General features: G+C 34.3%; 4 protein-coding genes, 1 long non-coding RNA gene and 1 pseudogene across 8 annotated transcripts in view; 3 read left to right on the top strand and 3 right to left on the bottom strand.

The window, feature by feature from the left end:
- The window catches only part of LOC130985205 (dammarenediol II synthase-like), a 6,132-nt gene extending 2,335 nt beyond the window's left edge, over window positions 1–3,797 (top strand). The window contains exons 4-11 of one of the 2 annotated variants that reach the window (XM_057908035.1): window positions 1,313–1,391; window positions 1,466–1,827; window positions 1,915–2,477; window positions 2,560–2,703; window positions 2,796–2,973; window positions 3,321–3,401; window positions 3,491–3,574; window positions 3,678–3,797. In XM_057908035.1, coding sequence (XP_057764018.1) covers window positions 1,313–1,391; window positions 1,466–1,827; window positions 1,915–2,477; window positions 2,560–2,703; window positions 2,796–2,973; window positions 3,321–3,401; window positions 3,491–3,574; window positions 3,678–3,797 — 1,611 coding nt within the window. Of the gene's footprint in view, window positions 1–1,278; window positions 1,398–1,465; window positions 1,828–1,914; window positions 2,478–2,559; window positions 2,704–2,795; window positions 2,974–3,320; window positions 3,402–3,490; window positions 3,575–3,677 lie in introns of those variants that run through there. The other variant, XM_057908034.1, reaches the window with a different exon arrangement.
- Window positions 3,798–6,166: 2,369 nt separating this feature from the next.
- On the top strand, window positions 6,167–12,085 carry LOC130985204 (dammarenediol II synthase-like). Its single transcript, XM_057908033.1, has 11 exons — window positions 6,167–6,656; window positions 6,836–6,925; window positions 7,080–7,274; window positions 7,432–7,516; window positions 7,583–7,938; window positions 8,300–8,862; window positions 8,939–9,082; window positions 9,681–9,858; window positions 9,940–10,020; window positions 11,624–11,707; window positions 11,795–12,085. The coding sequence occupies exons 1-11, from the start codon at window positions 6,255–6,257 to the stop codon at window positions 11,924–11,926; spliced, it is 2,310 nt and encodes a 769-aa protein (XP_057764016.1). The 5' UTR covers window positions 6,167–6,254; the 3' UTR covers window positions 11,927–12,085.
- An 11,473-nt stretch (window positions 12,086–23,558) lies between these two features.
- LOC130985202 (glucan endo-1,3-beta-glucosidase 14-like) lies at window positions 23,559–26,003 on the bottom strand. The gene is made up of 3 exons (XM_057908032.1): window positions 25,702–26,003; window positions 24,543–25,615; window positions 23,559–24,172 (listed from the first exon to the last, which is right to left on the bottom strand). Exons 1-3 carry the CDS (start codon window positions 25,757–25,759, stop codon window positions 24,083–24,085), a joined length of 1,221 nt encoding a protein of 406 aa, XP_057764015.1. The 5' UTR covers window positions 25,760–26,003; the 3' UTR covers window positions 23,559–24,082.
- Window positions 26,004–48,033: 22,030 nt separating this feature from the next.
- On the bottom strand, window positions 48,034–50,320 carry LOC130985199 (protein HEADING DATE 3A-like). Of its 3 annotated transcripts, none has more exons than XM_057908030.1 (5): window positions 50,080–50,320; window positions 49,940–50,001; window positions 48,768–48,808; window positions 48,421–48,684; window positions 48,034–48,123 (listed from the first exon to the last, which is right to left on the bottom strand). In XM_057908030.1, the coding sequence occupies exons 1-4, from the start codon at window positions 50,281–50,283 to the stop codon at window positions 48,458–48,460; spliced, it is 534 nt and encodes a 177-aa protein (XP_057764013.1). In that variant the 5' UTR covers window positions 50,284–50,320; the 3' UTR covers window positions 48,034–48,123; window positions 48,421–48,457. The 3 variants fall into 3 exon arrangements, with proteins under 3 accessions (XP_057764013.1, XP_057764014.1, XP_057764012.1); XM_057908031.1 differs by having other exon boundaries at window positions 48,034–48,109; XM_057908029.1 differs by having other exon boundaries at window positions 48,034–48,684.
- Window positions 50,321–57,720: 7,400 nt separating this feature from the next.
- LOC130985201 (uncharacterized) lies at window positions 57,721–59,470 on the top strand. Its single transcript, XR_009088917.1, has 2 exons — window positions 57,721–57,805; window positions 59,307–59,470. It is a non-coding gene; the product is annotated as an uncharacterized LOC130985201 (long non-coding RNA).
- A 7,471-nt stretch (window positions 59,471–66,941) lies between these two features.
- LOC130985200 (protein HEADING DATE 3A-like) lies at window positions 66,942–68,525 on the bottom strand (annotated as a pseudogene).
- Between the last annotated feature and the right edge of the window lie 3,564 nt (window positions 68,526–72,089).

Raw genomic sequence — 72,089 nt, 5'->3', positions numbered from 1 at the left:
AAGATAAAATTATCACTTCAAAAAACTATCAACAATAATTACTTGCCAACTACCATCGACTTATGCAGTTTATATATATAGTTATCTTCTAATAATACTCCCTCCGTCCGTCAAGATTATGTAAAATTGTTTGGGCACAAGATTTAATAAAATTGGTGATGATTTTGATGTAGTGCAGAAAGGGTCCCACCACTTTATGAGATGTATGGTTGAGATTGAATTTGGGGTGGGTTTTTTGTAAATAAAGAGTGTTAGTAATAATAAAATATTAAAGAGAATGGTGGGACCATTGCCTTAAAAGGAAAGTGACATAATCTTGGCGGACGCCCGATATAGTAATTTTTACATAATCTTGGCGGACGGAGGGAGTACTATATTTGATTGATTTGTAATATATATCTTTTACTTTTATAAATAAAACAAACAAATAATTATCTGAAATCACTACATGTAGAAACACATATGTATTCTGACAACAGACAGAGTAAATAGGTAAGATGATATTGAAACACATAATGTAACAAAAATTGTAACGAACAGAATACCAAGTATGGTAACCTAGTTCGGTGATAGAACACCTAACTTATGTTTGGGGGCTTGCCCATGAAAATATTCCACTATCAAAAGTTAAATTACAGAAGGACTTACAATAAGACTCGATCTTTGCATCTATAGTTAACTTCTCAAAATCCCATCAATGATGAAATATTGAAAGCTAGACAACATGTAACTTCCTAGGCTTGAACACCGACGAACGCCACTTAATCCCTTACAACAAAATTCTCCAATTGCATGAAAAGAAAAACACAAAACACAATCACTACTGCTCAAGAACACAAAAGAGCAATAACATCATATCACACATGGAATGCAAGTATGATCTAAAATATATATAGCTTACAAAAATATTCTAGGACTTAAAGGAATAATGAATGGGCAATTGAATCTCGTTCTTCTCTTCGTTTTATATAGATATAGCATGTAGAAATCCTAGCTTGATAAAAACTGGATCATGATAACTTTGACAAAATAATTTGATAATCGCATTCTTAAACAAATTCGTGAACTATCAGAATGATTAGAAGTATATTAATTCAAACAGTAATTATACTTCAAGTAGGAGTCTTGTAAGTAACTCCACATGTACCATACATCTCTGCTACAGTCTACAAAATAACAACAGAATATAGAGCACTCTTACTCTACCATTATCTATTTTGTGCCGCGATGATTTTCTTAGTCTACCCAAAGTATCATCCATTAAAAACTTTTAACCATGAAATATAAATTTTGATGATGAAAATGCTTTCAGGTTCTTGGAGTGTACGAATGGGACGGTTGCAACCCTCTTCCCCCGGAGTTCTGGCTCTTCCCTTCCGTTTTCCCTTACCATCCAGGTACGGGGAGCTCCGTTTTTGTTTTTGTTTTTTGTTTTTGATTCGATACTAAACAAACATCGGAATACATACATCAAAGATGTGGTGTTACTGCCGCACAACCTACATGCCAATGTCGTACCTATACGCGAAACAGTTCCACGGGCCCTTGACCGACGTCGTTTTGGCCCTCCGCAACGAAATCCATTTGAAGCCCTACGACGAGATCGACTGGAACAAGGCGCGACACCACTGTTGCAAGGAGGATCTTTACTACCCTCACTCGAAGATCCAAGATCTTCTGTGGGACACCCTCAACTACTGTAGCGAGCCGCTGATGCGGCGCTGGCCGTTGAACAAGATCCGGCAGAAGGCCATGGACAAGGCCATCAAGTACATGCGCTACGGCGCTGAGGAGAGCCGATACATCACCATCGGATGCGTCGAAAAGGTATTACATTAATTCATTAGTAAATCAATTGCTTGCTCTTGCTCCATCGATCATTCATTAACGCTACTGTTTTATCGATTGATGCAGAGTCTGCAGATGATGTGCTGGTTCGCACACGACCCCAACTGCGACGAATTCAAGTACCACTTAGCTAGGGTTCCCGACTACCTATGGCTGGCGGAAGACGGCATGAAGATGCAGAGCTTCGGGAGCCAGATGTGGGATAGCGCGTTCGCGACGCAAGCTATTATCGCGAGCGGCATGGTTGAGGAGTACGGCGACTGCCTCAAGAAGGCGCATTTCTTCATAAAGGAGTCGCAGGTGAAGGAGAATCCCAAGGGGGATTTCACGGCCATGTATCGTCACTTCACTAAAGGCTCCTGGACTTTCTCTGATCAAGATCATGGTTGGGTTCTCTCCGACGGCACGGCCGAAGCGCTCAAGTGTCTGCTTATGCTATCGCAAATGCCGACGGAAATCGCCGGAGAGAAGGCCGATGTTGAGCGCTTGTACGACGCTGTGAATGTGCTCCTATATTTGCAGAGCCCTCACAGCGGCGGATTTGGGATCTGGGAGCCTCCGGTTCCGCAGCCGTATCTGCAGGCTTTGAACCCTTCCGAGTTCTTTGCAGACATCGTGGTCGAGTTCGAGTAAGATTTTTTCATTAGTTAAATTGTAGTTTCATAGCATTTTCATGGATGACTCTCTAAAACTGTGTGTGTTCTTTCTCAGGCACGTGGAGGTCACTGGTTCTATAATCCAAGCACTCGTCTCCTTCAAGCGTCTGTATCCAGGCCATCGCGCCAAAGAAATCGAAGGCTCTGTTGAACATGCAATTAAATTCCTCGAAGGAAAGCAATGGCCTGATGGTTCATGGTGAGCTGATTTAATTTAATTAGTGCTTTCACTTTTCCAAAAAAAAAAAAAAAAAAAGAGAGAGTAGATTTGAATGAGGAATGGTGTTGCAGGTATGGATACTGGGGAATTTGCTTCTTGTATGGGACGTGCTTCGTATTGAGAGGACTAGATGCAGCGGGGAAGACGTATGAGAACAGTGAATCAGTGAGAAAAGCTGTGAATTTCTACTTGACAACACAGAACGAAGAAGGTGGATGGGGAGAAAGCCTCGAGTCCTGCCCAAGCATGGTATTGAATCGATAGATAAATACTCCCTCCGTCCACGAAAGAACTTCCTATCTTTCCTTTTTGGGACGTCCACAAAAGAACTTCCTACCTATTTTTGGACTATACCCCACCACTTATAATCCTCTTACTTTTTACTTTTCACAACTCCCAATATTAATTGTAACACCTTTTCACCACTCCCAATACACTCAATTATTTTTTATCCACTCTCAATACACTCAACAATATTTTTTCTTAAAACTCGTGTCACTCTCTCCTAGGAAATTCTTTCATGGACGGAGGAAGTATATAAAATCACATGTAAGAATGAAACTAAACTCTTAACTACGATGGTGATGCTGTTACAGAAATACATTCCATTGGAAGGAAACCGCACGAATTTGGTTCAGACATCATGGGCCATGCTCGGTCTTATGCATGCTGGACAGGTTAGTCCTAGCTAGTTCCATTTGCAATATAGTATTCCATATCTAATTAATTGTTTAATGTGTAACTTAAATGATTTTGGATTGAGCAGGCGGAGAGGGATCCGAATCCTCTACATAGAGCAGCAAAGTTGTTGATTAATGCACAAATGGATGATGGAGATTTCCCTCAAGAGGTAACAAAAACACACACACACACACCTCTATATATTTTAATTTGGACTTAAAACTAAAAATATCTTGTGTTGCTGAGAAAAGAAAGAAATTGAAAAATGACAGGATATAACTGGAGTGTTCATGAGGAACTGCATGCTGCATTACCCGCAGTATAGGAATATATTCCCGTTGTGGGCGCTGGGAGAGTATCGCAAACGAGTCTGGTCGTCGCAATGCATGTGAACATATATATATATATATAGGGGCGCGCTCCAGTGAGACCCTCTATTTTTCGTGTAACATGAGTACAATAAATAAGACATATAATACTAATGAACAAAACGCATATCTAATGAACAAAATGTATATACTGATGAAAAATAAAATTTAAAAAATTCGTAATGAATAAGACATATATACTGATGAACATGGCCGTATATACTGATGAACAATGCAGTATATACTGATGAATAACAAAATTTAAAATATTCTTCTCCCTTCAGGATTCGAACCCTGCGAAAAAAAATCACCCTCCAGGATTCGAACCCTGCGAAAAAAAATCACCCTCCAGATACAATATCAGCCATATGATTGATAAAATAAACGCACTAGATCGTGCCCTAGATCTCATTAAAATTAGGGAGTCTCATTGGAGCGGCCCCCTATATATATATATAGAGAGAGAGAGAACCATTTTAAACCATTCGATCATCAAGATCTACGGTGGATGCATCATCTTGGTGGATGAATGCAGATCCTGGGTTCGAATCCTGAAGGGAGCAAAAAATTTATTATTTTCGGATGCATTAAATTTAATAGCGAATGCATTAATTTATATAGTAGATGCATTGATTTTAATGGTTCTTATGTTCTCACGATAAGTGTGGTTCTCACTATAACCGCACCCTATATATATATATATATATATATATATATATATATATATATATAGGGGCGCGCTCCAGTGAGACCCCCTATTTTTCGTGTAACATGAGTACAATGAATAAGACATATAATACTAATGAACAAAACACAGTATATACTGATGAACAACACAGTATATACTGATGAATAACAAAATTTAAAATATTCTGCTCCCTCCAGGATTCGAACCCTGCGAAAAAAAATCACTCTCCAGATACAATATCAGCCATAGGATTGACAAAATAAACGCATCAGATCGTGCCCTAGATCTCACTAAAATTAGGGGGTCTCATTGGAGCGGCCCCCTATATAGGGAAGGGCTAAAATAAGAGCATTTCTTAAGATATAAAATAAGAATCATTTTCAGCCCTTAGATCATCAAGATCTACGGTTGATTCGTAATTCTGTTGGATGGATTTATAGTCCTGAGTTCGAATCCCAAAGGTAACAAAAATTTATGTTTCACAATTCATATCTTTATACAGCAAATTCATACGTGCTGTACATAAAATTCATACATTAAAAATTGCTCTTATTTCTTATTTTATGTGTTCTCACGATAACCCACTCATATATATATATATATATATATATATATATATATAACAAAAAAATTAAAAAATTATGGGAGCATGTGCCCCCATGGTGGGGATGCGTTCATCTCTGTACACATCATAAGGTGTCAACTTTGTCTCTTCCGATAAAAAAAATAAACAATATATAATGTTATTTGGACAAAATATATCCGAGCAAAATATGGTTAAATAATTGAAAAAATAAATTTATTTATAAGTTTTGGTTCAAAATAAAAAAGAATTTAGTGTTTTATTATTTTTCCATATTATAGTTTTTTTTTGTAATTTTTTAATAATCTTTTTAATTTTTATTATTTTAAAAGCATAAAAACTACCCAAAATTTTTTTAAAAAAAATTGCTAAAAAAACCTAGAATATGGAGAAAACAAAAGAATTGGCAAAAAGCGACAAAAAGACCATTTGTTTTGTTTTTTTCAAGGAACTAAAGAAAAGAAAAAGGAACAAAATAATAAAGAATTGGCAAAAGCGACAAAAAGAACATTTGTTTTGTTTTTTCAAGGAACTAAAAAAATTCAAGCACGCCAATATTCCCGACTGAACTCCCCAGTCCCAACTATATTCGGTATATTAATCATCAAGTCAGCTGGCACTTGTGCAATTTTTAATTGAGTCTATAATTGAGAAAATTGAATTTGGAGATCGAATCTTTATTTGATACTCCCTCCGTCCACGAATTAAAACCCCGTTTGAGGGTGGGCACGGAGACTAAGAAAGCAGAAAAAGGTGTTGTGGATGAAATATAAGGGTAGTTGACTAAAGTGATAAAGTAGTTGACTAAATGGTTAAAGGTGTTGTGTGGTGGGTCCACTAGTGATAAAGTGTAATAAATATAGAATATAAAAATGATAAAGTTGTTGTAAGGTGGGTCCATTAGTGGCAAAGAGTAGTAAATATAGGAAAAGAAGAAGAGTAAAAAGGTATATAAAGCACAATAGGGCTTTAATTGGTGGACAAAAATTTAAGTGCAAGTAGGGCTTTAATTCGTGGACGGAGGGAGTAATTTATAAGCATTATGAATAAAATAAACAAGCACTGAAGCACATACGTTGGATTATTGAATATATATCCAACCAAGTTTTACTTTAACTGCAGAAAAAGTGTGAGCTCTAAACTGAGCTAGCTTCATCATTCGTGCATCTTATAAAACCTAGTATTTCTCGAAGCTCAACTGTAAAGAAAAATGTGGCGGCTGAAGATCGCAGAGGGCCACGGCCCGTATCTGTACAGCACGAACAACTTCGTCGGCCGGCAAATATGGGAGTACGACGAGAACGCCGGCACGCCGGAGGACCGAGAAGCGCAGCTCCTCGATTTCCAGAAGGCTCGCGACGACTGGAGCGAGAACAGGAAGAAGGGATTCCATTCATGCGCCGATTTGTTCATGAGACTGCAGCTCAAAAGGGAAAGCGGAATCGATCTGCTCGGAATCCCGCCGGCGAGAATCGGAGAGGATGAAGAGATCAGCTACGAAGCCGCCACGACCGCCGTCAAGAAGGCGCTGCGGGTGAACCGGGCGGTCCAAGCTAGCGACGGCCACTGGCCGGCCGAGAACGCCGGCCCGCTCTTCTTCACTCCCCCTCTGGTAAGCTTATACTCCCTCTGTCCACAAAAAATATGCCACATCCATTTACTTCACTCACGTTTTATTAAAACCCGTGCCGAAAGTAAAGTGACGTATCTTTGGTGGAGGGAGTAATTGTTTTTACTATTTTAATTTCTTACGGTAACTAATTCTTGGTAACGTTTTGTTTTGTTTGACAGCTGATATCTCTGTACATAAGCGGAATGGTGAACAAGGTGCTGACACCTGCGCACATTAAGGAGCTCATCCGCTTCATCTACAACCACCAGGTGATTTTAGCAGTCATGCCAAATGTATTTAAGTAATTATTTAAAAAAATGTGGTGGAGATCAACGGCGGAGTTAGGAACTTGTATGAAGGTGTTGAGCAGTTTATTTCTTTTTGTTACTTAAGAAATAGGCATAACAGTGTTGCACGGTGCAGAATGAGGATGGGGGATGGGGATTTTACATAGAAGGGCACAGCACGATGATTGGATCGGCGCTAAGCTACGTGGCGCTAAGGATACTGGGGCAGGGACCAGACGACGGCGACGGCGCCATGGGCAGAGGAAGGCAATGGATTCTTCATCACGAAGGCGCTACCGGGATACCCTCCTGGGGAAAGACGTATCTTTCGGTAATTTACTATTGTCATAGATATATCAAAGTTTTTGATATATACATGTTTACATATTTTAATTTTAAATATTATTGTTCTAATAATTGAAAGAAACTAATGAATTATACTTAATATTCATGTATGTATTTAAATTGTGATCATGAAAATGCTTCAGGTTCTTGGAGTGTACGAATGGGACGGTTGCAACCCACTTCCCCCGGAGTTTTGGCTCTTCCCTTCCGTTTTCCCTTACCATCCAGGTACAGACGCATCCAATCTCTCTATTTTTGTTTTTGATTCGATACTAAACAAACATCGGAATGCAGCAAAGATGTGGTGTTACTGCCGCACAACCTACATGCCAATGTCGTACCTATACGCGAAACAGTTCCACGGGCCCCTGACCGACGTCGTTTTGGCCCTCCGCAACGAAATCCATTTGAAGCCCTACGACGAGATCGACTGGAACAAGGCGCGGCACCACTGTTGCAAGGAGGATCTTTACTACCCTCACTCCAAGATCCAAAATCTTCTCTGGGACACTCTCAACTATTGCAGTGAGCCGCTGATGCGGCGGTGGCCGTTGAACAAGATCCGGCAGAAGGCCATGGACAAGGCCATCAAATACATGCGCTATGAAGCTGAGGAGACCAGATACATCACCATCGGATGCGTCGAAAAGGTATTACATTAATTCATGGGTTAATAGTGTTTTATATCCCGAACTTTCAGTATTTTCCGTAAAATATCTCAAACTTTCATTTTCTCTTAAAAAACCGCGGAGTTTAAGTTTTTCTTTTCATAAAATGTCCCGCTATATAAAATTCGATGATGGAAAGATCATAAAAAAAAACCCCGAACTTTCAGCGTTTTCTAACAATGGTGGTTTCTAATATGGTTTTCCAACAATAATGGTCCTCAAAATATTTCTTTGGGCGAGATAATTCATCCTTTCGTCACCAAATTTTATATAGCAGGACATTTTATGGGAAAAATTGAAAGTTCAGAATTTTTTAGGAGTAATGTTTTATCGATTGATGCAGAGTCTGCAGATGATGTGCTGGTTCGCCGACGACCCCAACGGCGACGAATTCAAGTACCACTTAGCTAGAGTTCCCGACTACCTATGGCTGGCGGAAGACGGCATGAAGATGCAGAGCTTCGGCAGCCAGCTGTGGGATACCACGCTCGCGACACAAGCTGTTGTCGCGAGCGGCATGGTTGAGGAGTACGGCGACTGCCTCAAGAAGGCGCATTTCTTCATAAAAGAGTCGCAGGTGAAGGATAACCCCAAGGGGGATTTCACGGCCATGTATCGTCACTTCACCAAAGGCTGCTGGACTTTCTCCGATCAAGATCATGGCTGGGGCGTCTCCGACTGCACGGCCGAAGCGCTCAAGTGTCTGCTTATGCTGTCGCAAATGCCGACGGAAATCGCCGGTGAGAAGGCCGACGTGGAGCGCCTCTACGACGGCGTGAATTCGCTCCTTTACTTGCAGAGCCCTCTCAGCGGCGGATTTGCGATCTGGGAGCCGCCGGTTCCGCAGCCGTGTCTGCAGGTTTTGAACCCTTCGGAGCTCTTTGCGGATATTGTGGTTGAAGCAGAGTGAGATTTTTCATTCAATTGCAGATTCATGAAATTTTTCATGGATGGCTCTAAAACAAGAATGTTTCGTTTTCAGGCACGTGGAGAACACAGGCTCTATAATCCAAGCACTCGTCTCCTTCAAGCGTCTGTATCCAGGCCATCGCGCCAAAGAAATCGAAGCCTCTGTTGCACATGCAATTAAATTCCTCGAAGGAAGGCAATTGCCCGATGGTTCATGGTGAGCTAATTTAATTCAAGATAAAATTTAAAAATTACTCATATTTTACAAAATATATATATGCTTCATTTGTCTACGAAAAAGACTCTCGTTTGAAGGTAGACACAAATTTTAGTAAAATTGTTAAATATATTGTCAGTAGAATTTGTGGAGATTGCGTTAATACAAAAAATTAGAATAAAGGTACATTATTTGTTAAATATGAAATAAAAGTTCGATTTATAGTTAAATATAGGAGAAAAGATATGATGTGATGGTTTAGAAACTAAAATGAAACTCTTTTTCGTTAAAAAAAAGGGTAATTAAGTAAGACTCTTTTTTGTAGATGGAGGGAATAAATTATACCCATTTAGATTTTTTTACCTTTATGCTGAGTATTAATTAGTCCATTTTGCATTGATGCTCAACTCGCATGTCTAACAATTGATGCATTCACCACTAATGCTTAGTGCTTGATATGGTCAAATATATCGAGCAAAGTTTACAATTTAAGTAAGGATAATGGCTCACAATAGATAGTTTCTACAATTAACCTGTAATTTAATTGGTGTAAAAGAAGAAAAAAGGTACTAGATTTGAATGATGAATGGTATTGCAGGTATGGATACTGGGGAATTTGCTATTTGTATGGGACATGCTTTGTATTGGGAGGACTAGTTGCAGCGGGGAAGACGTATGAGAACAGTGAAGCAGTGAGAAAAGCTGTGAATTTCTACTTGACAACACAGAATGAAGAAGGTGGATGGGGAGAGAGCCTCGAGTCCTGCCCAAGCATGGTATTAACTCAATCAATAAATAAAATTACATGAAATGATGAAATTAAACTCTTAACATGCAATACGATGATGTTGTTACAGAAATACATTCCGTTGGAAGGAAACCGCACAAATTTGGTTCAGACATCATGGGTCATGCTCGGTCTCATGTGTGCTGGACAGGTGAGTCCTAATTCCATTTGCAATATATATACTACTCCATATCTACTTGTTTAGGGTTTGTTTTGCAAGTATTAATATAGATTAATAAAGTGTGATATATTTGACTGAGATATACTCCCTCCGTCCACCAATTAAAGCCCCATTTGAGGGTGGGCACGGAGACTAAGAAAGCTGAAAAATGTGTTGTGGGTGAAATATAAAGGTAGTTGACTAAAGTGATAAAGTAGTTGACTAAAGTGTTAAAGGTGTTGTGTGGTGGGTCCACTAGTGATAAAGTGTAATAAATATAGAATATAAAAATAATAAAGTTGTTGTAAGGTGGGTCCATTAGTGGCAAAGGGTAGTAAATATAGGAAAAAAAGAAGAGTAAAAGAGTACAAAAAGCACAATAAGGCTTTAATTGATGAACAAAAATTTAAGTGCAAATAGGGCTTTAATTCGTGGACGGAGGGAGTATCATATTGATAATTATGTTTGGTAGACTATAAAATATAATATATTGTTTGATACTTCATTCGTCCCATTAGTAGTGTCTCTCTTTCGTTTTTGGATTGTCCCATTAGTAGTGTCACATTCCCATTAGGAGTATTTAAATAATTTCCACCAACCCACTTTATCTACTTTCTACACACTTCTTAATTTCCGTGCCCAAAAAAAATGAGACACTACTAATGGGACGGAGGGAATATTATTTATTAAGATTATATAATGTTAATGATGATTAATATAACAATGATTTATATTATGTATGCCACAACCTTAGATTGTATACATAATCATCCAAATATGTATAATATTTTCAATATTTTAATTTATAAAAGACCGTGTGTTTTGTACCAAACAAAATATTGAAGTGTTATAGGTATATTACGGATGAGATCCTATGTCCCACATTTTACTGTGTTCCACCATGTCCCATTTTCAATTTGTTAATATATTTTTTCTTTAATATTATATTTTAATACACCCTTTGTCCATAAAAAATAGTTCTAGAAGGGGACGACACATATTTTAATAAAAATAGTTAGTGTATTGTGAGTGAAGAAAATATCTCACTTAAAAAGTAGTGTTAGTAATGATAATTAACTGTATTGTGAGATGAGAAAATGGTCTACCATATGATAGAAAATTTCCAAAAATAGAAAGAAAATGACAAAAATGAACTATTTTTTGTGATGAAAGGAATTTAATTTTAAGATAATTGACAAGTATTTGGTCATCTAATTAAGGTTTATAATTTTTTTATATTTATTTTAATTAGTAATGAATTATTTGGGTTAATTAATTTAATGTCAAGATATATAAATTTTTTAAATTTCAAATTTTAGTGATAAATATTAATTATAGTTCATTCGATGATAATGTTCTTTTATTCTTACAACAAATAATTATAAAATAAAAAGATTGAGATTGAGACACAATAAATTGCGGGACACAGGATCTCACACTCTTTGGGATGTCAATCCAGCTCGAAACCTGCGGGCTGACCCGATTAACCCCCAAACATGCAGTCCTTAATGGATAACTCAAGATTTTTATATTATTTTTTAAAAAAATTAACCATAAACACAAAATGAGTTTTGTTGTATTTTTAATAGAGCAGGCGGAGAGGGATCCAAAACCTCTACACAAAGCAGCAAAGTTATTGATTAATGCACAAATGGATGATGGAGATTTCCCTCAAGAGGTAACAAAAACACACACCTCTCTATTTTAGTTTAGTCTTAAAAATCTATGTGTTGCTGAAAAAAAGAAAGAAATTGAAAAATAACAGGATATAAATGGGGTGTTCATGAAGAACTGCATGCTGCATTACGGGCAATACAGGAATATATTCCCGTTGTGGGCACTGGGAGAGTATCGCAAACAAGTTTGGTCATCGCAATGCTCGCTATGGGCTCAATAGGCTTTCAAAGATCAAAATTTGGTTTCTAAGGTAGATTTGAGCCCAACTATTGTTTGTGGAATTGGGCCCAACTATTTCTTTTGGTAGCATAAACAAATAAATTAATTTTATTGTTATTGGCGCCTAAATACACGAATTTTAAGTCTATTTTAATTTTTTTTTATGAATTTTGAAAGTTGTAAAAAAATATACAAAAAATACACAAACTTTGGCTAATTTTGTTTTGTCCCACGAAATATATTATTATAAAAAATGATCCAAATAATTCTTTTATTTTATTTTTTTTCAAAATGATGTCGTTTTGATTACGGAATATATTTTGAAATTAAAAAAAAGCATGTGTCAACATGAATAATTGTCATCTATAGTTAATTAAAGGGATTATAGCCAAAAAATACACGAACTTTGATAAAAATTGCAATTTTCACCTGAACTTTCAAATTGGCCAAAATATACCTGAACTTATATTTTTTGTTGTAAATTTCACCTCGACGGAGTTCAATCATTGCAAGTTCAGGTGAAATTTACAACAAAAAATATAAGTTCAGGTATATTTTGGCCAATTTGAAAGTTCAGGTGAAAATTGCAATTTTTATCAAAGTTCGTGTATTTTTTGGCTATAATCCCTTAATTAAATTAACTAAGCTAGCTAGTTAATTATAAAAGAATTATTTGGATCATTTTTTTTATAAAAATATATTTTTTGAAAAAAGAAGAAGCAAAATGAGCCAAAGTTCGTATTTTTATTGACAATTGTCAAAGTGTGGGAAAAAACAAAATTAGTCAAAGTTCGTGTATTTTTTGACGACTTTCAAAGTTCATGAGAAAATCAAAATGACCCAAAATTTGTGTATTTAGGCGCCGATAACCCTTCATTTCATTGCTTTTGTTATAACAAAAAAAAAAAAGTCATAGGGACAATATGATTTTACAAGTTTCTATAATTACAATTAGATAGGTTTAACTATTACAATTACAGAGGTTTTAACCTTTTAATACCAAATTTAACTCTTCCATCAGTTTCATTTAGGGGTGGATCGGTACGGTATACCGAAAATTTTTCGTCATACCGTATACCATACCGTAAATTGCGGTATGAGAATTTTCATACCGTTGCCGTACCGTACTTTTCGGTATACCGAAGATCGGCATACCGAAAATTTCGGTATGAGAATTTTCATTCCGTTGTCGTACCGATAGTGCGGTATACCATACCTTACGGTATTACCGAAATTATTATTATATCGTTTCATGCCTAAATTGCCAAACCATTAAGATATACCGTATATTTGTATATATTGAAATTTCATTAAACAAATACAAATAACTTTCTAACAATTAAACTCCACATCTTCAACAAAGCAAAAACATAATTTACCACTAATAATATATATATATATATATATATATATATATATATATATATAATTGATTTCGACGGCATACAGATTTTTTCGGTATATACTATCGGTATATACCGGTGGTATATACCTAAACAACGGTATATACCGGTTTTTCGGCATATACCGCGGTATCGGTATATATCGGTATACCGCGGTATGAGGAAAATGATACCGTTGTCGTATCGAAAATCTTCGGTACGGTACAATACCATACCAAAATTTTCGGTATACCGAAATTTCGGTATTTTCGGTATTTTTTCGGTACGGTAAGTGCGGTATACCGATTTTTCGGTATTTTGCTCCACCCCTAGTTTCATTAGTATTGTCCTACTACTTTCGGTACGAAGAATGAAAAGAGTGTAATTAGTATATAAAATGAGTTGGTGAAAGATATATAAGGATTATTTTAAGTGAGTTAGTGTATAAATTAATAGAGCTAAGCCGCCCACTGTTATAATGTTTTAAATGGTTGATTTTTTTATTAAAAAGATATTAGACATTACTAGTGGAACGTCCCCTATAATAATTGAGACATTTCTAATGGGAGGAAGTAATATAATCTACCCCCGCCCAACTAAAAAAAAATCACCATGAGATAGATGCTATATGTGCTCAAAGAGGCGTCCAAAATAAAATAAAGCAACAACCATCATATGCAATAGGTACTTTTCAAGATGATAACAACCGGCAAATAAATACAAGGATAAATATTACTTTAAATTTCAAGTTTTTTCGCACTATCATTTTGAATTATCGAAAATATTTTTTAATTCTTGAAATATCAATTTTGTATCGATTGTATCATTTGTTTATTTATTTCGCTCCGAAATTTGACATGGCTTGTCGGATGTTAATTACAATATATTTAGAGGTTTTTCTTTAACTTTAACCTACATTATATCAAACGACGTCATTATATACCTTACTAATTGAAAATTGAAAGGATGAAGAATATATAAATAGTACAATTGATACAAAATTGATAATTCAAAGTCTAAAAAATCATTTTCGATAGTCCATGGTATAATTGATAGTGACACGAGTTTGTTAAATAATATTCCCTCCGTCCACCAAAATAAGACCTAATTTACCATTTTCAGTCTTCCATAAAAATATGTCCTAATCTATTTTTGGTAATGATTTGACTAATTCATGGGCCTATTTCTCCACTCACTAACTTAATTAATTTTTTCTATTTTTTTTTTAATTTGTGAGATTTTTTGTCCACTCATTAAATAAACAACACAAATTTTTTAAAATTCGTGCTATTCTTCCTTAGGTCTTATTTTCATACACAGAGGGAGGAATTGAGTGAGACGGTATATTAATCTAATAAAATTGTAGGAGCCATATCGTCCTTTATGCAAGGTTAACTGGTTAAGGAACAAAGTATTGGTCATGCCACAAGATGTTTTTCAATAATTAATGTTTGACAATCCTGTCAAAAATTAATTGATTATGAGTTGGATCACTTTCATATAATGAAATTTTATACTCTTAACAACATAAATAAATGAACGATGACACGATAAATCACAAAATGAAGTGATTGTATATTCTGTAAAATTATTGGTTTATTTCGACTGGCATTAATATATTTGTTAAACATATGTTATGAAAAGTTAACCTCCCCAAAAAGAAAAATGTTATGAAAAGATTAAAAAACACTAGTTTTTAGGTTAAATGCCAAAGCTGCATCCTCAAAATTAATCTTTCAATTGCAAGAGGTTATTGGTTCGAATCCCACTTTATTAAATCTAAATTATGGTATGGTAGATTAATTAATTATTTTACTATAATATATATTCAATTTAATGGTATTATATATATATATATATATATATATCTTGTATTAGAGAAAAAAGAAAGTAAAAAACAAGTTCTGAGATAGAAAAACTAACTAATTGGTTTATCTATTTGACCATTACTAAAAACGACAACACATTTGTTACATCTAGTTCGATAACTTTTGTTAGTAATTACTCCATTCGTTCCATTGTAATAGGTTCATTTTTTTAATTTTTTTTTGGCGTTTCATTAGAATAGCTGAAATAGAAATTTTATTGAAGAAAAGCAAAAACCCTTGAGAGCACAGGCGCAAACAAGGAGAGTCCGAAAAAACCAAAACAAGAAGAAGACAAAAAAACCAAGCGTAAGGAGAAGGAAAAAACAAGAACAAACAAAAGACGGGACCGCAGGCGCCAGAGGAGTCGAGGCGCCAGAGGAGTCCAGGTGCCAGACGAGAGAATGCGCCTGAGGAAACGAGGCGCCAGAGGAATCAAGGCGCCAGAGGAGTCGAGGCGCCCGAGGAGTCGAGGCTCCAGAAGAGACGAGGTGCCAGAAGAGTCGAGACGCCAGAGGAGTCGAGGCGCCAGAGGAGTGAAGGCGCCAGAGGAGTCGATGCGCCAGAGGAGTCGAGGCGCCAGAGGAATCGAGGCACCAGCGGAGTCAAGGCGCCAGAGGAGTGAAGGCGCCAGAGGAGTCAAGGCGCAAGAGGAATCGAGGCGCCAGCGGAGTGAAGGCGCCAGAGGAGTGAAGGCGCCAGAGGAGTCGAGGCGCCAGAGGAGTCGAGGCGCCAGAGGAGACGAGGCGCTAGAGGGAATTTAAAAAAGCATCCTCGTCCCCAACATCTTCATCATCCAGCATATCACCCCATTTCTTCTTTTTGGCCACCGCCGACATAGCTCGGGCAGCATCGGAAGAGGAGTGAATCACAAAGTTTTGCAGAATTGCTCCTCCAGATTGAGCATGTTGTACTTTATTCAAGAACTCCACCGGCACCGAAGAGTTAAGTACGGCCTCCTGCAAGACACCAGTAGCCCGGCCAGCTTTTAGTGCATGGCCATGCTCTATAATACGTCGGAGGCGGTGCTTGATAGAGGAATCAGGAACCTTCCCCTTCTTTTTAGCTCCCTTCGGTCGCCCTCGTCCGCGAGTTATGGGAGGATCCACCGGCAACTCCTTCTCAGGAGTCACCACACTACAACTCGGAGCGGGAGAAGTCAAGTCCGAATCATTCTGCAGAGGAGGAATCCTATCAGATTGCGCAGAGCCCATAGTTGGAGATCCCGTGTCTTCCTCCTCATCCACATCTTCCACCACCCCCTCTTGAAAATTCATTCCTTTTCCATTGTCTATAGGATCCTCAGTCTCAAGAATAGCAAAGGAATTTGATGTCGCGACGCCAAGATCCGGAGCCACGTTCAAGTCTTCCCCAGTTTCATTAGGACAATCAGCGATATGAGGAATCTCATCATGGAGATTCTCATCGACGGCTTTGGGAATTGGCCGCCAAGAATCAGCAGATCTCCTCTTGCCTTTGAAATTCTGATTCTTTCTCTGGTTGACCGGAGAGGAAGGTTCAGTTTCAGAGCGATTTTTCCTGCAATCATCAACAACATGGCCCACCACGGAGCAAATCCCACAAAAATACGGTAAATTCTCATAGCCAAATTCAATTTCATAGATATCATCACCACATTTCACATCCAAAAATTCTTGAATGTCAGAGGCAACATTCATCTCCACGAGCACACGCGCAAAATAACCCACTGAAGCTCTAGCAGACATACCATCAATGATAATCGGTGTTCCAACCTGCCTAGCGATGCCAGCGAGGACCTCGGGGTGCCAATAATCATGTGGGAGATTGAATATACGAAGCCAAACCTGAGCAAGAGTGGACGTGGCCTTATTAGGATTGAACTTGGGAACCCAAGCCTGAAGATGAAGGATTCCAGTGCTTAGGCGCCAAGAAACCTTAGAGAAGGCAATGGAATAATCCTCCTGCGAAGAGAATTTCAAAGTGAAAAAACCCTTTCCAAGAGGAATGACCTCCCAGGGATGCGACGTATTCCACATAACAGTGAGCTCATTATGAATATCAGCAGCGAAACGGGGAGCATCCCCTTTGCGAAGAAACAATCGGCCATGCACGGCAAATTGGAACGAGCGGACTTGTCGTTGATGGAAAGCCGGAGAGATGTTGAGGCAAGGACGACCGTCCTCCATCGAAGGCTTTAGGACAGCAAAGTCGTGAGCCGGAACATAGGCAGGCCGTCCCGACTGCCATCCTAGAGTCTCGGCGAAGGATTTAACCCTAGCACGCCTATCAGCAGGCAGAGGGCGAGAAGGCTGCCCATCTCCAGAAAAACCCGGTGGTGGAGGCATCTTGGTATCCGGGAAACGAATTCCGGCATGGTGAGTCTGAACTCCTGACTGCTGCACCGGATCATGAAGCACAAGCGCATTGGCAGGAACAGCCGAAGAGGTGTGAAGCGCAGAAAAAAAGACCGCAGCAGGGGGCGGCTGCTGGGGTTGCTGCTGGGAACTGCTGAGCACCAATGAATCGGACGAAGGAGTCTGCGACAGCGTCCCATGGAGAGGCAACGGTGGGACCGCAGGAGTAGGCTGAGCATCTAGCGTGGAAACCCTAGTAACCAAGGGTGGCGGCTGAACCCTAATTTCTGGAAACAACAAGGCGTCAATAGAATCGGACTCTTGAGAAAATCGATCAGCCAAAGGATGATTCCCAGCAGGATTGAACGGCAGCCTCGTAGAAGGCCGAGAGAAATTAGAAGAGATAGGAGGAAACTCCGAAAGAAGTAGGCGAGAATCCATGCCGGGCCGGAGAAAGCCAATCCGGCTGGTGAAGAGCAGTTGGCGTCCCTACCGCAGCCGCAGCGGCGCGGCGGAGAGGGAGAGTGCATGAGAGAGAGAGCACCATGCGGCTGCTAGGGTTTTTCCACGTTTCATTAGAATAGACTCGTTTTTTATTTTGAGTAAAAAACAAAGTATTTAATTGTTGTTGACCACACCTAGGGCTGTAAATGAACAGACCTACTCGCGAGCTATTCGAGATTCGGCTCGAAAAAAGCTCGTTCGGAGCTCGATTCGTTAATAAACGAGCCGAGCTCGAGCCTGATTTTGAGCTCGAAATTTTTATCGAGCCGAGCTCGAGCCTGACAGTGCTCGGCTCGTTGAGCTCACGAACATGTTCGAATTCGATTGTTCGCGAACATATTCGCTAGCCTGTTCACGAACCTTCAGTCGAGCCTTTAATCGAGTTAGTACACGAGCCTTAACGAGTCGAACTCGAACTCGAACTCGAATAACATATTAATTAAGAAGATTTTCTTAAATTTGTAAAAAGGGCTTGTGAGGGGTGGTTGGTGGGGACGGGTGGGGTGGGGTTGGTCCATGGGCTTTTTTGAGTTTGGTAATGGGTATTATTGGATCCATGAGTATTATCAGATTCATGGATAATTAACCTACCTGAACCATTTTATTTTATAACTTAATGGTCCGGTCTAGTGCAGATCCAATAAGCAATGGGTATGTTCTGGATCCGGAACCGTAATAATTTTAACGGTTCTGGTTTGGGTAATATTCACCCCCTGGCATCCCTAAGTGCAAGTTACACGATGCAAGAATTATATGAAAATTTCATGTAATCATCGAATTATTCGTGTAAGCTTATTAAAGTGAAAAAAAAATTATTACTATTTCTACATTTTTTATGCATATATATAGCTACAATTTCTTATTATTATACTCCCTCCGTCCGCCAAGATTATATAAAAATTACTATATTGGGCATCCGCCAAGATTATGTCACTTTCCTTTTAAGGTAATGGTCCTACCACCCTCTTTAATATTTTATCCTTACTAACACTCTTTATTTACAAAAAATTTACCCCAAATTCAATCTCAACCACACATCTCATAAAGTGGTGGGACCCTTTCTCCAATCTCCACTACATCAATATCATTATCAATTTTATTAAATCTTGTGCCCAAGCAATTTTACATAATCTTGACGGACGGAGGGAGTATGATATTGGCTACTATAGGGTGCCATCTCATATTTAATATAATAGGCTACTAATATATGTATTTTTTTTTTTCTTATTTAGGAGCTAAGGCTAGTGATATTTTTATTTTTGTTTTGGGGATAAGGCTAGCAATATTCATTTTCCCTCGAGAAGGGTTTTTACACTGATCTTTGTTAAGGGCTCAACAGGCTTTCAAATATCAAAATTTCGATACTAAGATAGAATTGGGCCCAAATATTGTTTAGGTTAGCCCAATGGAATTGGGCCCAACTATTATCTGCGTTGAATGACTATCTTTTAGTATTTTTATCGGTAGCATGGCATTAAGGAATATTTTTTTTTTAGGCGAATAAAATAATTTTATTACTTCTATTATATTCTATTTTGCCTCGTATTTTTAGCTTTGGAAAGAAACTTATACCGACAATAGGATTTTACAAGTTTACAATTTAGATAGGTTTTACTTTAGAGAGGATTTTACTTTTTATAACAAATTTAACAAGAAAATCATAATAATCTCCCGCACCCCCAAAAAAAGAAAAAAAGAAGAAAAAGAAAAATCAACCTCGGATAGATGCTTTGTGTGCTCAAAGAGGTGTCAGAAATAAAATAAAATAAAATAAAATAAACCAACAACCAACAACTATCATATGCAATATAGGAACTTTTCAAGATGATAACAACCAGCAAATAAATACTAGAATATGTTGCATACCCCTTAGAAATTAAATTACCAATTCAATTGCAATTGAATTTTGCCACCTACAAATTAAGTAGAATTTTATAGCAAGTCTTTTATCAATTTATGTGACATATGGAGAAATGAAATTTCCGCAGCTGCCGCTTGACAGTTGGCCAAGGAGTAAATGGGTGTAAAGGGTATAAAACCAATTAATTCAATGGCGTTGGTTGCAACGTGCGTGTGTTGGTTTAGCGGTAAGAATGACAATCGGGTACGACGGGTACGAATAGTGACTATCTATATCCATACCCATACCCACGAACTAAATGGATAATAATTTTTAACCACGAAATTATCCATGGATATCAAATGGTATCCAAACCCGCTATCCGCGCGCGGATACCTGCTATCCGTCGGGTATCTGCGAACCCGCTACACGTCGGATACCCGCCACCCGCTATCCGTCAGATACTCGCCACCCACTATCCACTGGATATCCGCCACCTACTATCCATTGGATACCCATAAAATAAAATTTAATTATAAATTTATAACAAATTTAACGGTAATTGACGGGTATTTTCACGGGTAAACGGGTTTCGCGGGTATGGATAGTAAGTATTCAAACCCATACCCACGAATTAAATGGATAGTGAATTGCAACCACAAAACTATCCGTGGATATCAAATGTCTCTCAAAACCACCCTAATAGGTTCGAGTTTTCACGAATATCCATTACCTGTGGGTAAATTGCCATCCCTACTTAGCCGTAGGTGATTAATGATCAAAGCCTAAGATCTTGGGTTAGAGTTTAGTATCGTCCTGTGATCTTTAATTCTTTTTATATATTTACTTGTGTAATTTATTAAAAAAAAATAGTATTGATTATAAAAATGTGTATACGCATGTGAATTAACGTTCTATATATTTAGGGCACTTCAAAGGGTTCAAATCTTAGATCTCGTAATTTTCATTTTTCCATTCATCATGTCATCCCACTATTGAATTTATCACTATTTTAATAGTACTTATTAATTACATCAAAACTGTTATCAGATATATAATCAGTTTTAATTAATATTTAAAACTACAAACTGGAGCTTTAGTAAAATTCAATAACTTATTATGAAATAAATCAGTCCTAAATATTGATTATCATTAACTAATAACTTGAAAGATAAATACTAGTATGGTCTAATTATAAACTCTAATTCATGAGTATATAATGAACCCTACTTAGTAATTGTAAATTTAAATTAAAATTAACAAAAACGGAAACACAAGTGAGACACCAGAAAAGGGGATAGATTGAAGATCCCAAATACTGAAGAAAGAACATTTTTTTAAGGGCAAATTTAAATCTATTACAACATTAATTCTATTGAAGCACCTACCACTCCAACTGTATAAACGCTCTGCAAGATAATTAAAAGGTCAAAAGGGTGGCTTTATAAGAGAATCTTCCCCGAATCTTGCGGATTAAAGGCAGTTAAAGGTTAGGATAGCCTAATTATATTATGCAACTAAAGGGGGTGTCACAATTAACGGATTAATCCATACTTTAGTTGTTTGATTAGTTACCTAACCCAAATCAAGGGGTATGTATTTCCAAGAAAATTAAATAGTTCAAATGTTCAATATTTTTCTCTTTAATTTGAGTTTTTGAGCATATGAGTTTCAAAGACGAGAGGATTCAATATCAACTTTTCCAACAAGAATAATACGCGATAAATTTATTAGTTTTTCCTTAAAACTGAGTGTCTCGAAACTCTCCCAGCATGGTTCGATCTATCACCAACAGGTCATTTCAACTCATGAGGTGTTTACTTTGCATAATTGATTATATGTGTGATTGAGTATTTTTATCTTAAAGAGTAGGATATATCTAATCCTACTATTTTCATGGGATAAGAAACAACTAGCTTGAAGGATAGAAATAATCAAGGACCTTGAGATATCTCAAAATTGCAATCCATCAAAGTACGTAAACAAGGGATTAATCTTATTATTTTTTATCAATTAAGACCAATCCTTCAAAGTAAACTCCCCTTAGAATCAAATGTTTTAGATAAGTGTGCGTGTGTTGGCCAAGCGGTAATAGGTTAATGTCTAAGGTCAAAGGTCTTGGGTTCGAGTCTTCAGTGGTGCAGCCTTTTAATTTCTTTATTTAATATTGTAAATTTATCAAAAAAATATATATATATTTTAGATAAACCCAAGATGATGAAATTTGATGTACAAGTGGAAAAAGTAGAAGGTGATGGAGCTAAGTCTCCATGTTTGGGCAGCATGTGTATGTTTCCCCTTAGTACATTTTCACATGCATTATATACGTGTAATTGTGTAAATGGGGTCCCCTTTGATCTTCCCACCACACCAATGTCACTTTTGTTGCACAAAAAAGCTGCCTAACCGCCGAGCTACCAAATCAATTTCCTTTCACATTTTCATGTTCTAGTTTGGTATGAGAGAACTCTTGTTCTATGGTTTTGTCCCAAATTATCAACAAATATATTCAAATTGGGCCCATTATATCCTTAAAAGGTTTTATGAGAAGAGAGAGTTAGGTTATCTAGTTAATTTATATATTGATAGTAAAATCTTTACTCCAAAAGTTTTATGAGAAGAGAGAGTTAGGTTATCTAGTTAATTTATATACTGATAGTAAAATCTTTACCAAGTCGATGGGACAAACAAGGTGTCAACACGTCGTCTCACATGTAGACCTCTATGTTCATCGACGTAAACGTGGAACCAACAAATCCTCGTCGACTCTTATGCCATATCACAATTTCGTTTATCGTCTTCTTAAAAGGATATGTCGAGCATAATTTAAATAAAATATTTTCTCCGTTTCCCAAATAACCTTCTGGAAGGGAGGGACACGAGTTTTAAAACAAAAATGTGAAAATGTGAAAATGTAAAAAGTAAAGATAAATAAAATATTAATAGTGATGAAAATGTGAAAAATAAGGGTAAACGAGGTATTATTAGTAGCGGATATAGTCTAAAAATAGATTGTTTTTTTTTAGAACGGATATAAAAAAATTGTAAAGTTATTTGGGTGACGAACAGAGTATGAAAACGTGCGCGGGCACACACATTGATACAACAGAGAAAATATTTCACCAATTATAGTAAAATTAATCTAGAACAAGCTAGCTAAAGCTTCCAAAAAATGAGAATATATAAAATGTAAAGTTTTTGTTTTTCTATATTGTGCGCTGCGAGTCATATATTGGGCTTCATGTGCACCGCCGTTATAGCTGACTGCTGACATCAAATTGAGTGTGTATGTGTGTGTGATTGTAAAGTTGCTCGAAAATGAAAAATAAAAATAAAAATTAAAGATGGGTCTGCCAATTAATGCAGACGGTTATGGCGAGGGAATAAAGCTGGGCCTCCCATTGTGCGTAGAGAAAAGAGAAGAAAACAAAGCTTAACCTTTGACGATTAAGCTAATTAACATTATCTTGAATTTGTTATCTCACACTTTATTTTTTTTTTTGTTGCGTTAAATAAATAATGTATTCGGAATATAAATAAATATATATGTGTGTGTGTTTGTGCAGGAACAGTTGTGGAATCCACGTCCAAAAGTTAACACCTTTATTCAAAATTCCAATTAAGATTGTCCCTCAATTTCATAGATATATATATAGAAGCCACAATTCTGCATTTTACTATTAATTTCGCAAGTCCAAAAGCAGAATAAAGCAAAGTTGATCTTTATATTGCTAAATCTTCTGTACATTAATATTGAAGAAGGGAATACATAGATAGATAGATCTATTACAATAGTAATCCTAATAAAAGCAATGAGCTAATATACAAAGCAATGGGTCTGAATTAAATTGTCACTAGTGGAGGAATCTTGCTTTCATATATAATTTTAATCTAATTTCTTGAATGCTGCATTGATCCTCAGCCCTCCAATCTTGCAGAGTAATTGAGTTGAAGAAAATCTTGTTGAAGAATACATATATGTGTATCAATAATTAAATTGATGAATGGTCATGATTCATATATGTCTTTGGCATCAGCACAAAAGAATCCTTCAATTTTGTATCCAGCTCAATAAATTAGCTAGCTAAGCTAAAGGTGGCTGTGTTTTCTTTTTTGGCATTTGAATAATGGCTACAATTAATAATTCCATCTCAAATATGCCAAAAAAATATGAAAAGACAGATCCGATTCCCTCCTGCAACCTCAGATGTATTTACATGCTCCTTATATTCACCACTGTCTTCTCATAAAAATTTGGAAGCCCACCAAATATAGGAATAATATTGAATATTGCAACCTCGAATATCCGCTGTGTTTCACCTGTTTCATAATAATCCCCAAAAAAATAAGTATAATAACATACATCAACATATATATCCATGCACAATTCTTGCGTCTGTTTAATTCCTAATTAAGATTTATTACTCCCTCCGTCCCAGGAAAACAGCTCAACTTCGTTGGGACTGCTCTTAAATGAATACGACTCAACTTCGTTGGGACGGAGGGAGTAATATTTAATTAGAAGTTATTAATCTATTTAACAATGATGGATGATCCGCTCTAATTAAAGTCCATTATCTCATAATTAAGATTTATTATTACTTAATTAGAAATTATTAATTTATTTAATAATGATGAATGCTTCGGAGCGTGAAGCCTTTTTTGTTTATTGATTATTTATTTATTTTACCTTGGTTGCGGCGGAAGTTAACGAGATTGACGCCGGAGAAGTGGTGGAGGTGGAAGTGGAGGTGGAGGTGGAGGTGGACAATGTGGTGAGGCCGACATTGTAGGCCATGGTGCCATCGGGCTGGAAGAGCCCGTAATTCCTCTCGGAAGTCGGGCCGGGCTTCATGTCCTCGTTGAAGAGAGCAAAGACGTAGATTTCGAGCTTCGCCTTGGGGCGCAGCGGCGTGCCCTCATTCTGCATCTGCCGCCGCAGTATGTTCCGATTGTAGACGGCGGCATTCTGGAGCGTGGCGCCGACCTCATCGGCGTCGCCCCGCGACGGCCAACCCGTCTCCGACACCCGGACCTCGATCCCGCCGAAGCCCAGCCGCGCCATGGCGAAGATCACGGCGTCCACCTGCGCGTACAACATGTTGTCGTAGTGCAGCCTCGTGCCGGGGTCGAACATGCCACCGTTTGCATTGAGCAGCGCGTAGTCGATCGGGATCTTGCCCGGGCTGTCCTTGTAGGCGAAGTAGGGGTACGCGTTGATCCAGAAGGGCGCCCGGGTGGCGGCCAGGAACTGCAGGAACTGCGGCATTATCGCCGCCAGCTGCGGCCGGAAGGTCCCCGCCGAGGGCGGGAACGATTCCTGCAGCACCGCGAGGTTGTTGGGCGTGGAGACCTTGATGTACGCGTCGAGGCCGAGGCGGGCGAGGGCGTTGTGGATGCTCACCATGGCCGGGACGAGGTAGCCGATGAGGGTGGTGTCGTCGCCGGTGTAGACCTCGTTGCCGACGGCGATCTCGGTGATCCTCGTGGCCGGGTAGTAGGGTTTGATGTGGGTCTGGACCCACTGGAGGGCTTGGTTCGGATCCATTAAGGTGGCCAGCATGTCGTTCTCAACGGTCACGATCAGGTCCACGTTGGAGTTGGCGAATGCGGTCAGGATTTGAGGGTTCGTGTCGTAGATTCGGGCTTTGCTCAGCTTCAGGGACCGGAGAAGTTCTAGAACCTTCTCCGGTGCCGGAAGGTTGTTCCCGACCTGCCCGTAGTTTATGCCTAGTGATTTTGCTTCTTCAATGAAGCCCAAACCTAAAAAAAAAATCAAAAATCAAAAATAACGTGAGAAAAAAAACTTGAAAAGGGAAGAGAGGGAGATGAGATATAGTAAATGTTACCTGATAAAGTGAGAAAGAATCCGACAAGAATATGTAAGAAGGAGGTATGTTTTGCCATGACTTTCCTTTTTCTTCTTCTTGTTGAGAGAGGAATGAAAAGGTTCTTGATTTGTGAAATAAATCAAGAAAGGGGGGGAAATGAAATGGAGGGAGAAGGGGGGGATATATAGGGTGGGGGGTGAATTCTTTTCTTTACTTGTTTGTTTGTAGTTTATTTGGGTTGGGGGGTTTTGAGAGTTGGGTGGGTTGGCTAAGGCACATAACATAACATAGGCCTTAATTAGTTGTTTTGAATAATGAATGTTTCTTGTGATTGCCCTAACTTGTCTTTTTATGGAGGCCATCTCTGCCCATCACTTTCTTCACTCAAAAGAAAATTAAAAGGGGGAGGAGACAGGATATTCATCTCAATATTGCAAATCAGTTATCAATTCTGTCTACTTTAATAACTATGTTTTATTTCATTCTTCATGGCTAGCTTAGCTATAGCACCTATATATGTTTTATTTTATTTTAATTTTGGTCAGTTTTTCCGCCGCTGTGCTAGCTTGCTAATTGGTTATAATTAAGATATAGTCTGTATCTTTTTTAATTTATTTATTAAGTTTACAATATGGATTGATAAAGAAAATTGAGAGAAGATCATTAAAATTTTAATTCAAGATGAAAATTGCATATGTCTTCATGAATGGAATCACACAATTTCATGAAAAAATGAAAGGGAAAGAGTAATATATAGAGAAATTTCTAACAATTACATGGGATTATATATTTTTATTCTTTTTTATTGATAAATTTAATAATCATGGAAAAAATGAGGGATAGTAAAAATTTCACCCTTTAAATACCTACTTTCTTTGCCTTCAATTTCATCATTTTTCATTCCTTTTTTTCACTCCAAGAATTGATAATATTATCCCTCCATATTGAGTGTGATAATATTATCCCTCACTTAAGTGAAAATGGGGAATAAAAAATGGTAAAATTCTCTTTTGTAAAAAATAAGGGGGAAAAAGAGATTTTTTTTTAATTATATATATATTTTTCATGATAAATTATCAATAAAAGAGAACACGCCCTAAGAAATTTCAGTTGTTACTAATTGATATAAAAACAACCCTTTAGACCTTACATATACGTTTCAATAGAGAAAGAAATGTCGACCATATCCACATATCTAATTACTGTTTGCAATTCAAAAAGTTGTTATTTTATTTTTTATTTTTTTGACTTAAAAAAGTTGTTAATTTGAATGGCTTATTCTGGTTCGAGACAATTCTTGGACCGGGGAAGATGAACCTTAAACTGTAGTTACTTTGATATGCTGTTGGGAAAATGTCTGTCTACTTGTTGACAAAATTAAACATGCGAAGTAAGTTTATAAATTGGGGCAGACATAATTACATAAACAGAAAGTAAAATGTTTATTTTAGTGGGGAGAAGCAACTAATAAAGATATATAGATAGGGCTGAGGTTTCGTAAAAAACATCCCTAAGGTGAGAACTTAGTAACATATTTTTTTATATATATGTAATCTTTTTAAGCAAAAATTATTATTTTTATTTATGAAATCATATTTCTTTGTAATAATATTATATATATATATATATATATATGTATCTTTTTAAGCAATAATTATTATTTTTATTTATGAAATCATATTTCTTTGTAATAATATTTTTTTTATGTATTACAATGATGCTTATGACAATTGCAGATCATTCAAAAATTAATGATTGAGGTTGGTTTAGTTCATTTATTAACTTTTGTATATGATCCAATTTTCCAAACACCCCCCACTCACACACCATATTAAATAGCAGCATTTGCACCTGGTGCAATGCGTGAGAAATATTTTTATATTTATATAAAATTGATATCAACTCAACTATCATGTTTATTTATAAATATAATAAAAATAATAATTTTAACTGAATATATTTGAATTGAATATTGAAAAAAAATAGAAAAATTCACAATAATAAAAATTAATATTATGAAAAGGCCAAAAAAAATTGAAAAATAGATTTATTAAAAAACAAAATGAGAGAGGAGAGAGATTTTTTTTAATTTTAATCTTTAAATAAATATATTTTTTATATTTTAAATAAAACATTTAGATAATATATATCACATTAAAGAGTTTATTGTGATCTTTAATTTGATATGCATATTAAATATTTTATAATTAGTCGAATTTCACAATACTAGAAAGAATTAAATAAAACAGAAAATAAGAAGATAAAGAAGAAAAGAAATACAAAGAAATATAATTTACAAATAAACCTTCAATTTTATTATAATTACAAAATTACCATTTAATTTTAAAATCAATTTAAAATTAAAAGTTGTATTTTTAATATATTATAGATATATTTAATTTTCCTGGACAGGTTAAATTGACTATAATAATCTTTCCACTCATTTACACTTTCAAATCAAAAAAAAAAAAAAGTTAATTTGAAATTTGAATAAAAAACTTGACTATAAGTCTATAATCTTAAGATGGATATAATAAAAGAATAACAAAGGACTACTAGTATATAAATACAAGTGTGATGACGGCAAAAGCGCAATATATATATAATGATAATCATAGCGGCCATAGCCGCGAAATCTTGAAATTCATAGGTTCATTAATTTTATAAAACCATGATGACGCTCCCCACTATCGCTAGGTTAATCAGAGTGAAAATAATAGTAATAAATAGGGGTATTGGCATATGAATATTCAAATTTTTTTTTATTTTTTAATTTTGCATCCCAACTTTAAAATTTGTTTATAAATATTTGAATTTTATATTCTTTGTGATTTTGCACCCATCGAATTCTTATCCACAAATCATTGCTAACATGGCAATTGAATAGAGAGGACAATTTGAAGTACATAATAAAGTAAATAAGTTTGTTGTCAATGTGGGATCTAGAATATCTAATTGTAAGATTTGAGATGTCAATCGGACTGCCATATCAGCAACGATTTGAAGGGTAAAAATTCGTCGGATGTAAAATTAAAAAAAAATCACGGTTTAAATATTTGAACAGATTTTAAAATTAAGTGCAAAATTAGAAAATGAAAAAAGTTCGAATATTCAGATGTCAATACCCTAATAATTAATGATAAGAAGAAGGGAGAAAGGAGTTTGGTGGGATTAAAAGGGTGGATAAAAACAATATTAATGTGGGGATTTAGTAGTAGTAAAGTTTTATGAGAAGAGGCTTTTGAGAAAGAGAAGAAACAAGGCGTGTGGGATAAAATGAAAAGGCGATATTACACGTAATTTGGGGCCAAGGAAACGAGCAGCAAAAGGTGAAGGCGTTTGGTAGATGGATAAGGAATGGGATTAATACGTGGGAATAAGTAGACCTCTGTCCTTATCTTTCACAATCTATTTCCTATTTCCTCTTTGTTGCTTACGCCTAATCCCATTCCTTTCAACGCATTTATCCAACCCACCCCTATACAGGGCTGGCAAATCGTGCGGGTCGGATTGTTATTGGGTCGACCTGATATCGATCCGATCTGATAAGGCCAAACCCGAACACGACCTGTTAAGGGAATATCCGAACCCGACACGAACCTGACACGATTTACCTAAACTCGAATCCGACACGAACCCGATAACAACACGATTCAAAGCGTGTTGACACGACACGATAGCGACACGATCTGATAACAACACGAATTTGGAGCTAATCTGATAACAACCTGATCTGATTTGCCCAAGTTCATTCACATCAACAATAATAATAAAAAATATAAATAAATATTTAATAAAGGCTAAATTAAAATGTAGAAAGAAATCATGAATAAAAAATTAAAAAGAACTGTTTAATAAAAATTTAATTCTATCGGGTTACCTGAACCCGACACGAACCAGACACGAAATTATCAGGTCCTTATCAGGTCGACTCGATAAGGACCCGAACCTTATCTTGCGTGTCACTAACCCATTAATTTCGTGCGATTTTGTATCGTGTTTTCTTGTCGTGTCGAAAATTGCCAGCCCGACTATATATATACTTTCTCTAATTTGAGAGGTGGTCTTTCATGTATATGTTCATATAGTGCACATCATTCATATATTTATAAGTATCCTATTAGCGTATATATGCGAGTGGTTCGCATCGTGTGAAAGATTGCGCAAGAGATTTTGTTTTAGTTTAATTTGTTCTGTTTAAGTTATCGTGCACTTATGATAATTTTCAATTATGTACGGAATAAGTTTTGTTTCGTACTAGTACACCGCCAATGTGATGCGAGGAGAAAATTGAGTTTTATCTCTTTAAAATTTTATTACCCCGTCCACAAAAAATAGCCAATTTTTGCAATTTTGTGACGTTCACAAAAATTAATTTATTTTTATTTTTGAAAAGTTTCTATCACATGGTGGGCTTTTTTCTCCACTCACAATATAATTAATTGTTAATATTATTATTAACACTACTTTTTAAGTGGAACCATTTCTCCACCCATAAGACACTAACTATTTTTTATTACTCCCTCCGTCCCATTATTTATGGGACAATGCTTTTCGGCACGGAGATTAAGGAGAAGCAAATTAGGTGAAAATGATGTAGGAGTATATATTTAAGTTTGTGTTTAAGGGATTGTTTAAATTTTTTGTTATTTCTTGCAAATATGCAATAAATGTTTTCCAAAAATTGTTTTCATAACAAAACTAACAAAAATTATGAAACAAAATGCTGAAAATAATTGCAAAAATCTCTTGTTCTTGGAGAATAAGTTTATTAGTGAATTTATGAAACATAAAATTAGTTTCGCCAAATGCAAAGACCAAACAAAAATTATGTTAATGGGGAAACCAAACAAAAATTTTGTATTCCTCCTTATGCAGAAATCAAACAAAAATTATGAACATAAATTTAAAAATCTCTTGTTCTTCCAGAAAGCTTCGCATTCTTACTGAAACCACCAAAACCCCTATCCTCTAATTATCATTGCACAACTACATTAAAGAATCATGAAAATTAAAATTGAAATAAAAACCCACAAAAATTCAAGAGCGAAACGAAGATTTTTCCAAAAATTGTAGAAATTGCAGAAGATTTTAAACTGTAAATGAAGCAAAATTTTCCAGAAATTGCAGAATGGGAATGCTACGCCGGAGAGGGCGCCGCGGTGGTTGGCTGTCGTCACCGGGAATCGAGCGGGAACACACAGAGAGCAACCCAGAAACATCTCTAGATCCCCAAATCACCAAATCCATGAATCCAAAAATCAAATCTAATGTAGGATGAAGTCTGTGGAGCTGTCGCGCCGTTGGTACGAGCCCTAGGAGGCGGTGAAGTCGGTGTAGGCGGCGAACTCCGCCGCTCGCACTCCGCCACACCGCGACTAGGGTTTCACTAGTGACAGCGTCGAATGATGGAGTGATCAGAGAGGGAGGCAGGGGCTTGGGCGCGGCGGAGGTTGGCTGTCGTCGCCAGGAAGCCGGCGGCGGCGCTCTTCAACGGAGAGAGAAAGGTGGAGGCGACGAGAGAAGACTCAGGATTTGGGTTCACTGCGAGCTGGTAGGTGGGAGAAGGAGAGAGAGAGAAGAAGAAGTAGGAAATGAGTTTTAGGTGGATAATTAGTGATTAGGTGGATAATTAGCGAATATATTAATGCTTAAATGCCCCCTGATTTTTTCCAAAAAAGGAAATGTGTCATGTAGGTTGGGACAGCCCAAAAAGGAATATGTGTCATGAATAATGGGACGGAGGGAGTAAAACTCATTTTCTTCCCTTCTATGACTATTTTATGTGGACGGAGAGAGTATATACTAATGAATTTGATCCAGTTTACCTATTTTGTAACTTTGAAAAACAAGTGATATTGATTTAATGTGTATAATATTTCTTTAGTTGAGATAATAGATCAAAATAATTATCTTGTAAACTTTAAATTTGAGAATATGTTTTAGAAAACATTTTCATAAAATTTATATTAAATTTAAGTATGTTATAGATTCATATGATCACTTAAATTTATGTAATATGAGAAAATAATAACACAAAAGTATAATTGAACTAAAAGTCTTTTGAGAATGCTTTAGACCTCATATATATGTAATTATGTATGTTGATTCCAACACTTATACGTGTGATTGATGATTTTTGTATTCATTTCCCATTTCCCAATTTAATTAAGCTACTATAGGACAGAAAATTAGTGTACATTATACACTAATCTGCATCATCTTAATTAACCAAATTTGTGAATCTATAACAAACCTTGAAAAGAAACAAAGGGCAGGTTTTATCATAAACTTTGATTAATTGGCATGTGCAAGAACACTTTTATGAAATTAAATTAGCATAGCATAGAAGAATCTTTTGCTTAACTCCTAAGAACCAATTGATACACACCTAATTATTGTTTAATTAATTACAATGATATCATGAGACCAATCATTTTGACAATTCCACACTCCTACTCATCAATCCGTCATCTTTACACCAACAATAAAATCAAACTAGGCACCACAAATTTCGACATAGATTCACTCTTATTTTACTTTTGTTGATCCCATCACATTCGATTTCGCGTCAGAGACAAGAATGTTAAACGAATCTGTTTTTCTTAAACAAAATCAGAATCTATCTTTTCACATACAACTCTTGTTTTATTTAGCCTCCTCAATTTGCAATAGAGAAAACCCAGATCTATCTTTTTTGTTTTTTATATTATATTTGTTTTATTAGTATACGTGTGTTCTTGAATGATTTAATTTATACTTAATTATGAGTCGATTTTGCCAATGAGGCCTGACTCAAGTGACAAAGTTGAGGCACCCAAAGACTCTCTTATATGAGAGGTCTTGGGTTCAATCCACCCTGCGTGCGGGTAATTTTCCCATTTTTATGTGGGTAGTGGGTCCGAATTGCTGATTTGATTATATATGGGTCGATTTTTGTCACTATAGTAAGTTATTCATAAATGACCGAAATTAAAATTGGCCCGCGAAACCATAAACTTCATTTCACCCTAATATTATAAATATTTCACCATAAACTTCATTTCACCCTAATATTATAAATATGGATTTTTAAAGCACGAACTCTTTATACATTTTCGTATAAAAAAAATAAGTGATTAATGATTAATGATTATCTATTTAGGAGTGGCTACAATAATGATTATCTAATTAGTGATTATAAAAAATGATTATTTAATTAATGTGCCTACTATTAAAATATAAACAATGTTTGAAAAATATAAATTAAAATGTGATTTTTAGTCAAATGAGCCACATCACATGTATTTAACATTAATAAATGAGATTTTATATATATATATATATATATATATATATATATATATATATAGGGAGAGGTTCAAGAAAGAACCATAAATAAAAGAAGACTGGAGAACCATTTTCAGCCATTCGATCATCAAGATCTACGGTGGATGCATCATCTTGTTGGATGAATGCAGATCATGGGTTCGAATCCTGAAGGGAACATTTTATTTTTATTTTTTTTAGTGCATTAATTTTAACAGCGAATGCATTAATTTTTACAGTGGATGCATTAGATTTGATGGTTCTCCCGTTCTCACAAATAATGTAGTTCTCTCTAGAACCACACCCTATATATATATAACATTAATAAATGAGGTATTTGCATCACGCTATCCATGCGATCCATTGAACTGGATCACACTCTTTTGCTAGAGGCCCAATTCAAGTAATTAGTTTGTCAACTTGATAGAAGTCCATAAAAATAAATTAATTAAAAGTTGCTTTTACAAAAAAAAAAAAAATGTCTGTTATAAAAAATGTAATGAACTTTTGCGAGGTTTTGATAATTTTGATTGTTATCAAGAAAAAAAATTACACGAAGTTTTAAATATAAGATTGATGCCAGTCAAAGTCAACAAATAAATGAGGTCGGTATCGTGGAAATTTCTGACTGCCGCGTCAAATTTCTGATAGCTGATCCATGCAAATATATTCTTTTGATGCTTTAAGTGAAAATATAGTTTCAGAGATCAAAATAATATAGCTCTGATAGCTCGTTTGGTTCAAGCAGAGGAATGGAAAGGTAATGAAATCAAATAAAATAGTAGAATGATAATAATAACCATTACTTTTATTGAGTGTTTGGTTTAACAATGGAAATGAATAATTAGTAAGTGATTTCCTTTATTTTGTTTCCCCTCTATTTTGTGGGGTAACAAATTGAGTTATTGTGTTACCCTCAAGTAAGGGTAATAGTTAATTGATCATTACTCAAACCAAACAACAATTAATGAATTTAATTTATTGAATCCCTTTCCAACCTTTAAAAACACTCAACCAAACGTGGGCTAAGCGTTATCGGTTCCATTAAAGGAAATGAATTGCTTAATCTCCCAACCATGCATGTGGGGAGGAGTTGAGCAAAGAGATAAAAAGAAAGCTTTCGTTTTCTGACAAAAAGCATGCAATATACTATGTCATCAACCATTCAACATGCATGCACTACCGACTGCTGTCTCCTTTTAGGGTTTGGGTAATAATATTTTTTTTTTTACTACTATTTTCGAACAACCAAACAACCTTTTTGAGTTTTTTCTTTCGATAAAAAATAATGTAGGATGGCTTTTCAGTTTTTTCAGATGTCAAATGCAACACCATGAAGGAATACATCTAATTAATACTACTACTCTTCATTTTTTAGGTATTCATAAGTATATGTTTGATGAAATGTATATATACATCTTTGTTTTCTTTTCCCTATTTTGTTTCTATTTTTTTAAAAAAATTAGACATGGCTAGAAGAAGGAGATGACGAAAGAAGATATAAATGGATGAGATTAGAACTGTGTGAGAGATAGAATTGATCATAAAGAAGGACATGATGATAAGATGGCGCTTTTGGTAAAGCCATTTTAGTATAAAGTAAGATTTAAAGAAATAAGGCAAAAAAGAAAGAAAGAAAAGAAAAGATTGGAGATGAGAAATTTTTATTGGTGCATGCATGAAAATATTTGAAAGTGCAAAACATGCACTGTGGGGTTTTTTTTTAAGAATTAGTATTATTTTAATTAATTTGGTTTTTCGGCGATGTTTAATAATAATTATAATAATAATAATAATAATAATAATAATAATAATAATAATAATAATAATAATAATAATAAACATGCAATTTTTTACAATGATTTTTCATTTTTGGATAGGTTTAGTTGGATTGATGCAGAAATATAGTTCGAATGGAGTTAAAATTGAAAATTTTTGTGCTACAAATATATATAAAAAAAAATTATGAAGATATTTAAAAAAATAAAAATAAAAAATTGAAGGGGGTGGGGTGGGGCCCAAATCATGATGTAGGCATGGTGGAAAAGGTCATTACATCGTAGAACGATGGAGTCAAATGAGGACTATGCATGCATGATGTTTCAACATTTCTTTCTTGTCTTGTTTTATAATACCATCTTTTATAATATCATGCTTCAATCGAATTTCCATGATAAGATAAGCTAGTTGAGCAGCTGAAAGCCAGGAATGGTTATATTTCCATCACTTTATGTTTCTTTTTTCTTGCTTTTTCTTTTTTACATTTTTTATTTTATCGATGCATATATAGTTTCTTCTTTTACCAAAGTATCTCTTCCAAAAAATTATTAGTTCAAGTTCCACAGACAACATGTAATTGTATTAATTATCTGTTTGTTTTAGTTTTGCTAGCTAGTTTGGTTTTCATTAGCTTGATCAATTCATGCATTATGATATATATATATATATATATATATATATATATATATATATATATATATAGGGTATGGTTCTAGAGAGACCAACATTATTTGTGAGAACGTGAGAACCATCAAATCTAATGCATTCACTGTAAAAATTAATGCATTCGCTGTTAAAATTAATGCACTAAAAAAAATAAAAAAATTGCTCCCTTCAGGATTCGAACCCAGGATCTGCATTCATCCAACAAGATGATACATCCACCGTAGATCTTGATAATCGAATGGCTGAAAATGGTTCTCCGTTCTTTTTTTATTTATGGTTCTTTCTTGAACCTCTCCCTATATATATATATATATATATATATATATATATATATATATATATATATATATATCCATTTTTTATGATATGATATGTATTTTGTATCTTAAAACAAAATTGTATGTACATGAAACGTGTCACATGTGACACATACTAGGTTTTATAATTGTAATTTGTTCTTACTATATTTTTTTTTTCAAAAACATACTACTATTATTCATGAATATTAATTAACTACACTATAAGAAATTTCAGATATGTCATTCCAGAAAAAGTTCGAAGTTAATGAATGTTATCCGTTGAACTGTACATTATTAGAATAGATAAAGTTGTAGATTAGATTGATTATTTAATTTTTGGTGTGAACACATAGCTTCATGCCGATGAGGCCTTGCTCTAGTGGCAAAGCTGAGGCACCCAAAGACTCTTCTTTGTGATAAGTCTTAGGTTCAATCCCGTTTGGCGGCGATGTTTTCCCACTTTAATTAAGGTAGTGATATATATATTATTGTTTGTTTGATTATTTGTTGGTCTCACGCGCAGGGCGTTCTCGCCTTCGTGCGGGTTGTATTAATGATTGTATTCAGATACTGCTTGTAACTTGTAACTTCAAAAAAAAAAAAAGAAGCTAGCTTCATCTTTCGAATGTGGAAATTAAATGAATTTTTACTTCCAAATAGTCAATTAATTTTGTGCATTAGGTAATTCTAAAAAAAATAAAAAAAAATTGTGCATTAATGATTGTATTCAGATACTTCTTGTAACTTGTAACTTCAAAAAAAAAAAAAAGAGCTAGCTTCATCTTTCGAATGTAGGAATTTTACTTCCAAATAGTCAATTAATTTTGTGCATTATGTAATTCTAAAAAAAAAAAAAAAATTGTGCTTTAGGTACATATATATTCATTTGAAGTGTGATTTTATCGTATAAATATGTATATACAACACTACAAAAAAATCGTTGATTACCGACGGCGAAATGCCGTCGGTAACAAAAGACGGCCGCCGGTAAATAGTGTTACCGGCGGCGTTACCGGCGGCAACTCGCCGTCGCTAAACGGTTCGTCGGCAACGCCATTACCGACGGCGATCGGCCGCCGCCGGCAATTAACGGCGGCGAAGCCGCCGGCATTTCCGCCGTTGAACGGCGGAGAGTTGCCGGAAAATTACCGACGGCGTTTGCCGTCGGTAATTAGCGGCGGCGAGATCACCGTCGGTAATTTCCACCGGACGGTGGTGGCGCACACGCCGGAGTTGTTCACGATATTACCGAGGGCAAAATGCCGTCGGTAATTACCGACGGCATTACCGACGGCATTTGCCCTCGGTAATATTTTTTAATTTATTTTTTTTATTTTATTTTTTTGATTTATTTATTTTATTTATTTATTTATTTTATTGTATATCCACAATTTATTTCGGTATTTATACAGTATTGCATAATTTAGACGAACTTCCCAGTCGGTCACCCATCTTAGTTGTGCTCTAAGTCAAGCACGCTTAACCTTGAAGTTCTTTTCGAATGGTCACCAGTACAGAACACTCGTATTATTGATATATATAGTATCTATTAATTCATTTAAAGTCTACTTCAATATACAATATCATATATATTCATAACCTTAGAATATGTCGAGATGATATACAAAAAATGTTGTTAATTACGGATTGGGCTCGTTTCCGTTCTTATTTTTATGTCGGAAAAATATTTATTAATTAATTTATTATTAATTTTCGATTTTTTTTTTATCAATCTAGTTTATACACCATTCATAACCTTAGTGTTGATTGATGAGCGAATCACTAATCAAATTAGCATTCTTAAGTTATAATTATAAGATTCTTACTAAGAATCTTGAATTCTTAGTAATAATCTTGGATTAGTGATGATTGATGAGTGAATCACTAATCAAATTAACATTCTTAAGTTATAATTATAAGATTCTTACTAAGAATCTTGAATTCTTAGTAATAATCTGGGATTAGTGATGATTGATGAGTGAATCACTAATCAAATTAACATTCTTAAGTTATAATTATAAGATTCTTACTAAGAATCTTGAATTCTTAGTAATAATCTTGGATTAATGATGATTGATGAGTGAATCACTAATCAAATTAACATTCTTAAGTTATAATTATAAGATTCTTACTAATTAAGAATCTTGAATTCTTAGTAATAATCTTGGATTAGTGATGATTGATGAGTGAATCACTAATCAAATTAGCATTCTTAAGTTATAATTATAAGATTCTTACTAAGAATCTTGAATTCTTAGTAATAATCTTGGATTAATGATGATTGATGAGTGAATCACTAATCAAATTAACATTCTTAAGTTATAATTATAAGATTCTTACTAAGAATCTTGAATTCTTAGTAATAATTTTGGATTAGTGATGATTGATGAGTGAATCACTAATCAAATTAACATTCTTAAGTTATAATTATAAGATTCTTACTAAGAATCTTGAATTCTTAGTAATAATCTTGGATTAGTGATGATTGATGAGTAAATCACTAATCAAATTAACATTCTTAAGTTATAATTATAAGTTACTTACTAAGAATCTTGAATTCTTAGTAATAATATTAGATTATTGATGATTGATGAGTGAATCACTAATCAAATTAACATTCTTAAGTTATAATTATAAGATTCTTACTAAGAATCTTGAATTCTTAGTAATAATCTTGGATTAGTGATGATTGATGAGTAAATCACTAATCAAATTAACATTCTTAAGTTATAATTATAAGATTCTTACTAATTAAGAATCTTGAATTCTTAGTAATAATCTTGGATTAGTGATGATTGATGAGTGAATCACTAATCAAATTAGCATTCTTAAGTTATACTTATAAGATTCTTACTAATTAAGAATCTTGAATTCTTAGTAATAATCTTGGATTAGTGATGATTGATGAGTGAATCACTAATCAAATTAGCATTCTTAAGTTATAATTATAAGATTCTTACTAAGAATCTTGAATTCTTAGTAATAATCTTGGATTAATGATGATTGATGAGTGAATCACTAATCAAATTAACATTCTTAAGTTATAATTATAAGATTCTTACTAAGAATCTTGAATTCTTAGTAATAATTTTGGATTAGTGATGATTGATGAGTGAATCACTAATCAAATTAACATTCTTAAGTTATAATTATAAGATTCTTACTAAGAATCTTGAATTCTTAGTAATAATCTTGGATTAGTGATGATTGATGAGTAAATCACTAATCAAATTAACATTCTTAAGTTATAATTATAAGTTACTTACTAATAATCTTGAATTCTTAGTAATAATATTAGATTAGTGATGATTGATGAGTGAATCACTAATCAAATTAACATTCTTAAGTTATAATTATAAGATTCTTACTAAGAATCTTGAATTCTTAGTAATAATCTTGGATTAATGATGATTGATGAGTGAATCACTAATCAAATTAACATTCTTAAGTTATAATTATAAGATTCTTACTAAGAATCTTGAATTCTTAGTAATAATTTTGGATTAGTGATGATTGATGAGTGAATCACTAATCAAATTAACATTCTTAAGTTATAATTATAAGATTCTTACTAAGAATCTTGAATTCTTAGTAATAATCTTGAATTAGTGATGATTGATGAGTGAATCACTAATCAAATTAACATTCTTAAGTTATAATTATAAGATTCTTACTAAGAATCTTGAATTATTAGTAATAATCTTAGATTAGTAATAATCAATGTTTAAATTTTCACTTGTATTTCAATATATATTTGATTTCAATGTTTTTGTATTTTTATCTTTGATCAATTTATTAGATGATAAGTGAAAAAAAAATGAAAAAAAAATTAAAAAATTAAAAAAAAATTAAAAAAAATAAAATTAATTACCGACGGCATTTGCCGTCGGTAATTAGAATTTGCCGTCGGTAATTAGCGGCGGAAAAATGACGTCGGTAACGTTGGCCGGACGGCGGTTGTGCTATCGCCGGATGTCACCGGCGGTGGCGATTAGCGGCGGCCGATTGCCTCCGGTAAATACCGACGGCAAATGCCGTCGGTAATAAATAATATATATGTATATTAATATATTTTTAAATTAGCGACGGCGTAACCGCCGCTAATTAGCGGCGGCCGTTTTGCCGTCGATAATTCGCCGGTAATAGTCAAAAGGCGGGTCGCCGTTTTTGCCGCCGCCGTGCCGTCGGTAATTGCCGGCGGCGGCGCCGCCGTCGGTAGTTTTCGTCGCTATTTGCGCGTTTTTTTGTAGTGCAATAAAATAGTTTAGACATGCAGTATTTCTTTAATTTACGGATATTATTCATTGTACATTATTTAATAAGAGGCGCACTTGGGACTTGGGTGCCCTTTGGCGCATGCATGGGTCATTTGAAAATAGTAGTAATATTTATAAATATAATTAAATAAAATTGTTCAATCGTAGTCTTCACATGTATTATTAAATACATACACAATACTTATAACTTTATTATCTATTGATCTCTTTTTGTTTCGAGCCGACTTCATCTTCAAACAGTGCAGATTTGGGATGGGATAGGAGTGTCTTACCTTATCTATAGTAGTATAATTTTACCTCTAAAAGTTCTCAGTCCTTTCACCTTTTTCCTCTATTTTTCTTTTAATTATTTTCAAAAAATCGTTAACTTTGATTAATGAAAAAAAATATTTATTGTGAATATTAAATTAAATATTACGAGAAAATCTTTAATTCAATGTAAAATAAATAAGTTATGATCATTTAAAGTGTCAAAATTAATTTTTGTTCACTCTCATTCATTTATAATATTGAACATCATACTCCTTTTCCATTTTATTTTCGTTTGTTGGTGAAAAAAGTAAGTAGATGCCATTTTTTTCATTCCAAAAAATATCACATGGTTGTTTAATTATAATTATTTTTAATTTAAATATTTATAAATTATAGTAATTTTTAATGAAATTAAGGAGAAGGAAAATTTTACTAATTTAAATATGAATTTGTGAATAAAAATTAGTTATATATATTAAAATTAGAATTTAAAATATAAATAGATTTATTTAATTATGTATATGAATTATTTATTTATATAAACATATTTGTCGTTATATTTCCCTTTTTTATATTATTTGTATTTTTTCTGATTTTTTAATTAGTTTTGTGATGTTTAAATTAACAAGAACATTTAATAATAATACAGTTTGGATTTTTTTTATAACATACAATTTGGATTTTTAAGAGCCCAAACTTTTTATATTAAATGACGACTTTTAATTTTGTTATATTGATGGTTTAATGTTATTTTCTCTAAATGAGATTGATTTGTTTTACAATCTATAAATTTTAATTATTATTATTATTATTATTATTATTATTATACAATACTCATTAAATTGATAGTAATATTTTTATTATACACTATTCTAAATCAAATATTAATATTTAAATTAACATAGGTTTTTTGTTAACAATTAATCTAACTCATAAATAATACTAATATTTTTATATTTTTATATAATATTAAATTCTAAAATAAATAAATATATAGCGGCTCGGACATCGCAAGAGATGGCGTACTAGTTTTCTTATTTTATCAAGGAATTTATTGGGGTTCTTATCCTTTAACTTGAGCATCAGCCCAATTCAGACGTAAGATCAAGCCCATATGAATCATCCGATTGTAACGTGAAAGATTAAATTCACGGCCCACAATTAAGGCCCATTTGTTATCACCATTTTGCGTGGGAGTAATTGTAAAAGGAAATCCGAATCCAATCACTTTATTAGATGGTTTTGTTAATAGTTTGTTGATTTGTATCCCCATTTTCTGTCATTATAGGGATGTCAATACAAATAAATCGGCAAAAAAAGAGAGTTATAGCTGAAAATTTTTAATTTGAAAAAAATTAATCCGAATAGCTCGAATAAAAAATAGTCGAATCCGACAGAACTCGTCCGAAAACCAAGTGGATTAATTATATGTATATCATGTAAGGAAGGAAATATGGTGAACTTCTCTTTTATATAAAATGTGAGGAAATAAATGAAGTATTTTTTTTTTTGAGGAGAGAAATGAAGTATTTAAAGACATAAATTTTTGTTATCCATCATTTTTTCATGATAAATTTATCCTCAAAGTAAACGCATCCTAATAAATCATGTTGGATACATAAAAACTAAAAATAACACTAACATAACTAAATTGCTTCCTTTCTTGTTTCTTTCGTTGTATGTTTGCCGCAAGAAATCAAAAGTAAAATATTTTCAAATAGTTCTAGGGTTTAAGCTAGCTTTCCGCGTATTTGTATATATTTATGTTTAGGGCTGTCTAATTGGTTATCGGGTTTTGGATAATCCGTTAACCGAACCGAAATTTCCGGGTTTGGGTATCCAATAACCGAATATTTTGGGTATCGGTTCGGTTTTGGGTATCATTTTTAGAAAAATTTTGGGTATCGGTTAACCCAATAACCGTAACGGGTTAACCGAAATAACCGAAAATTATTTAATAAATTATTTAATATATATTATATATATTTTAATTATTAATTCATTAATTTATTTATTTTTTATTTAAAAATCGAGTTTTAGCTAAAATAAAATTATGATATGTTTAAAGTTTAAGAATAAGCTTTAGTCTAGTGGATAAGTTGCTTTGTGTATTTTCTAGAGACTAAAGTTCAAATCCTCTATCTAACAAATTATTTGAATTTTAATTTTTTAAAATGGGTATTTGGATACCCAAATAACCGAATCGGGTAACCGAAGCGGTTATTGGGTAACCGAACACCTAAAACGGTTCGGGAACGGTTAGTGAAATATGGCAATTTCGGGTTCGGGTAACCGAAAATTCGGGTATGGGTAACCGAACCCGAACCGATCGACAGCCCTATTTATGTTTATGTAATAGATAAGTATTCTTTTTTATCTCTCGGATATTTTTTACTGAGTTTTTTCGAAAGAAATTTTGATGAGACCCGACTATTAAATAACGTTCTGTGTTGCAAGGGTTTTTTAAATCTTTTCTTTTTTCTTCAATAAAAGCGTTATTTAATACTCCCATTAATAATGGCTCCCTTTCTTTTTTTGTCTGTCATATTAATAATGATCACTCAATCCCAAAAAGGAAACTACTCTCTCTCACAAAAAGTTTTTGGACTTCACTAGTATCTATCACTTTTATCCTTTAATCACTCCCCTTCTTAATAATCGTATCCAAAAATAGGAAGTCATATTTAATTAGTGGGACGGAGGGAGTAATGTTTTTCAGTGGGACGGAGGAAGTCATATTGAAGGCCTATTGATTGATGAATGAGATTGTCTAAAATAACAAACCGCATCGTATCAAATTACCAAAATTGGTAAAAATTGTAGCTAGTGGTGTAGTGCGTTACATTTTCATCAATATTCCAAAGCAAACTCATCATAAATTGGGACGTTTTTATGTTCTCTTCCAGGATAAGATTTTCAAGTTGCCCAGTACTATTATAGGAGGGAAGGGATGTGTTGAATTAAACTATTTTTTTTTATTTTTCAATAATATGCTAGAATTTGGAGAGCCTATGGTGGGTTGACAAACAACCACCCAAATTTCGAATCTGGACCGCTCGATGGCTTTGTTGTGTTTGGACTCAACTATGCTACTTGGTGCCTCTATTATTGCAACACGTGGCACAAGCCAAAAAATCGATGATTTCTCAAGAATCTATATTAGTTTGCGTTGGAAAGTGTGCATGAAGTAATGCGTGGCTGATGTTTGCGTATCAATTGACTAGTGGCATGGAAAATCGAGTTCGAACAAGATTTACAGATTTGTTTCCCTAAATTTATTTTAGAGAAGTTATATCAAAAGTATATAACTCTCGAATGTTTGAGTTGACGGATGGAATAGATACGATTGATAAAATTGAAAGTCGAGTTACTAATCACGAGTCCAATCATATAAATCAAATAATTGATTAAAGTGAATTATTTTATCAATTACATTGATGAGGACAAAAATATACATCCCTTGAAGATCGGAAGACTAAGGCCTAAATCCAACGATAACAGCCTTATTTCAGCCCCACAGCCGAACAACCCTAATTTAGCCCCGCAACCAAACAACTCTGATTTTCCGGAATTTCGAGCTATCTTAAAGACTATCAACTTCTAGATAAAGAAGGAGATTATCATGGAAAAAAGGATAAATATGAAGAATTATTGTCCTGTTCTAAGTCTGAATAGAGTCTTTTTCCTACTAGAATTCTGAGTATTTTGCCTATAAATAAAGGTATATATTTTCATTAATTATTAAGAGGAGGATGATCAATCCCAACCTATTCATGACTGTACGATGTAATCTCTTCCCAAAAGATAGTGAAAAATACCCCGAAACCCCGTAAACGTAGATCTTTAAGATCGAACCACGTAAATCTAAAAGTTCTTATTGCTTTTTGTTATAGCTGTTATTTTTGGGCACAACACATATCTTATCACTTAAATCAAAGCGCCTAATTTGACAATATAGGGAGAGATTCAAGAAAGAACTACTAAATAAAAGAAGAACGACGAACCATTTTTAGCCATTCGATCATCAAGATCTACGGTGGATGCATCATCTTGTTGGATGAATGCAGATCCTGGATTCGAACGGAGTAATTTTTTTATTTTTTTGAGTGCATTAATTTTAACAGCGAATGCATTAATTTTTACAGTTGACGCATTAGATTTGATGGTTCTCACGTTCTCACAAATAATGTAGTTCTCTTTAGAATCACACCCTATATATATGTAGAGAGAGAGAGAGAGAGAGAGAGAGAGAGAATTAAAATTGCTCACCTGTTAAGTTTAAAATTAAAATTGCCCACTTCTTATAAAACTTGATTCTATACCCAAAATACCTAAATTACCCTTCATATCTCAATCAGTGTACTTGCAAGACAAAAAAAGTCAGTTGTCGGAAAGTAGCTTGCCGCTCGGACGGCAACCTCGGGTGGCAACCTATTTTTCGACAATAGACTTTTTTTTTTTTTTAATACTTGTGTCAGGAAAAATGTAAGACTTTATACAAAAAATGATGCAAAATCAACAACATCTAAAGGCAATTTCGACTCTTCACTTTAATTTGGGCATAGGATCAACCTTTTATAAAAAGTGGCATTTTTAATTTTACACTTGATAAAGTGGACAATTTTGTCTATTTACACTTAACAAAGTGGGCTTTTAAAATGAGGCTTGGGGAGTGGTGTTTGATTTTGAAGAAGTTGTTTCTTGTTTCATTGATCCATTGCAAATTTGTGTTGTACTTTATTGTTATTCTGAAAAATGTGTAATATTTTAAGAATTTAAAAATTGTTAAAGTGTTTGGTTGAAGGTAGACAAAAAAATTGTGAATTGGAAAGTAAAATTTGAAGAGATATAAAATTATAAGCAAGTATATAATAAAATAAAATGCTATTGTTTATATATAAGATTATGAAATGATAATATAAGGTCAAATTATAACTTATTTTTTTGGAAAATTATAATTAATATTGTACCTTAACTTTATAGCTTATAAACTATTTAGTAACTTATATTTCAATAATTAATTAATTATAAATTATAAGTTCCTAAATAGCTTATAATTTTTTTAATCTAATCATAATTTCCTGAGAGGATTTCAATAAGGATATATAATTCATTTGAATTGGAATTTTGAGATACTTGCTTTGAAAATTTCTATCATTTTTTTTAGAATTCTGTCATTAAATTAATTAATTTTACTTTATATATTCATATCCTATTAAAATAGTGAAATTGAAACTATTCTAATAATGAGAACAAAAAAACTCACCCAATCATGAAAAATAACCATTTACAAAACTGAATAAGAAATCCCTTTTTTGTTCTAATTTATTATTATTCAAGCTGGACAAGTAATTAAATTTATACAGACATATCTACGAATCGAAATCAATTTGCATAATTCCAATATCCGCACTATTTTTTTCCCCTTAAAATGTAGTTATAGGAAAAAATATATTTTTTAAATACATTTTAACCACCCGTCACACATTATTACATTACTCGTTAACAAAAATTTAAGTATATTGTGTGCGTGTGTTAATCTAATGATAGGTGGTTAATGTCCAATGTCTGAGATCCGAGATTCTAATACCGCCATACGATCTTTAAATTTCTTTATTTACTTATGTAATTTATCAAAAAAAAAAAAAAATCTAAGTATAATCCGAATACAAGTAACGTTGCTTGATTCTTGGAGCATCAAACACAGTCTGAATACACCTCATTTGCGAAAAATATTATTATGCGTTTTACTACTTATTCTTTGCTTTTGCAAAAGTTTTTTATTTTTCGAAAAGCAGAAAAGGTAAAAATTGCTTTTTCCTTGTCAAAGAGAAGAATGATGTTTCAAGTTCCGAGTTGCTTTTCCAATAGTATAACTTTGTTTCCTAACCACGGAAATTTAATTCGGTGAGAGAGATAGATAAGAATAATAAAATTTGAAAACAATTAAATAATTAATTTAATTTTAGGATAATTAATAAATAATCATCTAATCATCGTGGATCAAATTTTCTATCGAACCTACATGCAGACCTAATAATTAATGAAGTTTATTTTTTTTCAATCATGGATCAGCATTCATAATCAAATTAACGATATTTTTTTTATGTCGGAATATAATACTCGCCTACAATATCCTCTTGAAACTATCATTAATACTCGTAGCATAGTAGACAATAAATAATTTAATTAATAATATATACCGTACATACAAAATTAGTCCACGAATATTCGTGATTCTGTTCATGTATATATGATGTAAATAAGCCAAGTGTTTTGGGTTATGGGGAATTAAATGTCATTCCTTTTCTGTTCGTTTCTGTTATAGTTGCTAGTTTTCTCTTCTTATAGAACTACCAAAAATATATATTTTAGGAGTGTTTTCATGTCTTGTAAATCAAGCCCTTTATTTATTTCATGTTCTTAATTTGGTGCATGGATAATTGATAAAATAGAAAGTAAAATGTTATTTAAAACAACGAGTTAAAGTAAGAGTTGGACTCATCCTTTGTAAGATAATATTGCTTCGTTATATATAGGTGTTTAATTGTGAATTTAATGTGATATATTCATAAAGATATAGCGTGCCTGCCCATTTGCGAAAAAGGTGCAAACAACCACATTCTTGTGATCACTTCCACAGGCCACCATATGTTGGCCACATGTCGTCACGCATACCACACACCTATGTCTGTAGACATGCGTCCGATACGTGCTTAAATTTGTCATGTTGTGTGTTTCAAGTAGTAATCTTTGTATATTAATTATAGCTCATTCAAAATTGGATTACAATAAGTAAATACAATACGTTTATCTACTTGAAACGCAGATTCCAAATGTGCAATTTATTTTCATTAAATCTAAATGGAACATTATATTTAATTATGATTTTACTAAGCATTTTTATATCCAAATATCCTAACATTTATAGTATTATTTTATAAGATGTTTTTGTTTTTGGCAAATATGGAAGAAAATACAACTATGATCAAATTTATAAGTTTTAACCACGTTATTTTAAACTTAGTCTCTAGCTGCTAGTATTCTCTTTAATTTCACAAAGGATTAAGTTTAGCTTATATTGTTGTATAATGTGTACATATGCTTAATTACTTTTTTAGGCAAAAGATTCGTAACATATTTATTCTCTTCGTCCTATCAAAATAACCCCTTTTATTTTTCACACAGATTAGGAAAATACATTAATTGTTCTTTGAAAAATATGATTTATATGCAATTGTTTTATTGTATCCTAATTTATTGCTCCAAATTTTATTTCTACGGATATTAAAGAAAATGTTATTTGAGTAAAAGAAAAGCACAATTGAAGTTAAGAAATGGATTACATTTGGGACATGCTTAAAAAGGATAGAGAACTAATTTAATTAGTGAGAGGTGAGGAGTAATTCTTAACAATTATTAGGAGAAACTACTTATTGGTTTACTCGTTAATATTTTTCTTGGATCGTTTCATATGTTTAGGAGTTATTTTGAATTTTACTAAATTATTAGTGACTTTTTTGATATTAAATATTAATGAGAATTTCATGAACTTTCACTTTTTATTTTTGCGGGATTTCGATACTACTTTTACATTTCGATATTTCTAATATTAATTATGAATTGTGCGCGCGTAACCTAATTTTAGTTTACACTGCTACACATAACTCATGCACTGTCGCATATATTTTTTATTTATTTAAATTGGGAATGAAAAATTAAAAATCAAACATTGCTTACTCATTTTTTACGAAAAAGATACCAAGATATATAGACACGATGCGGTCACAGCCACCATATATTAATATTAATTATTACAATGACATAGCTACACACTTGATAACACTACAAGAAAAATGCTAATAGACAACATGCAAAGCGTGTCATCTATTTGAAAATTGCATGTCATATATGTGGGTGTAGTCTATTGGGGGCGCTAATAGACAACGCACTTGCGTCCGTCGTCTATCAGCTAATAGACAACAGACGCAAGCTCGTCGTCTATTAGAAAATAGACAAAATGCGCATGCGCGTTGTCTATTCATTGAATTTTTCAATTTTTTATTTAATGGGTGCACAATTTACTAGTATAAGGAAGAAATTACAAGGAAGAAATTAATTAATTTAGCATATAGTATAATTTTTCTAATATATACTATATGCTAAATTAATTAATTTCTTCCTTGTAATTTTTTAGGCTCTACGGCAGCCTATGCCGTTTTCCCTATGGCAGTTATAATACAAGGCTGCCACCGGCGCACCTAGGTTGTGGACCCCACAAAATTCTCTAGTGCTGAAATTCTGCCGGCGCAGCGGCGCCGCCACTGATTGGCGGCCGCCCGGCTGCCGGAACAGCGCCAGAACAAGGCGGTGGATGCCTACCGTCGGCTGAGGACTCTCGTAGCTCATTATTTCTCTTCCTGCAAAAATAAATCCACTCATTAATTTACCCAAAATCTGAATTTAATTTAATACTACTCCTATATTGTTTTAAATGACTCACCGAAGCTAGCATCTGTGTTTCCTGGGATGTCAGTAACCAACCTACATTTACACGTACAAAACAATATTTAAGGTGAATAAATCGTCACTTGTTATTCAATATTTAAGGTGAATAAATCGTCACTTAGGAGTCGTTACTGTAGCTTTTTCTTTTTCTTCATCGAAACTGTAAAATATAGTATCAAAAATTGAACATTTATGCAGCAATCCCTAATTAGCTAGTATGCTTGATACATAAGTAATGGTTTAAATAAGGGTAAATAGCACCAAAATTCATCAATTTTGGACAAATTTTTATTTTTCATATGACTTTTTATAAATGTTAATTAGTGTAAAATACATAAATTTTCGATTGAGTATAATTTTCTCCATAAATCGCACCCTTATATATCTTAGACAACAAGCAAGATACATCTTCAATAAACAAAAATTTTCTACGGCAATTCCAACGGCTCCACAAGAAAGGGATGAGACAGTGACTTATCAGCGTTTGCGCACGAAGGAGAGTAAAATATGAAACAAATCTGAAATTAGGAGAAAATCGGGGTTATTAATTAAATCAGTGACTAAAACGACGTTGTTTTATCCATTTTATCAAACGACGTCGTTTTCAAGTCATCATTAGTAAGCCATGTCACTTAGAAGTCAGCAAAAGTATGGCCGGATCGGAAGACTTCACCGTACGAAAAATCAGACTCAATCAAAAGTTTACGTATTTTACACTAACTTTTAAAAGTAACGGGAAAAATGAGACTTTGTCCAAAGTTGTTCAAATAAAACCGCCCATTTACCGTAAAAACTAGAAATCGCTTGCACTCAACATATGAAGTATCTATTCTTTCGTGGTTCTGCATTCGAATTGAATTCTTTAGGGGAGCGATTATAGTGCATTCACAAGACCACATAAGTGCAGTTACAATTTGTAAGTTAAACGTAAGGTTAATTCGTAATTTTTATATCAAATGAGGCTTTATTAAGGATTGAAAACGTACAAACTATTAACCGTTTGCACTTAACCTATAAATTATTGCCCTTGATTGATTTATATAGTATATCTGCATTTTTTAGGTCCTAGGTTTGAAAACCTACAAACTAGGATTTGCACGAGAAGCCAACCATATGCATGAATTAATTTACATTATGCAAATTAGTTAGTTTGAGGAAGTGATAGACCAGTGCAAGTACTCCTTAAGGTGTGGGTTGCTTGGGCTTGGAGCATCAGCATCCACAATCATCTGCAAAAATTCTTTTCATGATCATGATCATGATCAAGATCAAGATCAAGAGAGAGAGAGGGAGAGAGAGAGACTTACAAGAGTATAGAAGGTCTGAAAATCACGAGGCCCTCCAATCTCAACCCTAGGCCGTTCACGAACCTGGGATGGCCTCAAACGACAGCCGCTGATGATGACCTTGCCGTCGGTGTAAGCGCGAAGCTCGGCGGCGGCCGTAAACGGCTCTAAGACATCTCCGACGACGCTGCTCACCACCAGCGCCTGCCTTGTCTCTCTTGCCATAGATATATGTGTATGTATACAGTCATTGCATGTCTTGTGTTTTTCTAATATTTATACTAGCTATCGATCGCATCTTCACTTTAATAAACCCTAAGATTCTTTTACTTTCAATTCCATCTTTTCAACGCATTCACATATATTAATTGATTCAATATCAAGAGAATATTAATGGTAGTGTTGGCTTTATGAGGTCGGCCCTTTACCAATCCTAGAGTTTAAAAGGAATTAAGTTCTAAAATGGAAATTACGAATTCCCATCACAGAATATCTATATGGAGTATAATATATATATCTCTCTCTTTCGTGGGACCCACATATTCTCATTCCCATCACATTGTTACACCTGTCTTGATTTCTCTTGCCTATTTCATCTTTTTAATTTTTTTCTAATTCTCATCATTTAATTATTACTGACATATGTGTGTGCAAGTGTTAGCTAGAGATTACATTTACGTCAAGAGATATATAGTACATGTTGTGTGGAACAGGTCAAATATGCTAATGCCGTATCATATGAGGGGAAAAAAGGCCTTCATTTCAACGCTTGACAAAAATATTTGGATGATTGGAGCACTATCTTTCACAAAAAAGATGAGCTAGCTAGCTTATACTTTGTCTAGTTGTCACATGTTTAACTTCCACAAATATTTTCATCAGGTCAAAGGAACAAAGTTTGTTTAATACTCCCCTCCTCCTATTTTACTTTGATCAATTTTGTTTCGACACGATTATTTAAAAGGATAAAATTACGTGTTAATAGGCAAAAATGCCCACATCCTTAAGTTTGCTAGTAAAAATATCCTAAATTATAAAACAAAACATTCTATGCCCTAATTAATTATGTGAAGTACATATTTTACCATTTGATGTTGATGGGTTTGCTTGATTTTTTGTGAAAGTCTTATACATTTGACCAATTTAACAGCTATCAGTCAAGAGTACATATGACTGGTGGGTGGCTAGATCATATGACAGCTGTCAGTCAAGAGTACATATACCCTTTGGTAGGACACATGATCTAGCCACCCACCGGTCACATGTATTTTTGACTGATAGCTGTCAAATCGTTGATTTTTATGACTGATAGCTGTCAAATCGGTCAAATGTGTAAGACTTTCACAGAAAACCAAACAAACCCATCAAATCAAAGGGTATTTAAAGAATATGGCATAAAATGTTTTTGTTTATAAAAGATGACATTTTTACTATAGAACTTAGATGATGGCTGGTATATAGGAATGAAATTAGAAGGGAATGGAATGGAATGACAATGACAATGGAATGGAATGAAATATAGGATTCCTATGTTTGGTATTTACAAGGAATGAATGGATATATAGGAATGAAATAAAATTAACACAATAATAATAATAATAATAATAATAATAATAATATAATAATAATTATTATTATTATTATTATTATTATTATTATTATTATTATTATTATTATTATTATTATTATTATTGTTGTTATTATTATTATTATTATTATTATTATTATTATTATTGTTATTATTATTATTATTATTATTATTATTAATTATTTTTAATATTATTATTTATTATTTATTATTATTATCATTATTATTATTATTAATTATATTATATTATTATTAAAATTATTTTAGTAATTTTGAAATTATATTATTTATTATTTTAATAATATTAAATTATTTTACTATTATTATTTATTATTATTTAATTAAAAAAATAAACTTTTATTATAAAATAATCTCATATCCGTTGAAATACATAATACCATGGGTGGGGGGTGGAATGGCTAATCTCATATGCATGGGAATAGGCATTCCATCAGGAATGACGATCCCATTACAAAAATCGTATCAGCCATAGGATTGTGAATGGGCACAAGAATCACCATTCCATTCCCATTACATTCCTACATACCAGCCATGCCCTTGAGGAGTAGGGCATTTTAAATTTTCAATTTCATGTGATTGCATAACAATGAAAAGCTACTTTCTATGTCCATGAAAATGAGTCTCATTTCACTTTTATAACAATCACATCATACATTATCTCCTATAGTTTAACTATAAATTGTACTTTTGTTTTATTTTAACTAATAATGTACCTTTATTCTACTCTTTTGTACTATTATTATCCTTACAAATTGTACATTTATTCTACTAATTACAATAACTTTTTTAAAATTCATGTCCACCCTCAAACGAAACTCTATTTTTCGTGGACGGAGAAAGTATTACTCAAGTATAATGTATAATGATTACTCAAAATAGAAACATAAGTCAAGTGCAACAATCCGACAAGAAATACAGCTCAAGTCGAATAGGATGGAAGGAGTACAATTTGTGTGTGTGGGGGTGTGTGTTCAACAAAGTCTATGTATGAACGAGGTTTTATAAAAAGTTGTGTAGTGAATTGAATAAGCTAATTAAAAGCCAAATATATTACATATACACCAGATCAGAACTGTGTCCGCTGTTCAAGGGAGACAAGAAAAGATATTTATAAAGTTTGTGTTGAATAGCAATAAATATTAATCAAGCATGTTGTATACGTATAGGTAGGTTATGTGTGATTGAAATTATTGAAACAAGACACGTTTAGAGCATCAACAACGGCGGTTGCAATGGCGGGATCGAACTCGGCCTATCGCACCCGTCACCGTTGTTGCACCCGGATGCAATGGAGGTGGGGCGACTGAACGCACCTTCTGCAAAGGTGGAGCGAAGGAAATGGGTGTAGTGCACGCGCCCATTTCCGTAATAAATAAAAAAAATTAAACGGTTTGGTCCGGTTGACCCGTAGTTCGACGGCTTTAAATTTTTCGAAAATTGGATGTTTTAAATATTTGTTGTTTTTTTTTTTGTAATGTTTGAATTTTTAGTTGAATGAATTTTATGTTGTTAAAATTGAAGTTGTTTAATTTAAATTGAAAAAAGAATAAAAGTAAAGAGAAAATGAAATTAAAATCTATTGAACCCGAGCGGATGCAATACCATTGCTGGAGTGGGTGCAAGGGTTGTTGATGCTCTTAAAGCTGATTGTGGTTGTTGATGAGTGCAAGTTGAAGTTAATATTATATAGTGGACTTATAGTATATTTTGTTGTGGAACATTGAAGAATAGCACGTGAGAAAAATACTATGGAATATATATATATATGTTGATGCGATATGTAGGGGTGAGGCATCACATGCATTGACAAATACATCCAACAATAAAAAACAAAAGAATACCTAATCTAGATTCTCACGAGTAATTAATCCAATGATATGTCATCAAGAGATAAGCAAATTCTCAAATGTGATATGGATACATGGTCGATATGATCTACAAAACACTAACGGAGGTGGCTAGGGTTTTAAAGCAGAGACTTCAACGCTCAAGTTAGTGGATCAAGCTTGGAGATGAGCGAGTAGGGTCGGCCCTTCCATAGGGCGCAAGGGCCAAGGACCTAGGCCCTTAAGGGTCCCAAAACAAAAATACAACTTCATTAATATAATCCTATTAAAAGTTTTAGATTGCTTCCCTAATATTTCTATTGCATATAAAATATTGTTGATTATATTGATTACTGTAGCTTCAGCAAAAAAAAAATCAAAATTAAAATTGACAAAATCACATTTGTGTTCTACAATATCTCAAGAAAGGCTAAATCATGTGTTAACTATTTTACTGAATAATTAGTATTATAGTTTGATCTTAAAGTGGAAACATGAGGTATTAAAAAAGTTTGATCTTGAAGAGGTTATAGATGATTTTACTTATCAAAATGTTAGAAGATCTATGTAATTTCTATAATTATTTGATGATTATTTTATAGTTTATTGCACTTTATAGTAATGTCACAGCTGTGCAGCCATCCCAAATTTGCTACAAAATTATCGAAGCTTCATTTTTTTAAGGGACATTCTTTTCTCCTTTTCGTCTCAGGCCTCCGAAATATTAGGACCGTCCCTATGAGCGAGAAATTAAAATTGAGAGTAATTAAAGTGATTTATGGATGTGTGTGCTAGAGAAACAACAGCTAGCATACTCGGATAAGTGTATTAATGCATGGGAGATGAGTTTCTTAAATTGAATTCTGAAAACGTATTTTTTTTTTGATAAATTTATAATATTAAATAAAGAAATTACATTATGAAAACTTAAATTATGAAAACGTAATCTTTGTGAGTTTGTTCCAAATTGGGATGCATATGGACATTATGCTCCCTCCGTCCGCCAAGATTATGTCACAATTACTATATCGGGCGTCCGCCAAGATTATGTCACTTTCCTTTTATGGCAATGGTCCCACCATCCTCTTTAATATTTTATCATTACTAACACTCTTTATTTACAAAAAAAAAGCACTTAAAATTCAATCTCAACCACTCATCTCATAAAGTGGTGGGACCCTTTCTCCACTACATCAAAATCATCACCAATTTTATTAAATCACGTGCCCAAGCAAATTGCCATAATCTTGGCGGACGGAGTATTTATATTTAAAATTTGACTTTACTATTGGTCAATCGAGTTGGGTATTCAGATGGGCCGAAAGCTCGGTCAATATTTTAGGCCCAATAATCAGCCCATATATGCAAGCCAGTTTGGGTGTGTGTTAGGCTTTAGTATTGGGCTTGGAAGTTTGGGCATGGGATACAGTAAGTCTTGTATTGGCCTTTTAGTATAAAAACGAATGAATACTATTTTGTCATATTTATCAAACACACCACTTATATAATTTAGAGTATATACTCGCCTTGGATAATTAAAACTGATTATACTGCAAAAGTTTCGGAATAAAGAGGTATCTACTATCTATTGTAAATGGGCACGTTGAATTAATTATATATTAGATTAAATAGTACGATGCATTAATTTTATTATATAAATATATATAGAGAGAAATATTATGTATGCTGCATAACACAGCCCTCATATTTAGTCCACATTACTGTTATCCTTTTGTTTTATATCTTTATTTTCATTTTAATACTTCATAAATTATTATTGAGATTATTAATTATATAATTTACATAAAAAAAATAAAGTTTGATTGTTCTGTTTATTAATTATTTGAAGTTAAAGAGAAAATGAATAAATCGAGATTAATTTGATTTTTATATAATTTATAAAATCAATAATCTTGATAATAATTTATGATGTATTAGAAATTCAATAAATATATAAAATATATAAAAAAAAGATAAAATAATTAGAGCAATGTTCACACGAGGTACGTATCATGATATTTTCCTTTACATACATGTAGGATTGCCGATCGATTCAGTTTCTTGGTTAAATCAAAATTTGCCCAACTTTGGAATTAAACTGTTACCGAATTTAAAATCATTTTAGTTATCCATTTATTAAGTCGGTCAGCCGACTTTGGTTTTCGATAAATGCTTTAAGAAAAAGAGTTTTAATTATGACATTTTTAATGATGAAAGATTTCCTATTGAACAAAAAGTTTCTGATTTTTTTTTCCATTCATCTGCACCTATTACAAATGGTATTGATTGTTTGTTAACAAATGAAATCATTTGAAGTGTTTGTGTAACTGATTACATTCTCCAGACACACCAAGATTTCATGTCCACAACCATAATATTAATTGAATGTATATATTTATTTATAAAACTTTGAATGATCATAAGAATTATTCATCAGAAATATTTTTCAATTAAGTATGTTTAATAATATGGTTGCGACTTGCGGGAATCATTTGTAATTATTTCTGTAAAGCAATCAACGCAAGAAATCGAAATCGCACACAAGTTTACGTGGTTCGGGTGTAAACCCTACGTCCACGGGCCAAGAACTTGAGCTATTATTACCTTCACAAACTGAGAATTTTACAAAAAAAATACACTCCTCTCAATCACTCGTTTTTCCTGACTTTGAACGACGAGAAAAATTGAAAGAAATACAAGCTCTGCAACTCGAGCTATCAACTGAAGAATGCTACGCGAAGAAGATGATTTCTAGAATCTGTTATAACTGATTCTGTTACAACTTTCTCCATCTTCACCAATCCTTGTTCCACTATATCTCTTATAAAATGCATTCTGATGTCAATATGCTTGAATCTCTCATGAAACGTTTGGTGTTTCATGAGATACAAAGCACTTTGACTATCACATTTTAAAACCACAGAGCTGTCTTCAATACCAAAATCAGATATCAAACCTTTAAGCCACAAAACTTCCTTGACTGCTTCTGTTGCAGCCATATACTCTGCCTCAGTGGTTGATAAGGCAACTACTGATTGCAATGAAGACTTCCAGCTTACAGCTGATCCAAACAAGGTAAAGATGTAACCAGATTGAGATCTTCTGTTATCTAGATTAGCAGCATAATCTGAATCAGTGTATCCCAACAAGAATGGCCTGCTGATATTCTCACTCTTCTGAAATAATATGGATCTATCTGCACTGCCCTTCTAATATCTCAAGACTTTCTTAAGAGCTTCCCAATGCTCTTTTCCAGGATCCACCATATATCTGCTAACAACACTCATAGCTTGTGCAATGTCTGGCCTAGTGCAGACCATTGTATACATCAAGCTTCCCACCAAATTTGAATATGGTATGTTCCTCATTTGGTGTCTTTCTTCATCATTCTTTGGTTTCTAATTATCTGAGAGCTTTAGATGAACTGCTAAAGGCACTGTGACAGACTTTGATTCATGCATGTTGAATTTTCTCAGCATTTTGAGTATATAATCTTTTTGACATAACCATAGTTTCCCAGCCTTTCTATCTCTCAGTATATCAATTCCCAGAATTCTCTTAGCTGCACCAAGATCCTTCATCTCAAACTCTTGATTTAGGCCCTCTTTAATAGCTTTAATTTCAGCCTTATCTTTGCTAGCTATTAACATGTCATCAACATATAATAGCAAATAAGCAACAGTGACTCCATTTCTCTTCTTTAAGTACACACAACTGTCATAGGCAGATTTTGTCACAGCCCAAAACCATTTATTTGCTTTGCAATATTTATTTGAAAAATATTATATTTTCAAGTTATGAAAAACCTTAAAATATATATATATATATATGTATATATATATATTAGATCGAATTTATGATATGTCAAATTTATCTAGTCGCGCCCCTAGTTAGATAAATAAATTTAAATTACAAATTATAATTTTAAATATAAAAATTTTAGGCTTAAAGATTGGGCCATAAAAATATATTAGCAATAATCTCTCTATAAGGGGCCTTATGTATTTATTTATGTTTCATTGGGCTTGGATTGAATTAGAGCCCGTAAATTTTTTAAGCAGAATTCCTTTTTCAACAAAAATCACGTGTCTTTTATCTCAACCACAATTTCTGTTCTTTTTATCAGCCACAAATTCTCTTGCGTGAGCTTGCAGAACACGTATCTCTTCTGCTTAATCTACTAGAAACTTAATCTTGCAGCGCAAGACTCCTATTTAATCCTCAGCTCATCTATCCATTATTACTCATTTCTTACCTTCCAAAAAAAATATGCTAAAACCGTAAACTCAGCATCACTGCAGAATCTCCATCGGTAATTTTTCATAAACTTGTATAGTTTTATTTTCATGTGCAAAAATCTCTGCTTTCTTTCAATTTACAGAAAACAACCAAGCTTTACACCAAAGTTACTACAGTTATCGATGATATATCAATTCTTACATAAAATACCCAACAACAGAATAACATTTTTCATTAATTTACAGAAAATTTAGAATAACAGGGAAGAATTAGAAGTAGGTTTAGGTGGGTTTTTTTTTTTATGTTGAGCCTGGAATACGGAGGAGGAGGGTGATTGAATGGCAACACTGTGCGCTGCTGCTGGCAGGAGGCGGCGACCGGCGAGGGAGGAGACAGGGGCGGCGGCGCGGTCTCGGCTCTGCTGTGCTGTTCCGGTCGGACAAAGGGAGGAGGTGGCTGGACGGCGCTGCTGTCCACGCGATGGCAGCTGCTGCTGTTGTAGGCGAGACGGAAATAAGGACAAGGTAGTGACGCTGGCAGGCGGCGAAGGTCGCCGCCGGAGAAATGAGGGGCCGCGGCTGGGAGTGGTGCGGTGAGGGGAAACAGACAAGGGCAAGAAGTGAGGAGTGAGAGGGAGATAGGAAGAAGGGGAAAGAGAGAGAAGGCCAGAGCCGCCGGCCACCGGCGGCTGGCTGCCGTCCGGTGGCGGCGGCAGGGGGAGAACGAGGGAGAGAAGGAGAGACGGGGGGGCTGCGTAAGTGTGGAGTGTATGTTGGAGTTGTAGGATTTAAGGGTAAGAGTTGGAAGTTTGGGCTTGGGCCCAAGGGTTGGTTTTAATTTAATGGTTGGGCTCTCATTTTAAATGGTTTGGGCTTCTAATTTAGTTCGTTTTTTAAGTAGTAAGCATAATTTATTTAAGCCCATAATTACTCTTTTAATTATTATTCCCACTTCAGATTTTCTAAAAACTTATATGAATAATTTTCTCAAGTTTAATTATATTAAAATATTTTATAAAGTTTAATTAGGCCCTTATGTCTTATTATTTGAATCTATCAGACTAGGTGCGGCGCGATTAGGACTTGAATTTTAAATTCTCGCAGTTAATTTTCAAAGCTCAAATATCAGGTGTGGGATTTATTTCAGTACATGCCGTGGTTAATTGTTGTCCATTTTAATATTATGTGTTTGCCATATGTGAATTAAATTATATCGCTAGGGGCCCACTCAATGGGTCCAGGACGTGGTTAATTGTTGTCCATTTTAATATTATATGTTTGCCATATGTGAATTAAATTATATCGCTAGGGGTCCACTCAATGGGTCCAGGACTTCACCGTCCTTGGTATGCCACAATGCGATTTCATGTTACAGTTAAGGTTGCAACCTATTCGCCAGGGGCCCGCTCAATGGGTCCAGGACATTAAAGTCCTTGGTATGCCACCGTGCGAATTTCAGTTATCAGTATTACAGTGCAGTGCGTATGTGTTGACCATTTTATTAACGTGGACAATAATTGCATGTTCCCACACTGAGTGTACTCTGTATGCTCATCACATATTTAACATTTTCAGGTTTCTAAGGCCGGAGGCGCGTGGAAGGTCGAATGACGAATCTAATATTTTGTATTTAGCTTTAACTAAAGATGTTATTTTGAGTAAAGTATTTTAAATAAAATATTTATTTCTTTATTTTCACATTAAATATTTATTTATAGTCATGATTTTTCGCGTGCATTTTCATTTAAATTTAAATTGGATTTGGGTGTCACAGATTTTGTGAACCCCATCAATTCCATGTGTTCATCAAACCTTTTATACCACTGCCTTGAACTTTGTTTGAGGCCCATATAGACTTTTCTGAAGCAAACACACCTTATTACTTGTCTCTGAATGCACAAACTCCTCTGGTTGAATCATATGTATCTGTTCCTCCAATTCTCCATGCAGAATGGCGGTTTTAACATCCATTTGCTCAAGTTCCATATCAAACTGAGCCACAACTGACAACATCACCCTAATAGATGTATGCTTAACCACAGGTGAGAAAACCTCATTGTAATCTATACCCTCTTTCTGTGTGAAGCCTCTGGCAACTAATCTTGCCTTATATCTCACTTGTTCCCTTCCAATAACCTTAACTTTCCTTTTGTAAATCCATTTACAACTCACAAGTTTCTTGTTTATTGTCTTTGATACCAGAATCCAAGTGTCATTCTTTTCAAGAGAATTCATTTCCTCCTTCATAGCTAATAACCACTATTCTCTTTCTGGACCCCTCATAGCCTCTGTATAGGTCTTAGCCTCTGTATAGGTCTTAGCCTCTAGACCCCTCAAGAGAATTCTCTTTCTACAATGCTGAGAGCAAAATACACCATCTCTGCTTGATTATATCTTTGTGGTGGAGTAATTTGTCTTCCGACTCTATCTCTTGCTAACTGATAAGAGCTCAGATTATCTGAGTCACCTTCAACATTATCATCATCTGAGGTTTGTTGTGGAGTCTTAGAAGCTCCACCTAACTCAGCATCCACAGAGTTCCTTTCAAACATTTGATCTATTTGGACCAGATCTTCTCGCTTCTTACTTTGATTCTCCTCATACCCTATATCATGGCCTTGCTTATATGCATTTGAGACTCATCAAATATCATATCTCTGCTTATATATACCTTTCTCATTCCAGACTCAGTGCACCACAATTTGTACCCATTAACTCCTTTAGGATATCCTAGCATTACACACTTCAAAGCTCTTGGTTCTAGCTTCTCTTGCTTTATATGAATATAGGCTCTGCACCCAAAGGTTTTGATGTGGGAATAACTGGATGGAGTGCCATACCATGCTTCATGTGGAATCTTAAAATTCACTGCAGATGATGGAGACTTATTGATCAAATATGCTGCAGTGACAGCAGCTTCTGCCCAGAACTTCTTAGGCATTCCTGAATCAAATAGCGTACATCTTATTCTTTCAAGAATGGTCCTATTCATTTTCTCAATGACTTCATTCTGCTGTGGAGTGCCTGGAACTGTTCTGTGTCTTTTAATCCCCCTCTCTGAACAGAAATAATTGAACTCAGCAGACACAAACTCTAAACCATTATCAGTCCTTACACATTTGACTTTGGTTCCATTTTCAGTCTCCACCTCATTGCACCACTGTTTGAACTTTGCAAGAGCCTCAGTTTTATCTTTCAAAATGTATATCCATAATTTTCTAGAAAAATCATCCATTATAGACATAAAGTATTTCCCTTTTCCTAGACTCTCAGTTTGTGTAGGCCCCCACAAATCTGAATAAACATAATCTAAAGGTGATTTGGATATATGTTTACCTGCCTCAAATGGAAGTCTCTTGCTCTTGCTCAGTATGCACTGCTCACTTATCGATCTTGAATGATGTTGGATTTCTGATTTTACCTTGCTTTAACAGCTGATTTAAACCCTTCTCTCCAACATGCCCCATTCTTCTGTGCCAGAGAATTGATTAATCCATTTTCACTGAATCACTTTGTCTTGTGACTGCTTCTGCCTCAAGATAGTACAGCCCATTCCTTCTTGTTCCTTTAAGAAGAATCTTGTTATCTTTAGTGACAACGATTCCTCCATTTATGGACCTCCATTCATACCCCTTTTTCTCTAGTGAGCCCAGAGATATCAGGTTTCTTTTTAGGCTGGGAATGTATCTTACTTCCAGTAGAGTTCTAATGGTACCATCATGCAACCTAAATATGATACTCCCCTTACCTTTAATCTCACAAGTTTGATTGTTTCCCAGAATTACAGTGCCTTCTCTTTGATACTGTAATTCTATAAACCAACTTTCAGTAGGGCATATATGGAAAGAACACCCTGAATCCAATATCCATTGGTCATCAAGATGAGTTTGTACCACATTTAAGGCCTCTGCAGTATCACATTGTTCCTGCTCCTTTTGTTCTTGCTTCCCTATTGCATTGGACTGTTTCTGGCTTCTTTTCCAGATGATGCAATCCCATTTCCAGTGGCCTGGTTTCTTACAGTGATAACAAGTTTGAACTTCATCATCTGAAACCTTACTTCCTTTATCCTGTTTTCCCTACTTGAAATCCTTCTTGGATTTCTTAGCCTTTCCTCCTTTCTGCTTCACAGTTGAACCTTCACCAACTGCTTCCTTCTTCTGAGTTGTTGATGATAATTTCTGTAGCTCTTTGGATTTCAAGGCCGATTGTACTTCCTCTACCGTGATGTCACTTTCTCTCCCATACAACATCGCATCCTTGAGTTGATTATAAGAACTCGGGAGAGCGTTCAACAGAATAATGGCTTGGTCTTCATCTCCTATTTTTACATCAACATTCTCAAGATCATCTATGATCTTATTGAATGCTTCTAACTGATCATCAAGAGATTTCTCATCCAAGATTCTGTAAGAGTACAACCTTTGCTTCAAAAATAGCCGATTTGCAAGTGATTTTGTCATGTAGATTGATTCCAGCTTTGCCCAAACCGCCGCTGCAGATTTCTCCCTAGCCACTTCCCTTAAAACCTTATCACTAAGGCAATAGGATGATCAAGCTATGAGCTCTCTCACACATTTCTGCTTTCTTGAGTTCTGCTTCTGCAGCTACTGCGATTTTCTCCTTTGAAATGAATCCCTCGCCGTCGATGATGAAGATTCATCATCTCTTTTCAGGGCTGCCGCAAGTCCCTGCTGTGTTAGCAACGCGCATCTTTATGCGCTATAAACCAAAATCATTCTTTCCTGTAAATTTCTCGGTCTCGATCCGTGGTATAGACATTTCTCCGTCGATTGCGAGCCTCCCTTCCCACAGACGGCGCCACTTGTAAAGCAATCGACGCAAGAAATCAAAATCGCACACAAGTTTACGTGGTTCGGGTGTAAACCCTACGTCCACGGGCCAAGAACTTGAGCTATTATTACCTTCACAAACTGAGAATTTTACAAAGAAAATACACTCCTCTCAATCACTCGTTTTTCCTGACTTTGAACGGCGAGAAAAATTGAAAGAAATACAAGCTCTACAACTCGAGCTATCCACTGAAGAATGCCACGCGAAGAAGATGATTTTTAGAATCTGTTATAACTTATTCTATATAGATTAAATCACAGCCATCCGATGATGATCAACGACTGCAAACAAATCTTCACTTTGCATTTAAATCCCGCCGTGTCTGCGACTTTGCAAATACGCTCTTCCGCAGAAACGTTGCTTCTCTTATAAAACTAGAGCGCGATTTTAACTTATGAAATCAAATAACAACAAATCTCTATTGATAGATTTATTAGTTTGTTTACGTCCTGATCTCTTCTTTGTTTATTCATAATAATTAATTAAATACATAGCATTGTATATTCATGTAAAGATCATGAGATCGAACATGTTTAAACTCTTAAATTTTGGATGAGATTCTATATATGTTCTAGAATTTAGTGTATCTCATCTTGTTCCACACTTAATTTGTTATGATTTTTAATTATTTTTCTTCTAATTTAATTTATTATGTTTTAATATAATAAAAAGATAATTAACAAGGGTTCATCATCCAATTAGGCTTATAGCTATTTTTACATTTATTTGAATTAATAATAGATTATTTAGGTTAATTAATTCAAACTTTTTTTTTAATTTTCAATATTTAGTTATAAATATTAATTAGAGTTTATTATATGATAATATTTTTAGGGTTCATTATATAAATATTAATTAGAGTTTATTATATAATAATATTTTTAGAATTTTTTTTACCAAGACAAACAATTATAAGATAGAGAGATTAAAAATGGGATACAACGAGACACACTACATTGCACCCGGTTGCACAGGAGAGTGCCTTTAGAAGATTACATATAATGATTCATTAGATATACATAAAATTACTTGCATCTGATTTCATCTTCTTTAATGATACATATTTTAAAGAATATATTAATAATTTATATAATTGTTTAATAAAATTCATTTATTAGATTTACATAAAAAATTTGATTTCATCTTCTATCTACTAAAATAAGAAGAATTATATCCCAAAAATACTATTAATTCATTAAATATACATTAAAAATTATATGATTTTATCTTTCATCGCTACATTAATTAAAATTTTATCTTCTGCTTTATATTAATCATGAAAAGAATTGTTTCTTATGCTTTTTTAAACTAGGGTTAAGTACCAAATTCCCCCTATCGTTGGCGTCCCTATCGCGTACAGGACCCTATAGTCAGGGTAAGCGTTGTTTACTACCTAAAGGTGGTAAAATCGAACCAATTTTTCCCCGCGTTTTAACATCGTTAAATGACCGTTAGAAAAATTATTATTATTATTAATTATGGTGGGCCCCAACTCTCTCTCTTTCTCTCTCAATTCCGCTAGATCTCCACCCTTCCTCCGCCGGACCACCCGTATCTATACTAGAGTCGGTGGCGGCTGAGTTAGAACATAAGGAAAAGGGGCGGTGGCGGCTGTCTTATGGCTGCTGCTCGCCGGGAAAATAAATGGCGGAGACGGCGGTGGTCCCAGCTGCTGTCCGTCTGCCGAGGAAAGGATGAGAGGATGTCGGTGAGGGCGCGGCGCCAGCAAGAAGAACGTTCACCACTCAACGTGAATCACAGCTTCTAAAGATTTCGGCTCTTCTGCTTTTCACAATTCTGCGATTTTCAGTTTCGCTCCCTATTTTCTTCTTCTCTCTCCTCCCTCTCCCTCAGCCGCCTTGAACAAAGACCTTTTCCCTCGGCCCGACACTACAAGAAAACACGCAATTAACGACCGAAATTTTCGATCGTTAATGTTGCGGCCTTCACGATCGATTTTATTTTTATTTTTATTTATTTTTTAACGACTGAAAATTCGGTCGCTAATTATTTTTTTAATATTTTAATATTTTATTTTTCTTAACGATCGAATTTTCGGCCGTTAAGAATTATTTTTTTTATATTTTAATTATTTTTTAAGTTTAACGACCGAAAATTCGGTCGTTAATATATATATATTTTATTTTATTAAAAAAATTGTTTTTAAAAAAAATTAATTTTTTTTTAAAAAAAATAAATTTTTTAACGATCGAATTATTCGGTCGTTAATATTAATTTTTTAATTTTTTTAATTTTTTTTTAATTTTTATTTAATTTTTTTATTATTTTTAAATAGAAAAAATATTTTTTTTAATTATTTTTTTTAAAGACCGAATTTTTCGGTCATTAAAATTAATTTTGTTTATTTTTTATTTATTTTTTATTTATATTAATTAATTTATTTATTTATTTTATTTATTAACGACCGAATAATCGGTCGTTAATATTAATTTTTCAATTTTTAAAATTTAAAATTACGTTTTTATTTTTATTTATTTTATTTTTATTTTTTGATTATATATATATATATATATATATTTAATTATTTTTTATTAATTTTCTATTTAATTATTATTTTTAAATTATAGAGAATATTTTAAAAATGATTGTTATTTTCATAATATTATTCTAAAAAAAATAGATAATATTGATTATTAATAAAAATGTGATATTATTTGCAAATAATAATAAATTATTAGATTTATTAGATTTATATTATAATAAATTATTAGACTTATTAGATTTTCTAAATTATTAGATTCATTATTTTCAAAATATTAATAATTTTAGTATTTTAAAATAATAAAATTATTTTTCGAATATTAATTTTATTAATATTGATTTTGTTGTATATTTAATTGTTATTTTTCATACTCATATTTTCTTTTCTTTTTTTAATTACGATAATATTAATTTTTTATTATTTCAAATTCGATCGTATATTTACCTTCAATGTTTCGCCGGCACCACAAATCTTAGTTATTATCTCGACATATTATAAGGTTATAAATGATTAATGATATTTTATATTGAATTAGAGTTTAATTGAATTAATAGGTACTATATATATATCAATAATACGAGTGTTCTGTACTGGTGATTATTCGAAAGGAACTTCAAGGTTAAGCGTGTTTGACTTAGAGCACAAGTAAGATGGGTGACCTACTGGGAAGTTCGTCAAATGGTATGTAATTAAGGTCAAAATACATTAGAAATACACTAAAAATACTTGTGGGATACAAAGATATATAAAAATATATACACATATATTTTTTTTAATTAATTTTTAACGACCAAAAATTCGGTCGTTAAAAATAAAATTTCGATCGTTATTTAAAAAAAAATTATTTATATTTTTTATTTTTTTTTCTCTTACCGAAATTTCGGTCGTTAAAAATAAAAAATCGGTCGTTAACTTTAACGACTGAAAAAACGGTCGTTAAAACTCGGGCGACGATGCAAACAACAACCGAAAAAAACGGTCGTTAAAAATATTAACGACCGATTTTTGGGTTTTAACGACCGAAATTTCGGTCGTTAGAGCCGCATTTTCTTGTAGTGCGAAGATTACTTTTCCCAAACCTAAGTAGTATTCTCGCGAGAGAAAATGCAGTTTTATTTGTAAAGGATGACAACTCTTTCTCCTCGCTCTCGGAGTCCGCCACTAAACTTCACTGCTGGAACTGCGGCGCGGAGGCCGCTGATGCGACATCCTTCCTCTTCTGCCAAGCCTATCACAGCGTCCAAGCGGTCAATGAATCCATAGATTATTTCCAAATTTTTGGGCTGTGAGTATTTCAGTTTTGTTCTAAATCGCGATCGTCTCTATGTGGCCTCGAGGGAGGTCTGGCGGTGGTGGCTGGTTTTCAACTGCTGCAGTCGTTGGGGTGGAGATCTGGCCGGAATTGAGAGAGAGAGAGAGAGAGTTGGGGCCCACCATAATTAAAAAATAATAATTTTTCTAACAGCCATTTAACGGTGTTAAAACGCGGGGGAAATTGGTTCGATTTTGCCGCGTTGAGGTAGTAAATAGCGCTTACCCTGACTATAGGTTCTGCACGCGATAGGGATGCCAACGATAGGGGGGAATTTGGTACTTAACCCTTTAAACTATATTAATGAAAAATCTTTCTTTGGTTTTTTATTTTCAGTTTTATATTTTTGGTTTTACTATATATTGCAAAATTTATTACGTACAATTATTCAACTCTAACAATATACTTTAATATGAAATTCATAGACCGTGTGCAATGCACGCTCTCTTCTAGGGTTTGATGAAGACATAATTGATGTAGGATCGTTACATCCTTCTTATATATGTGAAATGAATTAAGCACCGGAATTTTTGATCGTCCATTTTCCAAAATAAGTATGCATGCATTCATAACTTGTAATGGGATAAAGATTTCTCGTACACATATGAAATAACTCGAAAACGCACATCCGAGGTACTTGCTATGTATGTTAAGAACATTTAAATTATATATAAATGATGGGAGAGTGCGATAGGCGCACGTTTTATTTAATGCCACCTTTAGGAGAAAATGATTAGGCTCTCCGGCCGCCGGTGCCGTTTTCCCTGTGGCAGTTGAAGAAGAAGGCGGCGACGGGATCGCCGAGGTTGTACACCTGCGACAGCTGTCGCACGCTGAAGTTGTTCCGCCACTCCGGGGCGAGCAAGATCTGCCGCCGGGGCTGCCGGAACACTACCATCACAAGGCGGTGGATCCCCATTGCCGGCTGAGGGGGCTCATACGCCACCACCTCATTCCCTGCACACATATATATAATTATTAATTCAATTATAGAAATTATAATTAACCTACCTAGCTAGAGCTACCTATATATATATTTTTAATATAAGTACTTATATATATTGTATGTCGCTCACCGAAGTCAGGGCCAGTGCTTCCTGGGATGTCAATCACCAACCTATTTCCAATTTCACACACAAAATTATAACATAATCAATCTTCATGCGTCAAATGCCATTGTAAATAACGACATTGTATGTAGCGATGACACACTAGAAAAAATATATATATTCATCAACTATTTTTTGGTAAATTTAACTGCACCCCAACCCTCATTGTACTCCATCGAAATATATAGTTCCTTTCATTTTTAATTACACACATGCATACATTTAATATTTTTTGAAAAATATAATATATACAAATTATTTCCCCACATATTATTTTCATAAGCATTAAACAAGGTTATTTTAATTAAAGAAGGCTTTAACACAATTCAAATTAAGAAAGCATACATTAACTTATGAGGTTTCTTAAGATCTTGATGTCTCTTGATTTATTAATATAATTTCATGTACAAAGTTTCTTAGATTTCTAAACACTACACACACACATATATAGAGAGAGGGAGAGAGAGAGAGACCAGTGTAAATACTCCCTAAGGTAAGGATTTCCAGGACTTGGAGAATCAGCATCAACCAGGACCTTCAAAATTAAATAATCTTCATCGTGAAAACCCTAGAAATTAAATACACATATATGGAGCGTTTACTTTGAAGGATTAGCCGCGATAGATAAAAATAGACTAATCCCTTGTTTATTTTGGTGGATTGAAACTCCGGGATATCCCAAGACCGCCCTTCATTCTGATCCCACCGAAAGCGTGAGACGGGATAAATCCCACTCTTGTCTTGAGGATAAAAAAAAATACTCAATCAATCATACAAAGTAAACGCCCCGTATAAATGATCGATAGATGATACTTACAAGAGTGTGGAGAGTGCGGAAATCGTTACCGCCGATCTCAACCCTAGGGCGGGAGGCGACCTGAGAGGGGCGGAGGCGGTAGCCGTTTGCAGATAGTCCTACCATCAATGTTACTCGAAGCTCAGTGGTAGGGGTTGAAGGAGTCGATAACGTCTCCGATCACACGACTAACCGCTAGCGGATTCAAATCTCTCTGCATTTTTTTGTATCTGCTCACACCAACGTGGCACGACCTGCTCTTCCTTCTTCTCATTACACGCCTATTTGTTACTACTTTCTCAATCCAAGGATTTTTTTCGTGGCAGAGCATTGGGATTCTTTTCTTCCCACACAAAGTGCTTTGTCTTTTCCTTTCTTTTCTTTTTCTTTCTTTTTTTTTCTGATAAAAGCTAAGAAGAGAACTCGGTACATCGCTATTTCCTTACGCTTTTTCTTTATATTATATAATTTTCTCAACACTTAATAAATTACCATCTAATTATATACATATTCATTCTAATTTCAGGGATATATTCATAAGGGTCATATCGTCCAAATTAATTAGCTAGCCAAGTCTACTAGCTAGCTAGAGTTATTAAATTTCATTAATTTACTAAAGCCCTTTAATTAGCATTCGTTGGCTAATTGATTAGACATATATAAGTAATTTTCAAAATAAATAAAACTTTAGTTTTCTTGTGGGCCATGGGAATCGTATTCACATGCATGTGTCATAGATCAATAGCTATGCATCTTTTGCTATTTTATTCTTCCCACTTAGGATGATGAAAGTGACACATCTGCTATTTTTAGAGTGGTACGATATTAAATTAATTCTCAAGTCTAATTAGATCTTGCTTCCTGAATAGATCTAGAGCATTAAACTATTATTAACTCGCTCCGAGAGTAAGATTAATTAGATACCCTCCATCCCAATATTGAACTCCCTTATTTCTTTTTGAATGGTCCCATATAACTAATCTCCTTTCCTTTTTTAGCTATAATTAAGATACAATTAGCACATTTAATTAACTTTTATATTTTAATATTAGAAACCCAAACCTACCCCCCATCCACCCACGATTCAGCCACACTCTCTCTCTTCTCTTCACTCTCAAATCACGCCGCCCTCCTTAGGGTGAAAACCCTAACTCTGATTCTTCCCTCCGCCGTCCTTCTCCGATCTTAAGTCCGCCGTGATGCAGCCTTCCTTCGGTTGGAAGGAATACCTGAGCGACAAAGTTATTCCCGACACCGAAGACGATCGCTCGTTGTGGGGTGATCCGCCGCCGGTGTATTTTCCCTTCTCCATGTCGGAGACGTTGCCGACGTCGCCTGAGGAGTGTGGTGGTGGCGCGTCAGAGAGCGAGGAGCTCCGAGAGTATGTGGTAGATCGGAGTCCGACTCCTTCGTTCCGACCTCCGATTATCGAACGCCCTTGCCCCGCAAGGATGAAAAAGTATGTTTCTCCCCCTTCACCTCTGTGTTCGACTAATTCCTCTGAAATTGAGAAAGATATTGACCTTCTCTTATGAATCTTGGGGAAATGAATTTCTGAGCGAGCAAAACCCTAGATTTGGGGCAAAATCGGACCAATCGAAGGTTTTGGAGTTGAAATATGAGGAATCAAACGAATGGTGGCACACTGCATCGGAAGCCCACCTTAAACTGCTAGCCATTTTTTGCCCAATGATGTTTCGGGTGAGATATTCCATTTTGCCTTTGTTATGTGACTGGTATCTTTGTGTTAATTGATTGCATGCAAGGGTACTAGGGCTGTGTTGGTCAAGTTTATGCTGAAATGATGAAATAATGGACATACATCTATTATTTGGCCATCTATGATTTTTTAAAATCTATGAGATGTTGGGTGTATGGCTGTTGTTGCTCTGTATTGTTGGTGGTGGCTGTTGTATGCACTGTATTTATGGAGGAATTGGTTATTGTTGCTCTGTGTTGGTGTATGGCTGTTGTTGCTCTGTTTTTGGTTGGTGGTGGTTGTTGTGCAACTTGTTTATAAGTTGCCCACTACTTGAATTGTAGTGTTGGTAGCTACACAAGAGGGCATAATGAAATCCTTAATCCTTAGTAGAGTAGCTGTGTACATATTTTGTTTACATATTCTCCAAAAACAAAAAAGAGTGAGCAGCTTGATGTACACATTTACAAAATCATCAAAAAGTACAACCTTCCATCCTTGTCATTAGTCAAGTAACATTAGGGCATTGAACCGTGATTCAATGTCATCTAGTTGCTTCATGAACACCCAACCTCTGCATTAGGTCTTCAATGCCTTCCACTTCACCTTTTTATTTCAAATATGTTATGCTTTCACTCACAAGCTGTTGTGGAATTTCCAAACATAGTGGCAGCATCTCTTGTCTAATCAATGAGCCTTTCTTCATATGGGGTAGTTTGTAGCAATTCTGCCCCTTCACCTTCAAAATCTCTAGCATACAACCTTGTAAGCTTAAAAAAGTACAATTTAAAGTCACAGGGAATACGTCTTCATATAAAGATACCACTGTTTTTACTAAATCATCCACATTAAAGCATGCAGTCTCGGTTTGTAGGCTTTGAATTATCCTAAACTATCCAAGGTCATTGATATTGGTGTCGGGTGAGTTTGGAGGTTGATGAACAATGTTGATATTGAAACCATCACTTGATGCAACCTCTCTAAACTCTAAGTCCTCATTTTTATGTGTGGTCTTGCATTATCTTGTTGTATGTAAATATCCTTGCTGTAAAATGAGGGCCACTTGGCCTTGATGGCAGGTACAAGCTGCCACAATCATTCACACATGCATCAATACTACAAACTGAACTAGAGTAAACTAAAATAGTGGCTGCCACTATCTAACACATTACCTGCTTGATTGAGCCCTCTCTAATCACTTCCTTTGTGATGCTTTCTATTGCCTTCTGCTCTAGAGTTCCTGCCACTCTGTTTTTACTTGATCTTTTGGCTGCCACCATCTCTGTAAATGCGAAGATGTCTATCTTCCCATCAAATAGCACACTACCATCTTGAGCAAACAATGGCCTGCGCACTGCGCACGAAAACATCACCTTTTGGATAAACTTCTTGCTAACTTCTATGTGGTTTAGCCTCTGCTGGAGTTAAGTAGAACATTTGAGAACTTTTGGTTATGTAGAACCATTTCTCATCGATATGATTAGTGTTTTGCATGGTCTTGAACCTCAATACATGTTGCGGCCTGTCATACTCCATTGCCTCTAGGCAAAATCTCATCCTAAACAGCTTATTTAGGGCTGTAAGGTCAGGTTTTATAGCATCAGTATGTGCTTTGATCAGCCCTTGATCTATCCATCGCCCTACAGTACTCTTGCTGCAATTTATGCCATTTGCTAGTCTTCTAATTGTTGATCGCTTTGTTAACTCTAAACTTGCTATTAGTTATAGGTCTATGTGCACTCTTTTCTCCTTAGCCTACATATCTTCTTACTTGTTGAACTTATACACTGACCTTGATCTTGTTACTGTTTTGCTTCAGACCATATGCGAGAAATGGTCCGCCGGCAGACATGAAACTTCTCTTCTATACTTTCATCTTGCCTCTTGGTGGCTTCCCATTCTTGCACTCTAAAAGCAAGAATTGAAGGATTGAAAACCTCTCCTCTGTTGTCAAGTCCTTTCTTCTTCTTTTTTTTTTGGGTCATTTAGTGCAAGAATGAATGTGGTACAATAAATGAAACCATGACTCTCTATTTATTGCATTCTATCATGTGTAGGCATTTTGAATTTTCAGATTTGATTATA

The sequence above is a fragment of the Salvia miltiorrhiza genome, chromosome 5 (assembly GCF_028751815.1).
Source record: "Salvia miltiorrhiza cultivar Shanhuang (shh) chromosome 5, IMPLAD_Smil_shh, whole genome shotgun sequence".
NCBI classification, from domain to species: domain Eukaryota; kingdom Viridiplantae; phylum Streptophyta; class Magnoliopsida; order Lamiales; family Lamiaceae; genus Salvia; species Salvia miltiorrhiza.
Note: the sequence above shows the minus strand (reverse complement) of the source record. Positions and strands in the feature narration are given on the sequence as shown.

Bases quoted from the DNA above. Each gene is read 5' to 3' on its own strand.
- LOC130985204 (XM_057908033.1), top strand. From the start codon at position 6,255: ATGTGGCGGCTGAAGATCGCAGAGGGCCACGGCCCGTATCTGTACAGC. The intron at 6,657-6,835 runs GTAAGCTTATAC...TTTGTTTGACAG, and splicing joins TCTTCTTCACTCCCCCTCTG to CTGATATCTCTGTACATAAG. The intron at 8,863-8,938 runs GTGAGATTTTTC...TTTCGTTTTCAG, and splicing joins GATATTGTGGTTGAAGCAGA to GCACGTGGAGAACACAGGCT.
- LOC130985199 (XM_057908029.1), bottom strand. From the start codon at position 50,283: ATGGCAAGAGAGACAAGGCAGGCGCTGGTGGTGAGCAGCGTCGTCGGA. The intron at 50,002-50,079 runs GTAAGTCTCTCT...GAATTTTTGCAG, and splicing joins TTCAGACCTTCTATACTCTT to ATGATTGTGGATGCTGATGC. The intron at 48,685-48,767 runs GTGAGTCATTTA...TTATTTTTGCAG, and splicing joins AAACACAGATGCTAGCTTCG to GAAGAGAAATAATGAGCTAC.
- LOC130985202 (XM_057908032.1), bottom strand. From the start codon at position 25,759: ATGGCAAAACATACCTCCTTCTTACATATTCTTGTCGGATTCTTTCTC. The intron at 25,616-25,701 runs GTAACATTTACT...TTTTTTTTTTAG, and splicing joins ATTCTTTCTCACTTTATCAG to GTTTGGGCTTCATTGAAGAA. The intron at 24,173-24,542 runs GTAAAATAAATA...ATTATGAAACAG, and splicing joins TAACTTCCGCCGCAACCAAG to GTGAAACACAGCGGATATTC.